Below are 72,089 nucleotides of genomic sequence, written 5' to 3'. Positions count from 1 at the left end.
GTGGCTATTTTCTTAAGAAAATGAAATGTAAAATAATATTCAACTTTTATGATGCATGTGACTATATTTAGATTATTCAAACTGAAATGTGAGTTGGGTTATAAGGAAATCATCAAGATAAATAGTTGTTATTCTATTTCAGGGTTTTTCAACCTTTTTCAGTTAAGGCATCCTTTAGAATTGCACACAATCTCAGGGCATACCAGCACGAGGGCTCCTTTCCACCAGGATGTGCCCAAGCGTTAGCCCTTTTTGTACATTCTCGCACATTGCATTTTTTAATAGGCTACTTTATGCTTGTGAAACAAAAAAAAGGGAAAGGTGCTGACATTATTTTTAAATGACGCCCCACCAAGATGCACAATACTGCTCTACCATGCATTGCATTTTTTGCAGAGTGGGAAGCCGTGCAACTTCACACTCGTTGCCGCACTGCACCTAGTGTAAACAAGCCCTGAAATGTGGTTTGTAAGGCAGAGTTAAGTGATCTGTAGGAGGTAACCCCCCCCAGAAGTAGTGAGAGGAGGAGAGAGCTGAGAAGAGGTGCAGGCTGTGCTTTCTCTCTCCTCTCAGTACACAGATGTTCACTGAGGAACTCTTTCAGATTGGACTGTACACGGTTATATGTAATTTTGCCGCAGCACCCCTGGGGACTCTTTGAGACACTCTAGTTGAAAAACACTGTTCTATTGTACCTGTACAGTAAGAAATTATATAATTTTTCTTTATTTTTATCACTGGTTGTCTTTAACTGTGTTTACTCATCATCTGCACTTGGCAACACTTTAATATTTCCTAGACAGAACAACTAATACTTTAAAAGAGCTTGTAATCCCAGCTGGGGTGCCCGGGTGGGGGGCATCTCTCTGGGTCCTTGACCAGCCACGTTATCAGTAGTTTATTGACCAACTGCAATTACAACATAAACCAACTGTGTTCTTAAGGGCCTCCTGCAGTGGTACTATATGGGCATTGGGTGTGTAACACACATTATGATGAGGGCTGTGGGGGTGGACCATTTCAGCAAGGTCCTCTGACCCCTTTATGTTGCTTTTTATTGCTTGCTACAGTATCTCACAAAATTGAGTACACCCCTCACATTTATGTAAATATTTTATTATATCTTTTCATGTGACAGCACTGAAGAAATTACACTTTGCTACAATGCAAAGTAGTGAGTGTACAGCTTGTATAACTGTGTAAATTTGCTGTCCCCTCAAAATAACTCCACACACAGCCATTAATGTCTAAATCGCTGGCAACAAAAGTGAGCACACCCCTAAGGGAAAATGTCCACATTGGGCCCAATTATCTATTCCCCCCCAGGGTAAACTGACTCCTTAGTGTTGGAAGGTGAATGGGGAGCAGGTGTGTCAAATATGGTGTTATCGCTCTCATTCTATCATACTGGTCACTGGAAGCTCAACATGGCACCTCATGGCAAAGAACTCTCTGATGACCTGAAAAAAAAAGAATTTTTGCTCTACATAAAGATGGCCTAGGCTATAATAGGATTTCCAAGACCCTGAAACTGAGCTGCAGCATGGTGGCCAAGACCATACAGCAGTTTAACCGGACAGGTTCCACTCAGAACAGGCCTGGTCGTGGTCGACTAAAGAAGTTGAGTGCACATGCTCAGCATCATATTCATAGGTTGTCTTTGGGAAATAGACGTATGAGTGCTGCCAGCATTGCTGCAGAGATTGAAGGGGTGTTGAGTCAGCCTGTCAGTGCTCAGACCATATAATGCACACTGCATAAAATTGGTCTGCATGGCTGTCATCCCAGAAGAAAACTTCTAAAGATGATGCACAAGAATTCCTGCAAACAGTTTGACAAGCAGACTAAGGACATGGATTACTGGAACCATGTCCTGTGGTCTGATGAGACCAAGATAAACTTATTAGGTTCAGATGGAGTCAAGCGTGTGTGGTGGCAACCAGGTGAGGAGTACAAAGTCAAGTGTGGCTTGTCTACAGTCAAGCATTGTGGTTGGAGTGTCATAGTCTGGGGCTGCATGAGTGCTGCCGGCACTGAGGAGTTACAGTTCATTGAGGGAACCATGAATGCCAAAATGTACTGTGACATTGAAGCAGAGCATGATCCCTCCCTTCAGAGAATGAAGGGATAACGACCCCAAACACACCTCCAAGATGACCACTGCCTTGTTAAAGAGGCTGAGGTTAAAGGTGATGGACTGGCCAAGCATGTCTCCAGACCTAAACCCTATTGAGCATCTGTGGGGCATCCTCAAACAGAAGGTGGAGGAGCGCAAGGTCTCTGAATCCACCAGCTCCGAGATGTCATCATGGAGGTGTGGAAGAGGAATCCAGTGGTAACCTGTGAAGCTCTGGTGAACTCCATTCCCAAGAGGGTTAAGGTAGTGCTGGAAAATATTGGTGGCCACACAAAATATTGACCCTTTGGGCTCAATTTGGACATTTTAATTTAGAGGTGTACTCACTTTTGTTGCCAGTGGTTTAGACATTAATGGCTGTGTGTTGAGTTATTTTGAGGGGACAGCAAATTTACACTGTTATACAAGCTGTACACTCACTACTTTACATTGTAGCAAAATGTCATTCCTTTAGTGTTGTCACATGAAAAGATATAATAAAATACTTAAAACAAATGTGAGAGGTGTACTCACTTATGTGAGGTACTGTATTTGTACTCCCACTGTATGCTTTTTGATATTTGTATGTTCTATTTTTTCTAAAAATTTCTAATAAAAATGTATTGAATCATAAAATAGCTTGTAGAAATATAATAGATTAGGGATGAGCATATGGTTTGGTCTGAGCAATAAGTTCATGCCAAACATTGGCTGTTCGCCAGTTCGATGAACACACTAATTATCGGGGCGCTCCACCATTTGTTTGGCCCGCATTGGAAGCCCTGATTGGCATAAGCAATGAAAGCTTTGCCCAATCAGGGCACAGAGCACTGTCAGAGCCCTGATTGGAGAAAGTAATGACGACTCTATCCAATCATGGCTCATTAGACCCACCCCACACTATAAAAGTATTCTTTCAATAGTGGCCATTTGTAGTGTGATATCAGCATGGAGAGAGAGAGAGAACTAGAGAGTTAGTGTGCTATAGTGTGCTATCATGATTCTATTGTCAGTGTAGAATATCAGTTTAGTGTAAATCTAGTGATAGTTCAGTCAGTGTGATTGTAGTGACCTGACCATTAATTTTTCCTTTGGTGTCAGTTTGTTTTGTCAGGGCAGGTTTACTGCATTATAGTTCAGTGTGTTAGTGCACGTTTAACGCAGTATATTTCTGTGCGTTAGTGTATGTTTAACGCAGTATATTTCTGTGCATTAGTTCGTGTTTATCACAGTATATTTTAGTACATTACTGCATGTTTAACGCAGTATATTTCAGTGCATTACCTCCCATTTAGCACAGTATATTTCTGTGTGTTAGTGCACGTTTAATGCAGTATATTTCAGTGCATTACGTGCTGTTTAATACAGTATATTTCTGTGCGTTACTGCACGTTTAATACAGTATATTTCTGTACCTTGGTGCACATATAACGCAGTATATTTCTGTGCATTAGTGCATGTTTATTGCAGTATATTTCAGTGCGTTACTGCATGTTTAACACAGTATATATCTGTGTGTTACTGCTTGTTTACTGCAGTATATTTCAGTGCATTATGTGCTGTTTAGCTCAGTATATTTCTGTGCATTACTGCATGTTTAATGCAATACATTTCTTTGAGTTGGTGCACGTTTAATGCGGTACATTTCAGTGCGTTACTGCACGTTTAACGCAGTATATTTCCGTGCGTTAGTGCACGTTTAACACAGTATATTTCTGTGCATTAGTGCACATTTAACACAGTATATTTCTGTGCATTGGTGAAATTTTAATGCAGGATATTGTAGTGTGTCAGTGGAGTGTGTCTGTGTAGTGAGTATTCAGGTTAAAGTGCACCAAACACCACTTTGCCATTGTACACATTTCTACATCTTTATTACATTTTGTTAATAAGTACCTTCCCATCATGTCTGGAAGGCCAACAGGGAGAGGCAGATGTTCCCATGGTACTGTAAGGGGGCCAGCAGTGTATGTGTCCACATGCAAAGGTAGATGTGGTCAGTCCTCAGGCAGGGCACCATTTCCTCTTTTTAGTGATGTTGCCCGTGCTATCCAACCACAGCATGCAGAGGAGGTGGTGGACTGGCTTACTAAACTATCCTCATCCTGCGTCACCCAAGCAGAGACTAGCTACACTGCAGCTGTCAGAGTGGCTTATTCTGCCTCCTTGTCCACAGCTATTCCTGCCATAGCCCCAGAATCAGGCATGTTGGAGTCAGCTAAGTTTTTTGAACACAGCATCAGCCACTTGCTCCTTGATGATACGCAGCCATTACTTGATTCAGATGTTGGTTCTTTTCAGGAAATCCCAGCCACTCTTACCTGTGATGTATCATTTGGCCACTTGTTTTTCATTTGTTGTAAATTTGTGTACATTGACTTATATATGTCTATATCAAATGTAACTATACTCTATGTACTAATATAATAAAATTTGACTAATCTACTCAAGCTCTGGTCTTTGCCACTTAAAGTCCCACCCCTAGGGGATCCTTTCTGCTTTAACTCGTACACAGGGATGTTGGCAAATTCCAGGGTAACCACCCTATCCGAATTCTGATTCTCAAATTACTTGCATGTAAGCATTCAAAATCGGCACTTTTGATTTTACCGGTTCGGGTCCTATAGACTTCAATGGGGTTCGTTATTCAGTTCCGAACTTTCACAATGTTCGAAAGTTCTGGCGCGCACCAAACAGGTGGTCGTTCAGCCTATCCCAATAATTGATTACGATACATTGTGCAATTTATAAGGTTGTTTCCCATTTTTACTTTAAATGGCGAATCCTAAAATATTATAGAAACCTCTGATTTATAAGACTGGAGAAAAGCAGATTAGAATAAAAGTGGAACAGTCACCCATGGGGGCCAATCAGAATTCTTGCTTAGTTTTACATAGGTTGATATTGATTGTTATTCACAAAAGCTCCACTTGTGTTCTTATTATATTTTCTGCAGTATTTACAAATCTGTCCTACAATCCATTTGTTTTCTATATGCCCCGGATTTAATTTTTGGTTTCTTACAAGGATCCATAAAAGCCTGCAGGAGCACGTTTTCCTGGGTGATATACAACACTCAGCAATAATGTAACATGATGTTTCATTATTTAATCGCCTCCCACGCTATTGGCTCTGAACCACTCTGGCAGAGGGACTGCGGGTCCCTGATTGGCTCGATTATTATAAACACAAGACTCAGCAGTAAATGAAAACTCATTTCTTTGTGTTTCAAATGAAAATAAAGCAAGAAAGGGCAAAACCACAATTTGGCAGCAGAAACTGTATGTCCTCTATTTAGCCATTTTATATAGTAACACGGTATATCTCAGTGTGCAGATTAAACAAACACAGTATGTGACAACCGCAGACTAGCAAGATTAGCTGGGGAATGTGTAACACATTTATTTTTGTTTCTCTAGAATTAGTTTGTGACTCATGCCGCCTGGAATCTGGCCATTTTCAGGTCTGTCAATGATTTCTGTGCTCTGACTTCTGTGCTGCTTTGTGTGTCTGTCAGCAAAGATGATTTTCCAACTTTTCCTAAAATCTAAAATGCTGAATATTAAGTATTACAAGATTTTCCTATTGGCATGCGTCCAGCAGGACTAGCAAGCGCTATTAGCACCTTCTGTGTCACAATCAATATCGATGTCAGAGGGCTTCCTGTCCTGGCTTCAGGGGTTGTTAACAGAGATGCGAGAGGGGAGGAGGGCAGGCTGGGCAACGTCTTGATTTACTTTCAAGAAAGCACCATGTTAAGGCCTTAAAGCTTTGGCTTCACACATGTTTGTGATGGTTGGGAAAGCTTTATGACATGAGAATTTCAAACAGAGCAATTTTATTAAGCATTTACAGTATAGGCAGAGTCCTAGGTTAGCAAGATATAGGGAAATTTCAGTAATTAAATGCACTTCTCATTTATAAAATGATTCCTATCCTCCGTTTATCCTACCAGTTGGTTTATGTTTAATATTTTTTTTCAGCTAAAAGATCATTTTTAATTCATTGTTATGGTTTACTAATAAAAAACTCCAGACTTTTACACAATTCTGTGGTAACACAGCTATTTTAAGTTGGCACTCTAGGTCAACCTTTTTCAACCTTTTCAACATGGAGAAACCTTTGAAATAAATTTAAAATCTCAGGGAACCCCTGCTTAAAGTTACTATATCTTAAACTCATGATAGATTAAAAGAGAAGTATGGGAATTTTTTTTTGGGGGGGGAATCATACTTACCTAGGTGGATACAGCATTGGTCCAATACTGCATCTGTGCTCCACCCACTCTAAGACTGAGAACCGAGCGATCGAACACTGCTGATTGCTCAGTTCTCATAGCTCCCTGAGCAGAGAGCTGGTGACTGTCAGTCACTGCTGTCTGCTTCCCCCCCCAAAGCGCTATGCTGTGGATGGGGGGGGGGGAGAGGGAGCGGCCGGCTCAGGCTCTCAGCAGCGGTCCAAATGGTCTTTCCCTAGCCTGGAATGGGACTTTGACCTTTGACCTTTTACCTACAGCTTTGGCTGTATTCACCTTTAATGTAATGGTCAGTGGAAATAATACTCATTACACTTGTGGTCAATAGACAGAATTACCCCCTTTCAGATAACTATAAAGATCAATGTTGTCAGTGGGAACTTATCTGAGAGGAAGAAATTTCTCACTGCTCATTGAGCAACCTCTGGAGCAACCCTAGGGTTCCATGGGAGCTTGGCCGAGAAACCCAGCTCTAGGCACTGCACTCAATCCGGGATGCTTCTTCTAACATGGACAGGAACTCAGTTAAAAGCAGACTTACCACTCTTTCATATAGTGCCTCTTCAACTTGCATAGCCAGTACATTGAATTCCAGCATGCTAACTCTACACAGGGACAGGGCATCTTAAGGAGCCAGACCTTGCACTGCTCCAATACCACTCACCCCATGACAAGGCATTACTAAAAGACAGCTCTACCAGTGATCTAATACTGCTCACTATGGGCAAAGCAATACCAGGAGCCATTCTTACAACTGCTCCAACACCATTCACCTCATAACAGGGCCTTACAAGGAGACAGGCTTACCACTGCTGAAATACGGCTCGCCTTAGGACAGGGGATCACCAGAAGGTAGTCCTACCACTGCTCCATCATTATTTGCCCCAAGATATGACATTACCCAGAGACAGTACTACCAGTGATGCATCACTGCTCAACCCATAATAGGACATTGCCAAGAGACAGTCCCACCAGTGCTCCAATACTGTTTACTGTAGGACTGAGCAATACTAGGAGTCACTCCCACCACTGCTCCATAAAACTCACCACACGACAGATTTATACCAGGAGGCAGTCTTTCCACTACTCCAAGTTTATATATGTGCAGCATGCCAGCGGAACTTCTCATTCCATTCAGAGGGCCTCATTTGGGTGTACTATCAGTTCCCATGAAAGAAAATCACCTGATCTAGTTGATTCATTCCAAATTCCACTTAGCTTACAGCATTCTTCACAATACTTAACAGTCTCTGTATCCTTTATCTTTCTAATTTAAGTTTAGTGAAACAAATTCCTATATAAAAGCAAAACATAGCCTTGTGGTAAAACTGCAGGACAATGTTACAGCCAGTTACAATATCTTTGTTATTTAGACTCTTTGCACATGGTGGACACTTTCTCTCCCACCTTTCTCTATCAAGGGGTAATCTTTTACCCTGGGGAAGATATTGTGCTCTCCAGAATTGAGGGGACACTGATTAGTGGTTACATGGTGATTTCTCTCAGTCCTCTACTCAGAGCACAAGATGTTCACACTTCTTCCAGCTACCACACAGCTCCAATCAGCAGATCTCCCTCCCTCATGCACTCTGTTTCCTCATTGGAAAAGAGCATACCAACCCCCAGAGAGAGCATCCGGTTAATATACATTGCTCGAGAGAGACAAACTTAACCCCTTAAAGGAGCCCTAACATTTTCACTTTACTAATCATCTTTACATTATTTTGTTGAGGCTGGGTGTGAAGTTATGTTTAGCATAATTAAAGTTAAAGGATTGTTACTGGTAATAAGCAAATGCATTTGCCAAGGAGGGATTTGACCTGAATTGGGCCTGTCCACTGAAGAGGAACATTTTCAAATTTTGGGCACACATGCAGTAGTGGAAAATCAGGTAGGGATCATGCATTGAGGCATATCCTGCCTGAATAAATCTGGCATGGATGTCAGTAGTAAATATAGAGTTGAGAAATGCGATGGTATGTAAGGGGCCTCTGATGCCACAATGATTGAGTGACATGAAATAACAGACTCCTGGTCACGTTACAATGATGTAGTGGCAAACAAAACATGGGAAATCTTGAGACAAGGGTGCTGTTTAAGTCTCCAGCTTCCCAATTACATGCAAGGAAAAAAAAACCCCTGAGAACTTGAACTTGAAAACTGCGAGCTCATGATTGGATGATGAAAGTCAGCAAAGCTTCCCTTCATTTGCTAAGCTCTGGAGCAAATAACCTTGCAGGGTGCAACTGCAAGTGCACAGACTATCTTTAGCAAATCAACCTCGTTGAGTCTCAGATTGAAGGTGCAATTTGGGGAGATGAAGTCAGTAGTGTGAGCATCTCTAATTGGAACATTTTTCTTCAAGAATATTGAAAGACATAGCCATTTCTGTCATTATCTTCCTCCCTATTTTTTTTAGGAGTGATCTGTTATAGTGGTAATAAAGAGGGTGAAAAAAGGTGCTTAAAAATATAATGGTTTAGCCTCACACTACTATCTGCAAGGATGAGCTCCATCTTCTCTGCCTCTTTTATTCTAACAAACATGAGGTGGTTGGCACAAAAAAAAAAAACATGTTACACCCATCTTCCATCTTAACTCTATCCTGATCAAGATGCCTGCAATCTCTAACATATTTAGTGGATTTAACTTATTTTCACCAATTTATAGATAGTGATGACCCGCCAGAAAATATCATGCCAAATATACTTTGTAAACTAGACTGGCCGCCTATTGAGCACCCAGGGTATTGAAAATGTGTTGAACTTTCTGGAATTCCAATTAGGTAGCAACGGCCCTGTCAAGTAGCATCTATGGCCGATTTATATTGTTTATGGTCCATTGGGTCATTGAGTTAACCCCTTTTTTATCTTTCAAATGCAAAATAGTGTGACGCAAAAATTCCTGAAAAACTATACAGACTTGGAAGACACATAGGCATATCCTATATGCACACATTTCAGCCTATGTTATGTGGCTAAATATGGGTCTACACATTCACAGGCTACCTTGCAAACTTTCCACTAGGGGCAATTCTATGTAATCAAATATTTCTCAACATCCTTGCAAAGAAAAAAAAGTGCTGATTTACTACATTATGCACTACAACAGCAAGACAGGAATACCTTGCCAAATCCTGAGATTTCCTAACGAATACTGCAGGTTAAAATTGAACTAAAATCTCTCAGTCAACATTAACTATTTTTAATCCTTATGCTGCCAGCATTAGTAAATAGATAGGGATGTATATTATACTTAGTTGTGTAAACTTTTATTTTATTTTTTTACATTTCTCCATTGGCTTTTTGTTTTCTGGCCTATGCCAAAATGATGCATGCATCCCATGAGTCTTCATGGGCATTTTTTATATGATCTGGTGGAAGGGAGGAGGGGCTTTCTCAGCTACACAGACCCTCCTGCCAGTATGCCTAAGCTAAGGGCAGATGTGCTAAACAAATTATCTGCCCTTACTCAAGATGGCCATGGCTAGAAATGCTAGGTGGGGGGGTCAAGGTGATTTCTCAAGAAAATAATGCATGGAGACATGGATGAATGGGTTAGTTTACTTTGAATATTTTCATTTTGTGGTACTCAGATACAATTAGGTTCTGCTTTAAGTTGTCATTAGCTGTAATACAGTGACCAGAGGATCGTACCTTTGCATACATACATCAAGTGAAACATGAATTGAATGCTGGAATTCTAAGTGGTTATTGGTTTGACCATTTTACCATTTTGCAAGTGTTACCTGACAAAAGTTGTTGGTCCCACCCTTTGGGTTGTCACAAATATATATTCTCTGCTAGATGGCACAAAGATCAAACACTAAGGGGTTGATTTACTAAAAGCAAATCCATTGTGCACTTCCAAGTGCACTTGGAAGTGCACTTGGAAGCGAAGTCATGTATATCTGAAAGGAAGATGATGGGAAAATCTGCTGATTTCTATCATTCAATCATGTGCAATCAAAAATGCTGCTTTTAATTTTCCTTGCATGTCCCCCTCAGATCTGCAGCAACTGCACTCCCAAGTGAACTTGAGGTGCACTTGTAGTGCACAGTGGATTTGCCTTTAATAAATAAACCCCAATGGCTCACTTTGCAGAGATGGATCTGTTAGAGTCCCGCTCTCCTCTATGGGGTGATCAGATGAAAACAGACAGCATGTCTATTTTCATCTGATCCCATCTGACCTGACCCAGTGGCGAACGTACCGTGGATCTTGTCAGATCGATGCCAGGTGGGTGTCAGCAAACATAGAGGAGAATGGGTGGCCCGATCAGGTCCACCTGGAAAACAGACAGGCGGACCTGGTCGGTGTGATCGTGTGAAAGGGGCCTAATACTGTAATGAGTATTACCCCCTCAGGAAGAAAATTAACAGGGCATGGGATGAGATAAACTGTGTAATTTTTATACTTCATTTAACTGTGGAGTTTCACAATTCATAAGCTATAAAAGCAAAAATACCAATATCTTTATATAAGAAAAGAAAAATTTTGAAAATATATTTATTTAGTCATTTTTTTAAATATTTAAACAAGCTAAATAAAACATTAAAACTGATAAAGGTTTATATTTTCCTTGTAACGTGCATGGCAGACGTTTGTCTTCATACATTATACATCATAACAGTGTATACTACAGATCAAATTAGATGTGTAGCAAAAAGACAGCAGGGGAAGGAAAGTGTCTGCCACTTATCACTTCATATAGATGTGCCACAAGGGACAAATATGACCTCTGACTCTTACATCCACCATTTTGTATGCAGGGCAGAGGGATCACAAGTCATTTCGCAGAACACTAGTTACTATAGGCTCCAGTGCCAATAACAGTTTATTAGAACTGCATAAAAACAGCAATAAATGACAATTTAGCCAGGAAAGAATCCCCTTTCTCTCAATAAATAGACAATTTTGAGTCTGCTGCTAGCTATTTATATGACATACTGACTGTCATGTTTTGCGTATAATGTGAATGATTTAATAGTTTAACTTACCTAACAGTAACAGTTTTGTGCTTTGTATTAAACTATGAGAACCCAAACCGTGGACAGGATTTTTTGTATTATGAAAGACATGACCACTTAAGCATAGGTTGCCCATTCATGACCTCATAAGCGTCAGCAAAATTAATTTTAAAACATTGTTTGAAAAGATCATGTAGAGACATAGTAATTGGTTCTTTCAATTGTTATTGTGTAGAAATTTTAACAATGTTGGAAAACCTTTTCACGACCAGCAGCTGATCGTTCCCTTTCATGCAGAGAAAAGGGAACACAGTCAATAACACATGTCTACTTTCATCTATTAACTGAATCAGCAGTCAGACTGCAAAATATATCTGTGTGGGAACTGTTTGAAACAAGTGGGTACCTCACTGCCCATCATTCTCAGGCATCTGCCTATAGATGGCTTACCTTGCCAGCATAGAATAAAGAGTTTATATTACCAGTGACAGACTGCCCGACTCTTAGTTGGTGTATTTCTTTTTTTTTTTTTTTGGTGTATTTCTTTACACAGCTCCGGAATATGAAATTATTATTTCAAATTACATTTTTACACGTACTATAGTTTATCTTGCTTTTTACATTTTAATTTCCTTTCTTGCTTTTTAATTTTTTTTTTTATACATATTTAATTACGAAGACAGGCATTAAATAATATAGACATATACACTCACCAGCCACTTTATTATGTATACCTGTTTAATTGCTTTGTAACACAAATTGCTAATCAGCCAATCCCGTGGCAACAACGCAATGCATTTAGGCATCTAGACATGGTGAAGACCACTTGCTAAATTTCAAACCGAGCATCAAAATGGGGAATAAAGGGGATTTAGGTGACTTTGAACATGGCATAAAAAAACAACAACAATGTAGGAGCGCTAACAAAACCTCCAGCACATGAAGAGTAAATGGGTTAGAACGGGTAGGGGAGGGGAAGGGAAGAGAACATGAGGAATAGAAACTGCAAAAAAAAAAAAAAACGCAGATGAAAAAACGCAGATGAAAAAACGGAGATGAAAAAAATACTATAAATTGATGAATGACAGAGTCCTGATGGAAAATGTCCAAGGCACCGAGCTGCTCTCCGCAGACAAGAGGAGTTCTGAACTAAACAAAAGAAAAAGAGAGAGAGCGCTCTAAGTGCAGACAGTCTTTATTAATAACAAGGCATAGGTGATATAAACTCACTAGAAACCAAATTTATCGAGCTGTGTCAAGTCATGGACATCAGGAATTCCTCTGGGAGGTGCCATCCACTCGTGTGCAGCAATTCAGAAGCTCGATCGCTGATCAGAGGAGAAAAGGAAGCCGGCTACCTCCTCCAGCAGTCGGCGGTCAGCGTCTAAGGCAGCGGCTGCGATGTGCGGTGGAAGCTGGAACGCGGCCTCATCACCAGGGAATGTATGGTGTGTGGAATATGCACGGTATGCACGACGCGTTTCTGAGCATGCGCTGGGTCAGCACCTGAAGAAAGAGCGCGCAGGGCCGTACGTGACCCAGCGCATGCTCAGAAACGCGTCGTGCATACCGTGCATATTCCACACACCATACATTCCCTGGTGACGAGGCCGCGTTCCAGCTTCCACCGCACATCGCAGCCGCTGCCTTAGACGCTGACCGCCGACTGCTGGAGGAGGTAGCCGGCTTCCTTTTCTCCTCTGATCAGCGATCAAGCTTCTGAATTGCCGCACACGAGTGGATGGCACCTCCCAGAGGAATTCCTGATGTCCATGACTTGACACAGCTCGATGACTTTGGTTTCTAGTGAGTTTATATCACCTATGCCTTGTTTTTAATAAAGACTGTCTGCACTTAGAGCGCTCTCTCTCTTTTTCTTTTGAACATGGCATGGTTGGTGGTGCCAGACAGGCTGGTCTGAGTATTTCAAAAACTGCAGATCTACTGGGATTTTCATGCACAACCATCTCTAGGATTTACAGAGAATGGTCTTTAAAGAGAAAATATCCAGTGAGTGGTAGTTGTTTGGAGGAAAATGCCTTGATGACGTCAGAGGTCAGAGGAGAATGGGCAGACTGGGTCGAGATGATAGAAAGGCAACAGTAATTGTAATAATGACTTGTTATCATCAGGGTATGCAGAATACCATCTCTGAATGCACAACACATCAAACATTGAAGCAGATGGGCCACAGCAGCAGAAGACCACATCGGGTGCCACTCCTGTCAGATAAGAAAAGGAAACTGAAGCTACAATTCAAACAGGCTCACCAAAATTGGACAATAGAAGACTGGAAAAATTCTGCCTGGTCTGATGAGTCTCAATTTCAGTCCCGACATTCAGATGGTAGGGTCAGAATTTGGTATAAACAACATAAAAGCATGGATCTATCCTGCCTTGTATCAGGGGTTCAGGCTGGTGGTGGTGTAATGGTGTAGGGGATGTTTTCTTGCATCACTTCGGGTCCCTTAGGATCAAGTGAGTATCGTTTAAATGCCAGGGCCTACCTGTGTATTGTTGCTGACCATGTCCACCACTTTATGACTACAGAGTACCCATCTTCTGATGGCTCCTTCCAATAGGATAATGCACCATGTCACAAAGCTCAAATCATCTCGCCACTGGTTTCTTGAACATGACAATGAGCTCACTGCACTCCAATGGCCTCCACAGTCACCAGATCTTAATCCAGTAGAGCACCTTTGGAATGTGGTGGAATGGGGTATTCGCATCATGGATGTGCAGCCAACAAATCTGCAGCAACTGTGTGATGCTATCATGTCAATACGGACCAAAATGTCTGAGGAATGTTTCTAGCACCTATTGTATCTATGCCACAAAGAATTAAGGCAGTTCTGAAGGCAATAGGGGGTCCAACCGGGTACTAGCAAATTTTACCTAATAAAGTGACCAGTGAGTGTACATGTCTTAAATCCAAGCAATTATTACATTACAGATTTGAAGTCATCTACTGTATGTAAATCCAAATCTTAAAGGGGTATTAAACACAAAACCAAAAATATAATATACTGCAGCAGTGGCGGCTGGTGCTCTACAGGCCGGGGGGGGGGGGGGTGGCAGAAGGGCCACACCGTACCTCCTCCCCACAGACCTCACCAGCCCGCACACCCTACTCCTTGTGTCATGAAGAGCACTTTTGACTGCCTTAGGTTCTTGTTATCGCCCAATTTTAAAGAGACCTTTAACTCCAGATCTGCTGGAGATATGAGGTTGGATTTTACTGGAAAATTTTGAAAATGTGAGAAGATACCGCACAATGAAATGGACAGATATGTGAGAAGCAAGGAGATATTTGCCCTCTGTTGGGCAAGTCATCAGAGTGTTTGGGTACCCACCACCATTCCCAGCAAGATTAGGTCTCCTTGTGCCATGAGGTGCATATTTGACTGCCTTAGGTCCTTGTTATCGCCCAATTTCAAGAAAAGTCCCAATAACCCCCCCCCCCAGTGGCTGGCTCATTCACCGTGAAGGGCAGGCAGGGGCAGCAGCGGCGGCGTTGGCTTCTCTTCAGTCCTCTGCGTCTCCTCGAGTCCTCCCTCCTCCTCCTTGGCCAATGGCATGGCTTCGCCTTTCAGCCAATCGGGAAACGGGTCTCAGGACCCGCTTCCTGATTGGCCAGGAGGAGCATCCGTTTGACAATAGTGAATACTCATTCGCTATTGTCACACAACTGGGTGGGCTCGGGGCGCAGTGCTCTGCGCCCTGAGCCCACCCTTTTCTAAAGCCTATTAGAGCCTCTGGCTCTAATCACGTGCTTCAGAAAAAAAAAAACCCTATTGGAATCCATGTGTCCGCCGTCCCTGCATGTAGATTAGGGGGCCGGATGCATGGATAGGGGGGGGGGTGCACCAGCCGCCAATGTATTGCAGCTTACCAATTATTATATGTGGTGACTGCATTTGTTTTCTTTTTTTTTTTTTTTTTTTTAGGCTTTTTTCCTTCTTTTTTCACCTGGTGATTTGACCAGTAAAACACTTCATGTATTAGAGTGCCTCCACTCTGGATGAAGGAGAACAGGAGGCATCTTTGAACAGCAGTATTGTCATTCTGGGGGAGGGGAGTGTTAGATGTGCTTGCAGCTTTAAATACACTGACAAATTGAAGCTAAACTCCAGCTAATTCTTTATAGGCTGTTACAGCAAATTGTTTTTTTTTCCTTTTGGGATAAAGATTTTATATAAATAAATAAAAGCTGATCATTGTAAGAACCCTTGCCATTGGCCAGTGTTAAATGGTTTGTCTCATCCCTGTAACTGATACATCTCCAAGAGAGCTTAGTATTTTGAAACACAACAAACTTACTGGCTGGATCACCAAATTAAAATAAAGCCTAAAAAAAGATAACTAATGCCGCCATCACATGTAAGAATTGGTAAGCTGCAATATACTGTAATAAATGTTTGTTTTGGGTTTAATACTGCTTTAACATTGCAGTCTATCCAATTGCGGAAGGCCTGCCCACAATGCACTGGGGACAGGGAAAGCAATGTACTGGTATGTCACTGCCTGTTTGGGGGTTTAGAGCATGTGCATGAGCGCCCCCGCCAACTGATTGTACACAGTAGGAGTTTGTCAACAGGTCTCGGCCAATGATTCATAACCATAACCTGCAGCCCAGAGCCCTATGTTGACAAACGATACAGGGCTCTATACAGAGGGAACGATCTGCAAAGCAGGGAAAATAATCAAAGAGATCTTTAGTAAAATCAGCACACATTACACATTGTTAGGCACACAATCACTGAGTTCACACTACTGGGTTTCCCTGCATCCAATTTGCATGTCAGAAGATTGTGACCTACTCTCTATGGATCCTTTGCATCTTTTGGTCCATTTCAGGTCAGAATTCAGCCAAAAATTTGGACCTGAAACGGTATACAGGGGCCCCTGCTGTAAGCCGCTCCATGCGGCAGTTTGAACCCAGCCTTACTCCTTGATTACCCAGGAAGTTAACCCCTTCCCAGTCAGTGTCATTACTACAGTGATAGTGTATAGTATTATCACTGACCACTGTATTAGTCGGTGATCATTGTCACTGACCATTATAAGTCACTGATCATTGTCATTGGTAGTATAAAAAAAATTTCAGGAAATATACCATCGTTTTTAGGTGCTGTAACTTTCACGCAAACCAATCAATATACACTTGTTGGGATTTTTTCACCAAAGACATGTAGCAGAATACATTTTTCCCTAAATGTATAAAGAAATTAGATTTTTAAATTTTTTTTATTTAATATGTTTTATAACAAAAAGTAAAAAAATATAGTTTTTTCCCCAAATTTGAATTCTTTCTTTGTTCATATAATAGGAAATAAAAAAAAAAAAAACAGTAGTGAACAAATAAAACCAAAATAAAGCTCTATTTGTGTGAAAAAATTGATATAAGTTTGGGTACAGAGTTGCATGACCGCACAATTACAGTTAAAATAACGCAGTGCTAAATAGCATAAAATAGCCTGGTCATGAAGGGGGTAAAACCTCCTGGAGCCGTTATTGCTATGCAAGACTTTTACATCCGAATATAAAGGAAAAATAACTTTTACCACTAACCAGCAATTCTCCCAAGCAATCTGATGTCAGTGCAGGTGTCTACTCTAGTTTCTCTGCATCATCTCAAGGATTTTATATTTAAGCCAAAACAGCAAACAATAAATCAAACAAAACAAATTATAGTAAACATCCCCTAACGCCTGCCAAAGAACCAAGCCTCTACATTAGGGGATGTTTGCCATAAATTGTAGCGGAAAGATCTTCCATCAATTTAATTTCATTTACCCAAGCAAACCATTGTGACAGAGTTGGGTGCTCTTGCCTGCGCCAATGTGCTGGGATGCAGGGTTTGGTTGTGTTTACTACAGTATTTATTAGTTAGCGGTTGTACATTAACCTTGGGATGGAGTTGTGTTGGAGTAGAAAGAACACAGACTTCCAGGGGACATTGAAGATGATACCAAGGGCTATTTTTCTTGGAGAATAGGTGCAGGAACTCCCCCCTTTTGAGTCACCCCTTGTCTCCACCCACTACCCACCTCTGAGCACTGTTCCTTGGTTCCACCCCCTACCCACCTCCCACGCACAACAAAATACCTCACCCAGCAACAAAAGATCCACCCCAGCAACATTCGACCTCCTCCAGTAGCAACTATGGCTCTCCCAGCAACCAGTATCATTAGATAAGCCAACAATAGACCTCTACCTCAACAACATAAGACCCCCAGCAACAATAGATACACCAGCAGCAACAATAGACCCTCGCACATTAACAGATCCTTACCAGTGACAATAGATCCCCAAGCAGCCAGCATCAAGAGACCCTCCAACAAACCCCACACCCCTTGCTATTACATACATTCAGTGCTGGAGGTGCCGGAACTGCGTTCCCCCACGTTCCTGCTGAAAAAAAGCCCTGATGATACCCCTTTCCAGAACTCTAAGAGTTGCAGGCAAGACCAGAAAATATGAAAAAACAGCCCCTCTCTTTCTTGAAAATGACAGCATACTGAGTAGGAATGGAGAGATACTCTGTAGTGTTTTGGGGACTCTGTACCACCTTGGCAATAGTTGCCAATAGCTCATAGTTGGTTTTTTGCCAGGTATTACTAAGAGAAGTTTTGTGTGAAAAGGACAGTAGATGGTTTTCCTGTACTTGTTTGAATGCAGTCTGTAGATCCTTTGCCATTTTTTTATATATATATGGTAATTGCTGCAAGGCTAAGGGGTGCCTGACAAGACCTTACCTAGAGTAGACATTTTCAAAAGGTTTCAGCTGGTGTAAACAGTTCCCTAGTGAGGGAAGTAAAGACAGACACAATTTTGAATGTGGAATCTTAGAGCAGAACACGCGTTTTTTTTTTTTTTTTTTAAAGAACTGAAGTGCTATTTTGGTCTATTTTGGTCCACTGTTTCCTGTCATCCTAATGGCACCAGTCCACCATTCTCCCTATATGAGTAACTGAGTAAGAGATCAACATTTAGAAACGAGACTCTAAGCAGTTTTGGATTGCCTGAGAATGGTGTACCCCACTCTTGCTGGTGTACCCATCTAGATAAATTTGAAGAAGAGGATATACATTTGGAGTAAGAATGTCCTCGATATAATGTACACAGTTTATGGGAAGTGCTTGCAATTAATATAATATCTTAGAGAGAATATTCATTTAGATTAAATTGCACATGCCAAACAAGAAAATGCACCAGTTACCCACTGTTCAACGTTAGTGAGAATGCATTGCATTAACGGTAGAAAATTCAGGGCATAGATTTTGGATAGGTCATTCTAAATGTATGTGCCTATGAATTTAATCAAGGTGGAAGACCATCAGAATGGAAAACTGGTTTTGACTGCTGTTAGCTCACAATTCAGGATACTGAGATTAAGGGCTTAAGATTTTTGAAAGGTATATTATGTTTAATTTCCGGTTCAAAGGGGACAGTGGGTGGCACTGCTTTTTGTATAAAATATTTTTCTTATAAAATAGATACCTGGCTCAGACCTAAATTTTGAAACTATGATAAACTGTTTGCTTTTTTTTTTTTTAAACAAGTTGTTTAATTGATTTATATATAATTTAAGTGATTGCTAAAAATACAATAAAAGGAGGTTTGCTAGATATAAAAAAAACTATTTTCAGATTATTAAAGGCAAAGGGATTTTCAAAAGTGCCTGTAGTTTTCAAAATGTTTGCTTTTGGGTTTAATACTACTTTAACAATGCTGTATATCCACACATTTCATGGTGTCTACCCGACACTGGTACAGACAGCCAATCATATAGCCCTATCGCCTCCGGCTGGAGCCCTAGGCCACAAGTACCTTCTGTTCCTTATAGATGTTGCATGCTGAAACAGGTAGGGCAGGACCAGGGTGCAGACATCACCATGCACGCCAGCATCGCACTCATGGCCCAGGGTTCCAGCCGGAGGTGATAGGACTGTACAATTGATCTGTCTGTACTAGTGTTGAGTAGACGCCTTGAAATGGGAGTGAATTACATGTGTTTTAAATAAAAGCAAAGATCTAAATGATTTTACACTATGGAAGCTTTCCTTTTCCATCCTCCTCCTGCATTTGATAGTGGAGTATATGAGAGTGACTAATGTTAAGAGCCTTTTTGGAGTGGAATCAGCAGCCGCAGAGTTGACCTTTTGGTGGAATATGCAGTTCTGGTGAGTTGAACCAGTGATAACGGTGGAGAATTGCACTGGATGTTTGATGCACACCGGAAAAGATTTTCTTTTGAAGAACTTAATTACGTCTCCACTATTAATAGTCTTTTGGGACTTTTTTTCTTGCATTAAATATATGGACATTTCTTGCTTTTGCACGTGTATTTTTGTACATTTACTGTATGTGAACATATTTGATTGCATAGGTTTATTGCACTAGCACTTTATTGTATATGAATTTCTCAGCATAATCAGCATTATTTTATTGCATATTTATTGCACTTATTTTTGCACATAATATTCAGTTAGACATTTGTATATTTGGGTAAGGTGTTAGCACATCATAAGAGGAGTATAAGGATTAGCGCTGCTCATTTTCTAACAATATTGGGATTTGATGATTTATCAAAATTAGGGCAGCAGCTTTATTTTCTCAGAGTTTATTTATTTTTGGTGTACAGGTTCAGCTTGATTGAAGTCTGTGGTGCAGAAAATTCACCTGAGTCTTCTCAAAATACAGCTCTACCAGTTCCTTAAGCCCCCGTTCACACCAGTGCAATTCATCATGTAACTTGACAGTTGAAAAATCACATGACAAGTCTCAGCCCATTATCAGCATTGCAATAGTTTAAATTGCAGCGACTCTTGTCGCAGCAACTTTGAAAACATTTCCTGCGCTACTTTTTGCAGATTTCATTGAGACTTGCATGAAGTTCTGTAGTATGAAGTCACATGCAGCAATGAAATTGGCAGGTCAAATTGCACTGATGTGCAGTTTTGAAATTGCAATCTCAAAGCCACAATGATGTGAATAGGGCAGGGCCATATTTAGCATGTCCGATGTTGTATTGCAGTAAAAATATCAGGGGGACAGAGGATGGGAGGTCAGCAGGGCAATCTACAGGGGGTCAGCAGGGCAGAGGATAGGGTCAACAATTTATAGGGTAGTGAAGAGAGGTTTTTCGTTTGTAGGGCAGTGTACAGGGGTCATCAGAGTTGAGGACAGGGGTCAGCACAGTGGAGGACAGTAGAGCTCCTTCTCCCCCACACAGAGCATAGCTGAGATCAGTATAGTGTCAGACAAGGACAGTATAGTGTCATACTAGGACAGTAAAGTAATATATTAGGGCAGTATAGGGTCAAATTATGGCAGTATAGTGTCAGATTAGGGTAGTATAGTGTCAGATTACAGAGGTATAGTGCCATATTAGGATGGTATAGTGTCAGATTAGGATAGTGTAGTGGCAGGTTAGGGTAGGATAGTGTCAGAATAGGTTGGTATAGTGTCAGATAATGGCAGTATTGTGTCAGATTAGGGTGGTATACTATCAGATTAGGGTAGTATAGTAGCAGGTTAGTAACGTGGCAGGCTAGGGAAGTGTTGGGGCAGATTAGGGTAGTATAGTGTTAGATTAAGGTAGTATAGTGTCAGATTAGCGTGATATAGTGGAACGTTAAAGAAGTCTAGTGTCATAGTAGGGTAGTACAGTATCATATTATGGTAGTATAGTGGCAGATTAGGGTAGTATAGTGGAAGAATAGTGGCAGGTTAGGACAGTATAGTGGCAGGTTAGGGCAGTATAGTGGTAGGTTAGGGTAGTATAGTGGCAGATTGGAGCTGACAGTGACAGTGTGATAGTGATAGTGACAGTGTCCTCAGTCACTTACCCCATGGCTGCAGCTGAAGACTCCCCCTGCTACTGTGTCCACTCCTCCCCTTTCCCCTTCTTCAACTTTGGGATCAGTCAAAATGAAGGAATTTGTGGGAGAAGAGATATTTAAAAACCCTAGGGACAATTAAAGATAATTAGACAACAGGGGCGAGGTACAGGCAGCTTTCCCTGCCCCGCTGGGACCTCTGCTGATCCGTTCATTGATGCAGACAGGCAGTGCATTTATTAGTACATTTACAAAGCTGCAAGGAGAGGGAAAGTGCAACTGTATGTAGAGCGTTCACAATGGAGGGGGGGGGGGTTGGCTTTGGGGGATTTAGCCCACCCCAGCACCCCCCTAGATCCGGCCATAGAACGGGGGCTTAAAGACCTTTTAAGCATTATTTTTAAATGTTGGCAATTCTGATAAGCACATAGACAAAGTATAACTTTTTTTTCTAGTTAATCTCATAGTTTTATGAATGACAGTTACAAGGATTCCTGTATGATCCTCCACATATCAGGCAGATCTGTGTGTAGATATTCAGATGATTATAAAGAGCTGAGTTGGCAATTCCGCTTAACTGATTTTGCCTAATTGGTTATTAGTTATTAAGCATCTGATTCTGAATATACATAGCAAAATGGTTAATAAGGGTGAAAAGGACTTCCTAAAATCTTGAACTTGAGATGGACAATTCATTATCTAGTGTGTCTAAATCAAGGAAAATATGTAATATATTTCAGTTGATCATTCCTTGGAATGAAAAGAAAATGCTGCATTCATTTTCTTGATTCTTTTTTTTTCCCTCCATTTTTACCTGATGATCCTGCTCATAACACAAATACTGTCCCAGTGTGATAATGCTCCTTTTTCCACTGCATGGAGGAGCAGTATTGTGAACCTAGAACAGGAGTTTTTTTCTACCATTACTATTAATGACAGCTTCTTCTTCCTGCTAATACTCTTTAAAGAAGCATCCCTAAGAAACAGTGAAATCAACTGGCGCCATTTAATTACTGCCCATGTGCAGCACCCTCTACCACTGAAGTTGTATGAGAGACCCCCAGTGGCAGGGTGTGCTAGCATGTGCCCCAGGGCTGAATCCATAAAAATGAGGTAGTGGGAAACATTGGGCATCTGTCAGTTTGAAGGATAAGTCCAGTCAAAACCGAACTAATGCTAATCCTGCTCTTTGCCACATTCTAAGACTATTCTACCTTTTCTGCACCCAATCCGGTCCAGTCCTACACTGAGCTGTTAGTGGCAGCTTCAACATGGTGGTGGGTGCAGGAGAGAGAAACTCGGCAACGGAAGCCCCATAGTAAGTCTATGGGTGACGTCACTTCCCATTCATTTCACAGCCATTGTCGGTCCTCTCCTGCACACAGCTTCCGTCGCTGGAGAATGGACCAGATCGGGTGTAGAAATGGTAAGTACAGTGATTTTTGCTTTACAGGGTTAGATAGAATAGTCTTAGAATGTCGCAAAGAGCAGGTTTAACGCTAGTTAGGTTTTGACTGGACTTATCCTTTAAGTAAGTGTATTTTAAGAGATTTTATTGCTCAGCACACAAGGGGAAAGGAATAAGGGCTGCAGATACCTTGAGCTATACTTACAGACTCCAGATTCCCATCCAGCTTATGCAGTGTAAAAACCTTGAAGTCAACACCAGCAACACTGTAGATAGCACCTCCAGTGGGTTAGCAGACAAATCCTTGGTCCATACTTTCTCCATACCTTTGTGCATCCTTCTAGACCTCCATGCATCCTCCCAAGAGAGTCACCAGCTTCCGAGGACCACTTCTTGACTCCATCAACCAATGCACAGCACATGCTGGCCCCACACAGACTATAGGCCTAACAGATTAGACAATTCAGTAGCACCTCCCAAATCACAGCCTGGGAGGAGAGAGCTCACTAGACCACTCCCAAAATATTGATATCCTCCCCCAGGATGCACCACTGGCATCAAAGCTCCTAGTGTTTGGTCATTAGGACATACATATTCATAACTAAGCATTACTACAGCTTCTCTGCAGTGACACCTACTTGCAGCAGCCAGGATCAGCAGCAACACTGAACTTGATGGAAAGCTCAGTGAGATACTACAAATTATCCAAGGCAGATTACCTTCCAACATAACTAAATTTAACTAGTCACCTGCTTAGGGCAGGATGGCTTCATGGAAAAAAATGTAAAAAAAGTTGTAGGATCTCCCAGGTGACATCTTTGACCATAGAGAGACATGATCATTTTTGAAGTCAATCAGGAGACGCTGTCTTCATTTACATCATCTGTCATCTACCAGAGCTGTCATTTGGTTGAGTGAAGCAACAGAAGCAGACATGTTAGCAACTTATCAAAAAAATTGTGCCTTTATTTACATTTTACATTTCACATTTTTTTTACATTCACATGGTGGGTGGTATCTGGTGGCTCAATTAATAATAAAGCAGGTTTCCAGATCTTGATAAGCCCCTTTCCCGCAGACTCCCAAGACCATCTTGGCCAGGGTTTTGAGGAAGAGGCACTTGACCTCGTCAACATAGGGACAAACTGCTTTGCCAAAACCCCCCAGCAAGGTTATTACCCACCTCAAGGCCTTGTCCTCATATTAAGGATTGGGTGCATTTTTTTTGGGGGGGGGGGGGGGCTTTTGCTCATGAATTGCATTCGTAATAGCTGTGATTCCAGCAGAATGACGCTGTGTTTGACCCACAGCTATCATATGATATCAATTGCAGCACCCTGTACTATGTGATTAGCTGTAGCCAGTCACAGATCACTAGAAATCACATCTGTCATAAATGTAACCCATTCATACCAGTTGAAAACATTGCTGGTACAATGATCATCATTGTACTGGTACAATAATCATTCTTGTAACAAAAATCAAAGTGTGTAAAAAAAAAAAAAAAAAAATCACTCCTCACCCTCCCCATAGTAGTACAGTGTTAATATGGTGACACCAAACTACTCAGTAAACAATAAAAGTAAAAAAATAGAAATAATAAAAAAAAATAGTAAAAAACGTTTAAAAAATTAAATAAAAATGTATTTATTTTATTTATGTTAACATCCTGGGGGGAGATTTACTAAAACTGCTGCACACAGAACCTGGTACAACTCTGCATAGTAACCAATCAGCTTCCAGGTTGTATTGTCAAAGCTTATCTTAACAAGTTGACGTTAGAAGCTGATTGATTACTATGCACAGCAGCTCCTGATTCTGTGTGAGTCAGTTTTTGTAAATCTCCCCCACTGTCACCAGTCAGTATCCTTAATCATCTATTGACACTGTACTGCACTGGTGACAGTATGTACTGTAAATATAAAAAAATGTGAAAAATTATTATTTATTTTTCTTTATTTTCCAAAAAAATTGCAACTTCAAAAAACTCACTGTGCCTCTTACTAAATGCCTCAGACTGTAAACTTTCCAAAAGGGGTATTTTTGAGGGAATTTGTACTGTCCTGGCATTTTAGTGGCCTCAAGAAATGAGGTATATGTATGTATATACCATAGTTTGTAGATGCTATAACTTTATTGCAAACCAATTAATATTCACTTTTTGGGATTGGAATTTATGAAGAAATTTGATTTTATTGGATATGTTATATAACAGAAAGTAGGAAACATGTTTTGTTTTCAAAATGTCGAGTCTTTTTGTTCGAATACCACCAAAAAAAATTATATAAATTTCACTTGAGTACAGTGTTGTATGATAAAGCAACTGCCAGTCAGCGCAGTTGCGCTAGCAAAAAATGGCCTGGTCATGAAGGGGGTAAAACCCTCCGGAGCTGAGGTAGTTAAAATTCATACCAGACCTGAAGGGCCTGGTATGAATTATGAGGGAAACCCCCACAATTTTTTTTTTTGTAGTGGTCCCCCATTATAACATCTATATTAGACCCTTATCTAGAATAAGATTAATGGAATCCATGGCTGCTCTGTTACAAACAGAACAAAGCCACTGGGAACCATCATGTATTGGCAATTTAAACACACATTATTCTTGGTAAATGTTAGTTTTGCTGGAGCAGGTTGTATACAATGCATAGATCCACCACTTTACAGGCAGGGTCAGTGCATCCCCTGGCATGCTATTTATTGGAAATTAGCATTTTTAGTGTTTCACTTCAAGCATTATTAAATTTGCTGCTCCCTGCCAAACTAAATGTATTTATTTTTTTTCTGCTTTGGCACATGTCCCTCAGGGTAGTGCCCATCCCCACATGCCAATTTTTTGATAATCCCTATAAGGCTATTTTAGTCTAGAAAATGGCCATTATTGTTTTTTTTTAATTGGACTCCATTTGACTTCATTGGGGGGGTTCAGATTTGGCACCCGAATTTTAGTAATGTTCACTTAACCTGTCCCATACATAACCCTGGTATGTTTAACTCACCACTAAAGTGTAGTATAGGCAGAATTCACAGAACCTTATCAGCTCATAAGATTTCTGGTAAGATCAAAAGGATTTTTTTTGCACTGATCAAAAAGATAAAACCACTTTCAATTGTATATTTAACAGACCAAATAAGAGGGAAAAAATTTAAGTAAACAGTACTCAAGTATAGTGTGGCAAAACTGTATCTTAATATGTAAATAAGGTTAAACTATATATACTTCAGTCATCTAATTAGGTGGAAACAAAATACAGTTTTTTTATTTCTCTTGCACATGGTTATATTGGAAAACAGCTTTGTCGTTTCAGATCCTGGTCTTAGTACTGGGTGGTTCCAGCACCGCTACAGGGTAATGGTGATGGCAGCATTGTGTGCCAGCAGAAAAGCTGTCAAAAGCCACCCTTGTCTATGTAGTCAAATATTCATTAATATTTACATCAGTACTGAAAGAAACTAACTAGTATACCACTGTGCTGCTGACACATTGTTTAAAAACTGCTGGAAGAAGGGACCTTGTGGCTTGAAAACTTGCCATTCTCACTGTATTTAGACATTACCTGTATAAGTTTCATTTACTTTTTTTCCTGGCAATAACATAGTTAAATAGTGTCTGTAATAACTTTTTATTTGCACTAACAGTTACATTATCAGGACAAGGGGTCCATCCCCTTCTTCTAAGATCCAGGCAACTTTATTTGACAAAACGTACAAGTCTGGGTATAATAAAATGTGCAGTATTTGTTTAGTAGGCTTATGTTTGCTTTAACACAAACACACACATACAAACCTGATTCCAAAAAAGTTGGGACACTGTACAAATTGTGAATAAAAACAGAATGCAATGATGTGGAAGTTTCAAATTTCAATATTTCACTCAGAATACAACATAGATGACATATCAAATGTTTAAACTGAGAAAATGTATCCTTTTAAGGGAAAAATAAGTTGATTTTAAATTTCATGACATCAACACATCTCAAAAAAGTTGGGACAAGGCCATGTTTACCACTGTGTGGCATCCCCTCTTCTTTTCATAACAGTCTGCAAATGTCTGGGGACTGAGGAGACAAGTTGCTCAAGTTTAGGAATAGGAATGTTGTCCCATTCTTGTCTAATACAGGCTTCTAGTTGCTCAACTGTCTTAGGTCTTCTTTGTCGCATCTTCCTCTTTATGATGCGCCAAATGTTTTGTATGGGTGAAAGATCTGGACTGCAGGCTGGCCATTTAAGTACCCGGATCCTTCTTCTACGCAGCCATGATGTTGTAATTGATGCAGTATGTGTTCTGGCATTGTCATTTTGGAAAATGCAAGGTCTTCCCTGAAAGAGATGACGTCTCGATGGGAGCATATGCTGTTCTAGAACTTGGATATACCTTTCAGCATTGATGGTGCCTTTCCAGATGTGTAAGCTGCCCATGTCACACGCACTCATGCAACCCCATACCATCAGAGATGCAGGCTTCTCAACTAAGCGCTGATAACAACTTGGGTTGATCTTGTCCTCTTTAGTCCGGATGACATGGCATCCCAGTTTTCCTAAAAGGACTTCAAATTTTGATTCGTCTGACCACAGAACAGTTTTAGACTTTGCCACAGTCCATTTTAAATGAGCCTTGGCCCAGAGAAAACACCTGCGCTTCTGGATCCTGTTTAGCTATGGCTTATTTTTTGGCCTATAGAGTTTTAGCTGGCAACTGCGAATGGCACAGTGGATTGTGTTCACCGACAATGTTTTCTGGAAGTATTCCTGAGCCCATGTTGTGATTTCTGTTACAGTAGCATTCCTGTATGTGATGCAGTGCCGTCTAAGGGCCCGAAGATCACGAGCATCCAGTATGGTTTTCCGGCCTTGACCCTTACGCACAGAGATTGTTCCAGATTCTCTGAATCTTTGGATGATATTATGCACTGTAGATGATGATAACTCCAAACTCTTTGCAATTTTTCTCTGAGAAACCCCTTTCTGATATTTCTCCACTATTTTCCCAAAAGCATTGGGGGAATTGGTGATCCTCTGCCCATCTTGACTTCTGAGGGACACTGCCACTCTGAGAGGCTCTTTTTATACCAATGCCAATTGACCTAATAAGTTGCAAATTGGTCCTCCAACTGTTCCTTATATGTACATTTAACTTTTCCAGCCTCTTTTTGCTACCTGTCCCAACTTTTTTGGAATGTGTAGCTCTCATGAAATCCAAAATGAGCCAATATTTGGCATGACATTTCAAAATGTCTCACTTTCAACATTTGATATGTTATCTATATTATATTGTGAATAAAATATAAGTTGATGAGATTTTTAAATTAGTCCATTCCTTTTTTACCCACAATTTGTACAGTGTCCCAACTGTTTTGGAATCGGGTTTGTATTTATTGCAGGGTTGCACCAATACTGGTATCAGTATTAGTGGAAATACTAAGCATTTGCAAGAGTATCGGTGCTCCAATATCTGAAACCGATACCCTCAATGTTCAATGGGCCCAAATCACACTGCAAAGAATCGTATGTGATTTGAACAGGAATGCGGTGTGATTTCTGTCCGAATCCCATGTGGTTCCCCCACCACTCCTGTGTGAACCCAGGCTTGTTATAGTGACTCAATATTGCTGCGCCAAAGTGACTCAAATCATATATCAATCAACAGTGATAAATCAATAAAAATGATAATTATTAATGTGAATCATACAAATGTGTATTTTATATTGTGAATATTATTTCACAGTGCTATTCATCTACATCTTTTGAATTGTTTGTATGATTCACATTAATGAATATCACTTTTATTGATTTATCACTGTTGATTGATATATGATTTGAGTCACTTTGGCGCAGCAATATTGATTTATTTTATATCCACTGGTGTAATGTGTTAACACTGATTGCTTGCTGCCTTGAATATATATTTTGTTTTGATTATTGTGTTTTTTTTGCACTGATTACTACATGCTTTTTGGTTGTTATATGGACTTCAACCTTGGCTTACACAAGAGCGCTGTTCCTGTTTAAAACGCATGCGATTCTTCGCAGTGCAATTTGAAATCGCACCGCAAAGGTATTGGTACTCAGTATCGGTGAGTACTTGACTGACAAATATTGGAACTCATATTTGCCAAAAAAAAAAATGCTATCAGTGCAACCCTAAAATATTTTATTTGAATAGATGAGCCATGATATTGGCAGCGCTGCATGTACAATTTAATGTTAGAGGTCCTTACTAAAGTAAATAATGAATGTTAGAGGTACAGTTCTCTGTCTTCATAAAGAATGGCAGAGCCGCGAAAGAATAAAATAGAGAAGTGGCCCCATGGGATTGTCACCCCTAACAGCTCTTTATGGCTGCTTTGCTGGTTCTTTCTGTTTTGTGTTTCAGGTGACAAGCTGACTGCTGTTGCTAGCAAGATTTACTTCAGCTGCTGAGCACTGGATTGGTGACAAATCTTTTGGCAGGAAACATCTAGCCAATGAGTGTAACCTTTTACTTATATCCTCTCCTGTCATTGGGCAGAGTCAGCATTTACCTCAGGTCTGTCAGCTGGACTCACCGCTGGGATTCTCCTCAGCCTTCCTTCTGTATATTTTAACCTGCTCTCAGCCCAGAATGGATATTTTACTTCATGAACTACGTCAAATGACTAATTCCCCTGGAGGAAGACTTGCCTCTGTTTTTTTTTTTACTTTCTCCCCCTCCGTTTTTAGTGGTGACAGCTCTATCATCACTTACATCTGTGGGCTCTGGGCCAGTATTGTGCCTCTCATTCCTGAAGTACCAGGGCTGCCCTGTATACTGATGGTAATAGGTTACCTGAGGCCAGCCAGGGAACTTTTCATCTATCTGTAGGCAGACCAGGACCTGCGGCAAAACCATAGGAGCATCACATCACCACTGGGACCGGGTTGCCATTGGGACTTGGCGGGCACCAGAAGAGGAAGACCACTCACAGGAAGTGTCAGTGCACAGGCCAACAGGGCAGGAGCTACCATGAAAGAATACGCAGGACAAGGAGGCCCTAGTCTTCTTCAGACACCCACGGAGACACTGTTCTTTCCACCATGAGTCAGGTAGGCAGTGGGTCTGAAGCTGCTACCATGGCCTGACAGCGTGATCAACACCTCTCCAACAGGACCTTCATCATCATCATCACAGGCTAGGGGTGAGTGAAGGCTCTGAGGGCTGGGAATGTACACAGTCTTCACTCTATTCTGTCTGCTTCAGTCTCCTCTGTGTCAGTGTCTTCCCTGCTCAGTGTGCTCTTTAGCCACTTAAGCCCTGGAAGATTTTACCCCCTTCCTGACCAGGGCCTATTTTGCGATTCGGCACTGCGTGACTTTAACGGACAATTGCGCAGTCGTGCGACGCTGTACCTAAACAAATTTGACGTCTTTTTTTTCCCACAAACAGAGCTTTTTTTGGTGGTATTTGATCACCTGTGCGATTTTTTGATCATGCGCTATAAACAAAAAAAGAGCGTAAATTTTGCAAAAATAACAATATTTTTCACATTTTTTTATATGAAATTCCCCCCCAAAAAAAAGTAAAAATCAAAATTTTTTAACATTTTCGGCCAATTTGTTTTATGCTACGTATGTTTGGTAAAAAAAATTGCAAAAAGCGTATTTTGATTGGTTTGCGCAAAAGTTATCGCGTTTACTAACAAAGGGAAAGATTTTTGTCATTTTTGTTGTTTTTTTTAACTCATAATGGCAGCGATCTGCGATTTTTTTTGCGGTACTGCGACATTGCGGTGGACAGATCGGACCCTTGACTGACATTTTTGACACTTTTGGGGTTACCAGTGCTATAAATATGCACTGTTACTGTAAAATTACACTGGCAGTGAAGGGGTTAACTTTATTTGAGAGGGAGTGGCTGTGTGTGTCCCTAGGAGCGTGATTCTAACTGTGATTGGCTGTGGCTTGAGGTGTAGGAACAGTGATCAACGGTCCTACATAGTATAACTGTATGATCACTATTCCTAAACAGGGGAGAATGACAGGCGGCTTGTTTACACTAGCCGCCTGCCTTTCTTCCTCTCCACCGACGATCGCGAGTGACTGGTGGACGATCGGGTCCGCCGGTCACACGCGCGGGGGGGTCCGTGATCGCGTGGGAGCGTGCCTCCGGTGGCGCGCGCTCGCTCCCGAGACCCTCACAGGTTAGCGACGTAGTACTACGTCGCTTTGCCTGTGACGGGCTGACCGCCGCAGTAAATAGTCGTGCGGCGGTCGGCAAGCGGTTAGTCAGCCCTTTAGTTCACTCTCCTGTCTCTAGTGCTTTTAGTTACATTTCACTTATCACACTTCTGACCTGTGAAATGTTTTCGTTGTGTGTTCATCTGCAGCAAATATTGCAGGTACTGCACTAGAATGATAGTGCTCCTGTCCAGTATACAGCATGTCAGGGTTCAAGGCTGTCATTGTTATTATATCAGTGATTGCTAGGGGAGATTGTGTGGTTAAATATGTGCCTAGCAGGATGATCAGTCAGTTTATCATAATTTGCTTGTCTGAGGGTTGAATTTACTTCCTTTACAGAAATTAGGGTGTTTAAGGGTCGTCAGTTTTACATCTGTGAATGAATTGCATGATATTGTGTTTTATATAGCTATTGAGTTTTCCCACTTTGTTTTATTAGGAAAAGTAAAAGAGCAGTGCACATACAGTTCACAATGTGTCACAGAACATGACATGTAGGCATGATTGTGTTTTATAATTTTCAAAAGAAACTTGTGAAGAGAGGATCCTGTCTCATATAGTTCCTCCATTTGTTTATTTAGATTAGCACCTCTGGTCTGCGATTCCTGAAGAGTCCAATGAGTTGAATCATTTGTCAGTTCCTACGTGTTCTTAGATCGTCGCCATTACTAGTTTAAAAAAAAAACAATAAAAATTACATAAATCTTTCCCTTAGTTAGTAAACTTTTGCGCAAACCAATCAAAATACGCTTATTGTGATTTTTTTCATCAAAAATATGTAGCAGAAAACAAATTGGCCTAAAATGTTAAAAAATTTAGATTTTTACATTTTTTGGGGGGAATTTCATATAAAAAAATGTGAAAAATATTGTTATTTTTTCAAAATTGTCGCTCTTTTTTGTTTATAGCGCAAAAAGTACAAATAGCACAGGTGATCAAATACCACCAAAAGAAAGCTCTGTTTGTGAGAAAAAAAGGACGTCAATTTCATTTGGGTACAGCGTCGCACGACCGCGCAATTGTCCGTTAAAGTCACGCAGTGCCGAATCTCAAAATAGGCCCTGGTCTTTGAGCAGCCAAATCCTCCGGGGCTTAAGTGGTTAATGGTTAACAGCGGTTCTGTTTGGTATTAAAAGTTAAAGTTCATTTCATAATTAAAATTGTTTTAAACCCAATAAAGGTGCCGCTGCCTAAACCTTTCCACAATCCTTTTGTGTTTATTTTAAATTTTAGGTATGTTCTTATGGTATGATGGGTGTTAATGGGGTGTACAATCCCATGACATGTCTGTAATGATTTCAACATTTTAGGTTTGCTCAGTAAACCAATACATAAAGCAAAAAAATGGGTAGAAAGTGTTGAAACCCAAAGCAACCATTTTTTTTTTCACCAAAGACAGTTCAATAAAAAGGTGAAGTTGCAATGAGCTCATGCGCATTGTTTTTGTACATTTCTGTGTAAAACAAGGATGCTTATGGTCATTGAACCGAACCTACAGGCACTGTCTGTGCTGGTGGTTAACTTAGGCTCCATTGCTTTTAGTTCTAACGGTTTCCTGCCTTTGCATGTTGAAGGAGGAACAATATATTTTTATTTATATCACCATACAGGTTTATTGAATATAATGATATAAAATGCTATATCTCTGTATAAGGCACAGAGGTTCCCAGTAGCCAGTCAGAATTCAGATTTGCCCTCCTTTTAATAATGTAAACTGAAATGTTATGGCTTGTTGCCTATTAAATATGTCTGACATGCTTTAGATGCTTCTCATGCTGTGACTGATAGCCCAGCCAAACCTTTATAGAAGAAAGTTACTAATGTCCAAAGTATTTATGGCACTGAAAGAAAGACAGTTATAGGGTTATAGTGGTGCATTGCAGCTGGGATTGTATTCAGAATGTAACAGTTAGTCTTGTGCAGAATGTGATTAAGATCTGTATATGTTGCCCATCTTAACCAATCATCTTTTTATGCTGTCATATACTTCCTTCTACTTTTATCCATGGTGCCCATTGATAATACTATCATAATATATTTCTTATATAATATTATATAATAATTATATTATTATTATATTAAATTATATATAATTGTATTGCTGAAAGAGAATGTACTTTTTTTCAGTTCTAAGTGTGATTTTGCTAAATAAAAGTTCATTTAACAACAATGACGATAAAGGCTTATTTGCCAAGCTAGTGAAAGGAGTAAAGCTGTAGTAACTGATTACCAACAATTCTTTTTCAGTTTCATAAAATCAGATCAGTAAAATATTGTATTTGTAAAGTTGGTAATACCCTAGAAAGATTCATCTAGCCTAAATTTTAGTGAACATTGAGAAACTTTATCTGATTTTGGAAATGTCCCAATTTTGATTTTAAGCATTGTAATTTTCATTAATAACTCAAAGCGTAACTCATGAACATTTCTCCTAAATCTCTCTATTTATGTCTTAATTCTGGACCTGTGGTTATAGCTGTGCAAAGACGCCAGCTGCTGGCAAGGGACACACTGATAGTGCACAGCTGTTTTTTTATTATATGAATTTATTCGTATTTACTTGAGAAACACAGTGTATTGTTTAATGATTATATGAATTTTGTAGACCTTTTCAGGAGTATTGTATGAAATAGATGTTTTCTTGAAATCTTTGATGAACCCATATTCAAATTTCCAGGCACCATTTGATTTGGGATTTTTCTTCTTTAAATGTTTTTAGGGATTGCAGAATGAAAGAACAGTCTGTGTATGTCTATCTAAGATCATCATAAGATGCGTGCACAGTCATATAAATCAGCTCTGGCACTGTAAATTGGCACGCATAAGCCAACTTGGACAATGTCCAAACCCAGCAATTTACAGGGTCATAAAAACTGGTTTGAATCATGTTACTATATTGTTTTCAGTAAGGCTCTGTCACAAAATTCTGGTTTCTCTTACAGAGAGACCTTCCCAAGGACTCTCACTGTCTCTGCACCTCTTTTTTTCTCTCTCTCTCTCTTTATTTCTCTATCCTGTTTTCTTGCTCATTTGTATTCTTTCTTTGTCACCTTCCTAGTACCCCCCAAAAGCCTCTTTTATGCTCCTACCTTTGTGTATTTGCCTTTCCTTTCCCTTTTCCTTTCCCTTTTTCCTTTCCTTTCCTTTCCTTTTTCCTTTTCCTTTCCTTTCCTTTCCTTTCCTTTCCTTTCCTTTCCTTTCCTTTCCTTTCCTTTCCTTTCCTTTCCTTTCCTTTCCTTTCCTTTTTCCTTTTCCTTTCCTTTCCTTTCCTTTCCTTTTTCCTTTTCCTTTCCTTTCCTTTCCTTTCCTTTTTCCTTTCCTTTCATTTCCTTTCCATTTTCCTTTCCTTTCCTTTCCTTTCCTTTCCTTTTTCCTTTCCTTTCCTTTCCTTTTTCCTTTTCCTTTCCCTTTTTCCTTTTTTCTTTTTCCTTTCCTTTCATTTCCTTTCCTTTTTCCTTTCCTTTCCTTTCCTTTCCTTTCCTTTCCTTTCCTTTCCTTTCCTTTCCTTTCCTTTCCTTTCCTTTCCTTTCCTTTCCTTTCCTTTCCTTTCCTTTCCTTTCCTTTCCTTTCCTTTCCTTTCCTTTCCTTTCCTTTCCTTTTTCCTTTTTCCTTTTCCTTTCCTTCCTCTATTACCTAGATTCATCAATAGTTAGTTTAGCCACATACGGCTTTCATTTTACACAATTCCTGATGGATTGACCAAAATACAAGCCACAAAAAGCCATATGAGCACCACTCAGCCCACCAAGCTTTGAGTGAAATATATAAGTAAACAGGGAGAGAGGATGGCAGAGGTGGGGGTTGAGGATTTGGAAAATTCAGACGAACAGTAACTGTAGCCAAGCAGATGAAGTCACTGTTTGCATATACAACAGCAGGCAATGCAAATTTCCCCATCAATGCTGTTTAACATGGACAAGGGATTTAGGTGGTTTCTCTTGTTCGGCCTGCAGGAATAAACAAGAGAAATCTATTTATTGTATGGCAACATATTACTGTTGCTTTAGTTGTCTGTGAGCACTTTCTGAATGCTGTTAATAATTGTTTGTACGTTTTGCAAATCCCAAAACTCTATTTCTCTAATTTTAAAACATTTCTTTATGTATGTTTTGCTGATTAGTCATGGGTCATAGATTTTGGGTGATGGTTCATGTTAACTTACTCAGATTCTAAATTTGAATGTAATGTATGTATGTATGGGTTTATGAGTAGCTCATGAGTACTCCTGCTGGTGGGAAATGTGCTTACAAATGTAATGTAGTCACATATACTTTCTCATGACAGGAAACATTTTTTAATCTATATCTCAATCTGCAATGAAAATATGAGTTTTTTATTGAAATGATTTCCTCAATGTTTTATATAAAAGATTAAAAGTAATAAAAAAAAGATGTGTTAGTGTAAGTGTAATTATTTTTATTTAACCACTTTACCTCTGCTCACAGTAATATTACTGCGGCAGAGTGGCTCGTTATCGTCTGACGACGTAGTACTACGTCGTCAGACACTCCCCCTTCTGGGCGGCGCTTGCGCGCCGCCGGAGGCTCGCTCCCGCTGTTTTCATTCACAGCGGGAGTCGGGCCAGGGGAGGAGCAGCGGCGATCGCCGCTGCTCTTACCCGATCGTCGGGGATCGAATCTGGAGATCCGCCCGCTGTGTGTAAACACAGCGGGCGGATCTCCATAGTGACAGGGAGTGACAGATCGGACTGTTCAGCATAGCTGGACATCCGATCTGTCCATGACTCACTCAGTCACCTCCCCCCCCTACACGTCAGTAAGCACCAGGCATACATTAACCCCTCCCTCTCCAATAAAATTAACCCCTTCCCTGCCAGTGTCATTTTTACAGTAACAGTGCATATATATAGCACTGATTACTGCAGTAATGTCACTGGTACCCCCAAAAGTGTCAAAAATGTCAGTCAAGGGTCCGATCTGTCCGCCGCAATGTCGCAGTCCCGCAAAAAAAATCGCAGATCGCCGCCATTACGCGTTAAAAAAAAAACACCAAAAATGACAGAAATCTTTCCCTTTGTTAGTAAACGCAATAACTTTTGCGCAAACCAATCAAAATACGCTTATTGCGATTTTTTTTACCAAACATATGTAGCATAAAACAAATTGGCCAAAATTTTTTAAAAAAATTGGTTTTTACATCTTTTTTGGGGGGAATTTCATATAAAAAAATGTTAAAAATATTGTTATTTTTTCAAAATAAACGCTCTTTTTTTGTTTATAGCGCAAAAAGTAAAAATCGCACAGGTGATCAAATACCACCAAAAGAAAGCTCTGTTTGTGGGAAAAAAAGGACGTAAATTTCGTTTGGGTACGGCGTCGCACGACCGCGCAATTGTCAGTTGAATTCGCACAGCGCCGAATCGCAAAAAGTGGCCTGGACGGAAGACAGCAAAATCCTCCGGTGGTAAAGTGGTTAAATATAAATAATTAACAGTAGGAATACAGTTCAGGTTTGCAGCAGTAAATGTCTCAAGGTGAATCCTGTGGTCCACCCGGGCAAAATGTATGCAGAAATTTATCACGATAACTATAATGCAGTGCCTTGCCTTTTCACCTAGGTCAGATATATTAAAAAAGAATAGCGCGCAAATGCAAAAGAAATAACTACCAAATCTGAAGACAATCCATAAATAAAAATGGGGGTTTGGTCCCACCATATGGCCATATCGTGCTCAAGCCCACTACTGCGTAACCTAGGTCAGATAGCTTAGAAGGACCAATTAGGAGACTTTTGGATCAGTCAGACACCTCACCATAAAATTGTGGGTTTTTTGCAGCCAAATTGATTATGTGCTTTAACTGTGATAGGGAAAACATTGCAAGTGCTGCTGATAAAGTGCAAATTGGTAGATTATGTAGGGTTTTGTAGGCACTGTCAGGTCTCTTAATGTGGATGTAAACTCTTTCTAAATATCATGTAGGCAGAGTTGTATAAAGTACTCGAAACCCATACTTGAGTAAAAGTGCTCGATCAAAAAGTGACTTTAGTAGAAGTGGAAGCGCTCAATCAAAAAGTGACTTGATTAGAAGTGAAAGTGCTCGATCAAAAAGTGACTTGAGTAGAAGTACTTAAGTTTTCAACATTTTTTGTACTTAAGTAATGCAAGTAGTTTTTTTAAAAAAATTTTGCTACTCAAGTACTGAAAGTAAAAGTACCAGTAGTTTTGAAAAAAAATTGCTACTCAAGTACTGAAAGTAAAAGTACAAGTACTGTGTTATGTAGTTATTAAATAAAGAAGTCAAAAGTTTGAACATCATATTGTTTTTTATTATTTCAATTGCAGCTTTTATTTATACATACAAAAGCATTTATTTTCGTATGCGCTGATAATACACATGTTTCGAGCTTCACGAAACCTGCCATCTACTGTTCTGGCAGTGGTAATTTTTATAATTGTAACGAGTAACTATGCAGCCCAAAAAAAAAAATATCGGAGTAGAAGTATTGAAATCATCGAAAAAATGTAGTGAAGTAAAAGTGGAAGTAGGAGAAAAAAATTCTACTCTAGGAAAGTACAGATACCGCCTTTCGGTACTTAAGTACAGTAGTGAAGTAGTTCTACTTAGTTACTATACATCTCTGCATATAGGTAGCAATATGGGGGGTGAGGGGGGTGAAGGAAAAATGTTTTTACTTTTTTTTCTATCTATTGTTACATCCTAATGCTGCTGATGTCCTGCAGCCTTTTATATCCTGTCCCTGTCCACATGCACTACAGTGATAGCAGACTGCATGTGTTTTTTCATAGGGCATATTTCCTAATTTGTTTCTGAATGCAATCGTTTTTTTCATAGGCTTTTTTATTAAAGCAAACCCTGCATGAAAACGGGAGGTCCACTCTGTGGAAATTCTCCACCCCATAAAAACAAATCACCTGCAAAGACAATTTAAAAATAAAGGTTTGCTAAAAAAAAAGCAACAACCTTGGCCCCGGGTTTCTGCACTTAAGAGGTATGGGTGACATCACAGTGTGACAGTGTACTGTCATCCAAGCTTTCTAGAATAGTCAAAAGCTGGGGCTGATGTAAGTTTGTTTCTTTCTTTTTTCATGGTGACAATTTTATTTTTAAATCAGCTTTGCAAGTGATTTGACTTTGGGTTTTGGGCCATTGCTTTTAACAGAGTCGACTTTCCATTTTATAGATGGTGTAATTTAACTATTGACAACAGGGATGGGCACTGTGTTTGAGTGCAACATTAAGTTCGACTCGAACATCAGCTGTTCATGTGTTCGCTGAAAACACAAACAAATGGGGCACTCGGCGGGGAGTTTACCCGCCGATGAGTGACCCATAATGCACTGCACTTTTGCATTGCATTGGTTGCTGATGATTGGCCAAGCATTCACCTGACATGTATGCTTTGGCCAATCATAGCACAATGTCCTGTCAGAGCCATTATTGGCCAAAGGCAGGTTGCCTTTAGCCAATCATGGCTCAGGGGCTAAGTACACACACGCTCCATTCTATATAATGCTGCTACTTACACGGCAGCTGTGTATAGTGTGTGAGAATAGAGATTAGGCAGGTAGTTAGTGGATAACGAGTACAGCCAGTTTAGTGCAGTCAGTGTAGTGTACAGGCATACCCCACTTTTAAAATGTGTGGATAAATTGTAGTCCTGGGTCCCCTCTCCTAAACCATACCAGGCTGCTTTCCCTCAACATGGTGAGGGTGCTTTTGGGTGCCCCCCAAAGCACCTTGTCCCCATGTTTATAGGGACAAAGGCTTCTTCCCGACAACCCTGGGCTGTGGTTGTGGGGGGCTGTGGTTGTGGGGGGCTGTGGGTGGGGGACTTATCAGAGACAAAAACAGAAAGAATTCCCAGCTCAATTCACCAACCAGTTTGCTGACCAACTGAATTAACCTGTCTAACAGTATGCGGTAAAAACAGGGATTTAGTTAGCACACATTTGCAAACGCATGTGTAAGCTGCAGGGCCACTTCACAGCACCCTGTATTACCTGCAGTCCTAATTCCTGTAAATTTATCAGAGTCTCCACAGTGGAAGCACATGCACTCTAATGAATAGATAGGGGCAGATGAGCCTGGAGGTAGCCCAACCCTCCTTTAAGGCATTTGGGGGCACAGTGGATGCCCAGCTCATAGCACAATGGCAGCCAAGGCATCCAGTGTGTCCATTTGCCAGTATACATCAACAACAAATAAAATGGCCCCTGTCCCCACCTATAACTGGCCTTCATAACAAAGATCACATGGAAGGGCAAAGTATGTGAGACAAAAACAGAAAGAATTCCCAGCTCAATTTCCAACCAGTTTGCTGACCCACCAAATTAATCTGTCTTACAGTATGCGTTAAAAACAGGGGTTTAGCTAGCACACATTTGCAAACTCATGTGTGAGCTGCAGGGCCACTTCATGGCACTCTGTATTACCTGCAGTCCTAACTCCTGTAAATTTATAAGAGATAGATTGGGGGCAGGTGAGCCTGGAGGTAGTCCAAACCTCCTTAAAGGCACTTGGGGGCACAGCGGATGCCCAGCTCATAACACAATGGCAGCAAAGGCATCCAGTGTGTCCACTCACCTGTATACATCAACAACAAACAAAATGGCTCCTGCCCCCACCTATAACTAGCCTTCATAGCAAAGAGCACATGGAAGGACAATGCATGTGTTACAAGGGGGTCCTCAGATCCCAGCCCCCCCCCCCCCCCCAATGTGAATGGTATCAGGTACATGGTACCTGTACCCATTCACCAAAAAGTGTAAAAAAGTAAAAACCACAGAATAGAAAAATAGTGTCCCTCAATGTAAATCCATTGTCAATCACGGTGCCTGCTGGACCCGAAAAATAGAAAAAAAAAAAAAAAACGCTTCACCTCTTAAGAGTCTACCCGGTTTATGCCCGATCTTCAGCTGTGATAGCTCTTATATAGGCAAGGGGTGGGGCCGCCCAGCTACGTCACCCATTGGCACTGCCCACTTTTGACATCATGCAATGTCATGTGACATCAGAAAGGGGCAGTGCCACCGGGGGACATAGCCAGATGGCCCTGCCCATTGCCTATATAAGAGCTGTCAAAGCCAAAGATATTTTTTTCCAACAAGAACTCATCTATAGTATGCAGTCTTTTATTAAACTCTCCAGTACCTTCCCGACTATAGAAGGTAAACTAACATATAAAGACTTGGTAAAGACTTTGATCCCATTTTAAATATAAGAACCGCATTGGCTCCATGCCAATCCAGTGGTACTATTCCAGCCATTAAAGATTCCCTAAAAATTAAAAACAATGGCATTGAAATGAAAGAGCTCAACTCTTTTAGGATCCGTGGGTGGATGCCATCTGGTCCAGGTGCTTTATCCACCTTTATTCTGTCTAAATATTTCTGGACCATATCACCTTGGAGTCATTGTGGATAATTTGGGGCTGTGACATTTGCGCTACTTTAAAAAGTGACAGCGGGTGTAGGGAGAGGAACCCCTGCCCCCAGTCACGGAAAGGGGGAGGGGATCAAGGGGAGAAGGTGCATGAGCTAGAACATGTTACAAGGTCCATCCTAAAAACGGGATAACATGTAATATGTTCCAAAGGTGAGCTTTAAGGGCTTCCTGCCCAGGTTAATTCATCATTGTTGTAGAAAAGCATGAACAAAACAAGAGGTTCCTTCCTACTGGTAATAATTACAGTCCTAAATCTAAAAAATGTTATTCAGCCTCCTGGCTAGTAGTGGGACCACACTGGGTCTGCTCGGACCTTACAGACACGTTACATTAAAGCCCTCATGCATCCTTGCCCAACAACACTTATCATCAAAGATAGAACAAATTATACCCCAGGTGGGGAACAAGATTTGGCCAATGCTTAACCCCCTGTATACTGTTACAGACCTATGTATATATATATATTTAAAGAAAAACACTATGCATCCAAAACACCACAACCCTATATCCGCATACTCTTAAAAAGTGTTTGATTTATACTTAAACATATATAAAATTCATTCAATTTACAACAATTGCTGTGGTTGTTTAGTAGTCCTTATGATCTAAGGTTAATTTGTCCAGTTGGTAAATTCTTCATCACAAAGCTGAGCTGAAGAAATAGAGGGAGAGGGGGTGAAGGAAATGGATGAGCAAGAAGGAGTCATAATAACAAGGCTCACTATGTTCTCCATGTGGCAACACATCTACTTCCCATTTTAGGCTTTCCTGTCATTTTTTTTTTTAACCATCCTTATTTCCTTATTTGAGGAAGGGTGAGTATCTTGTGGCTGTATGATTCTAAATGTAATATTTGCTTCTGCCTGCACCTTCTCCTGGCCAAAATGTACAGAATTTGCAGATGGGAATCTGATGCTGTTGGCAAACAAGAGCCAGGATATTTTTATTACATTATATAGGGGAAAGGATTTGGACAAAGTACTCCTCTGGCTCTTGTCTAATTTATATATGTTATAGGGACCTAAGATTGTAAGCTCCTTGAGGGAAGATACTAATGGGCAAGTATGTAAAACATTGTGTAACATTTTTGGTGCTATATAAATACCTGTAATAAATAAGGCAATGTTTGATTAACACCAGCATAAAGCTCTAAATTCACAAAACTCACTTAATTTAAGTTATCTAATTAAGGAAAAAAAAAAGAGATAACTTTAATATGGAAAGCAAAGAATATGGTTGACTTGCCAGAATGAAACCTTTACTGCACCAATGCCACAAACAGCCTGGTTACAATATGCCCAACAACACCTTGACATGCCTCACAGCTTCTGGCATACTGTAATCTGAAGTGACGAGACCAAAAATGAGCTTTATGGTCACAACCATAAGTGCTATGTTTGGAGAGGGGCCAACAAGGCCTATAGCCACAAGAATACAATTCCCACTGTGAAGCATGGTGGTGGCTCAAGGATGTACAGTATTATGGTTGTATGAGCTCTAAAGGTGCAGAATGCAGAATGTTATAAAAAAAAATACTGGTAGAACTTTTGCATTCTTCTGCACAAAGGCTGCACATGGGCCACTCTTGGATTTTCCAGCACCACAATGACCCTAAGCACAAGGCCAAGTTGACCCTCCACTGGTTACAGCAGAAAAAGGTGAAGGTTCTGGAGTGGCCATCACAGTCTCCTAACCTTAATATCCAAATGTCACCCTGAGGAGTTCTCAAACGTACGGTTCAAGCAAGATAACCAAAGACTTTGCATAACCTGGGGGCATTTTGCCAAGACGAATGGGAAGCTATACCACCTGCAAGAATTTGGGGCCTCATAGACAACCATTACAAAAGTCTCCATGCTGTTATTAATGCCAAAGGGGACAATACACGATATAATAAACTAAGGGTATGCAGACCTTTAAACAGGGGTCATTTTATTTATTTACTTGTGTCCGTGTTTTGTTTAATGATTGTGTCATTCTGTTACGACCTATATTTGAATATGTATCCCATAAGAAAGAAATGTGTTTTTCCTGCTCACTATTCTCTTTAAAAATGGTACATACTGTATATTACCAATTCTGCAAGGGTATTTACAACTGTATCAAATCCCACTTGAGAATGGGGCCTTAAGCAAACATGTAAGTTTTATATACATTTTGTTACCTAAATATTGTCAGGTTTATGAAAAGTAGAATTGGACAAAACACCCAGTCCGGTTCGCATCAGAACTCCCGAACATGTAAAAAGTTTGAACCCGAGCCGTGAACTCTATTAAAGTCTCTGGAACCCGAACTTGAAAAAGTCCCATTTTGAAGGCTTATATGCAAAATATTGGCCATTATACGGGTATGGAGGTAATTTGTTTTTTGTTTCTTTTTACGTTTTTACAGTGATTTTAATGATGCTTAAAGTGAAACAATAAAAGTGAAAAATTCTTAAAATATAGTGCCTGGAGGGTCCTCTTAGTTTGCCTGTAAAGTCCCACATCTGTACCATATATAGAACCTGCTGCAGCAAAACTGAAATATAAAAAGGAAAAAAAAACTTACATTTTTTTGGCAATAAAAAAACATTGCCGGCAAAACAAAAAATTAAAAAAATAAATAAAACAATGTGGGGGCTCTCCCCCAATCTATACCAGGCACTTTGGTCCCTTTTGATGCTGGCAATGTCACCTGGTGGCATCCCCCCATGTGACATCCTGACCAAGCATGCACTAATCAGTGACATTACATGGGGGCGGTGTCAATAGGTGATGTCACCAGGTGCCCCCCCTTACCTATTTAAGAACTGTCAGATGGTGGAGCTGGCACACAGTGGTTAGCCTTAGTTGCGGGCAGAGAATTATTTTTTTCGGCTCTGGCGGTGGTGGCAGTTGTTGTGATTGATGATGGATCTACATGGGTGGACAGTGTTTTTTTTTTTTTTTAAATAAAGGAATTGTCAAAAACGATGTGTTTTTATTTCTTTTTGACACTTTTTTTGGTGAATGAGTAGGATTACAATGTACCCCATACTCATTCACATGGGGGAAGGGGGGGGGGTCAGGATATGGGGAGCCCCTTGTTAAAGGGGGCTTACAGATTTCAATAGGTCCCCTACCTTCAGACCCCCACAGCCACAGCCCAGGGCTGTCAGTAAGAGCCCCCCACCCCAAAGCACCCTCCCATGTTGAGGGCATGTGGCCTACTATGGTTCTAGAGGGGGAGACCACCCGATCATCTCCCCCTTCATGACCTGCTGGGCTGCATGCTCAAATAATGGTCTGGTATGGGTTTTGGGGGACTGTTATTTTTTTTACTTTGGCATGGGGTTTCCCTAAAACCCATACCAGACCAAAAGGGCCTGGTATGGATTGGACGGGACCCCCACACGATTTTTGTTTTTAACATTTATATATTGCCAACAATGGTAATGTATTGCCAGCAATTTAAATGTATTTTTTTTTCTTTATATATGTCAATTTTGCTGCAGCAGGTTCTATACATGGTACAGATGAGCCCCCAGGTACTATATTTAGAGGAATTTTTCATTTTTATTGTTTCACTTTACGCATCATTAAAACCACTGCTCATGTAAAAACATAAAACACTTCCGGTTCCGGCGCCATATGGAGTGAGTCACTCTCCTCTTCAGCTCCCGCACCCGGCCTGAAAATCAGCCCTTAGCCCGCATCCATACCGCTTGGGGATCTACGGACAGGACACTTACTCACCCGCCGTCACAATGGACTGATTCTTATGTCAGGTGCTGTCTGCGGCCATCACAGGAATCGCCCGCTACTCTGCAGGCAGCAGAGGCCTCGGAACCCGCTATGGAGGTAGGCGGCCCCTCCTCCTCCGCACTGCTGCATCTTGATCCTGGGATCACTGAGCAGATAGCTCAGGCTGTGGCCACCCTGCTCTCACCCACCATCCAAAGCACTGTGGAGAAAGCAGTGCAGGAGGCATGCTCCTAATCAAGATGGAGCTGGATGAACACGCCACCAGATTGGATGAGGCTGAAAACCACATATCTAGCCTGGAAGAGGAGATATACCACCTACAGGCTCAAAAACAGATGCATGCAGGAGAAGACAAACACCTTTCTGTCACAAAAATGTGAAGATATTGAAAACCGCGCTAGGCACAGTAATTTAAGATTTGTGGGGGTCTCTGAATCTTTACCCGCCATGGAGCTTGCTGACTTTTGTGCCCGCCGCGTCCCAGAGGCCCTTGAACTTACTGGCATCCACGTGGTTGAATGAGCACACCGCATAGGGGCTCATTCCAGTGAACGCAAGACCCCTAGGCCCATCATTGCTAAGTTCTTAAATCACACGGATAAAAATCTAATCCTGCAAAAATACAGACAGTCTAAGTCTCTTCTGATTGATGGGGTCAAAGTCTTGCTTTTTGCTGACTATTCTATTGAAGTATCAAAAAAGCGTTAAAGCCTTTCAACAGATCTGGTCACAGCTCTACCAGCAGCAAATCAAATTCACCTTAGCCTACCCCGCCATACTTTGCTTAAAATCCGCCGCTGGAGAACAACTCTCTTTTCAGGATCCCTCTGAGGCTGAAACATACTTGCGCTCCGTTCACCCAGACACCCAGCAATCTTCTTCCACCAGACCACCGTTCTTCTCAAGACCACTGGATCAACGAAGCCCCCGCAAGGAATCACCCAAACGCCTATGCTTTTCTGGACCGTCACATCCAAACCTCGTTGAACCTTCTCTCCTTCTCCAGTTACACAGTTTTGCGGTATGAGGCGCTTATAGCTTTTGTACTTTCCTTTGCTGTTCCCCGTTACCAGTGCAAATGACGGCTCTTCACCTGGCCTGTTATGCAGTCTGGTTCCCTGGGAACACCTGACCATCTGGTTTCTATCGGCCTCTTATTGTCCACGATTACACTGACTCTTTATATGATTGGGAATTTTGGTTTCAAGCAATCCTAAGGTGTCTCATTTACTCCAATCTTTTTCCCCGGGTTATGCGGCCCTGCTGCTCGCTGCCTCCCTCCCAGGGTGCATGATCTCTCCCCTAGTTCATGCCTACGTCGCTTTATTGGCTTTCATGGGGCAACTTTATGCACTACTGCGTGGGCCACTGCGAGCGGGAGGCCTTTTGATTGTGACCCTCATGCGGAAAAAAGAGAAGTTGTTTAGGTTTATATTGTGTTGTTGTTTTCCACATCCCTACTCCTTATCCTTCACCACCCATTTATACCTATCTACCTCAGGTATCTTCACCGGTAGCCTCATGACAAGATATCCTTCCATCCTTACTCCCACCACATCTAGAGCTGTACGCCCATCCTCCATATCCAGACACTTACTGCTTCTACACCTGTCACTGCAAAACTTCCCATACATACACGTCAACATATGAAATTAGTATCCTGGAATGTTAAGGGACTTAGGTCCCCTCTTAAGCGCATGAAAGTTCTTTGCCACCTCCACAGATTAGGCACTGACATCGCTTTGCTGCAAGAGACGCACCTCGCCCCCTCAGACTTCCACTGTCTTCGGAAGCTCTGGGTGGGTGAAGTCCTGGGTTCAGCTGCATCAGGTCTGAGTTGTAATACTCATCCACAAGAGACTGTCTTCTGAAACTCTGTCCATTACCTCAGATGCCCATGGCCGCTTTTGCATGGCACACTTGCGTGTCAGTGCAAAAGAAATTCTGGTCTCCGGTATCTATGCCCCCAACGCTCCCAGTAAACCATTTTTGACACGCTTACATCGCATCTCCAGACATTCCCCCAATTACCCCACCTAATAGGCGGTGATTTTAATTATATTATGCATTGTGTGGACGATCTCTCTACTCAACGCCCTTCCTCCTCTAAACCCATGGACCCAGCTCAAACCCCCCTTGCCTCTGCCATGGACCCACTCCACCTTACAGACATTTGGCGGCTTCACCACCCGGCGGATAGGGAATTCACCTTATTCTCTCCCCCCCCCCCCCACAACATTTTCACGAGAATCGATTACCTTTTCTGCACAGATGACATGCTACCGTATATCACACACTCCATTATACACGATATTGCAGTATCCAATCATCCATCGATCTCTGTTACTCTAGAATTTCCTGATACCCCTCCCATTCCAAACATTTGGAGATTACCCTCTTACTTATCTAGTAACAAAAACGTTCACTTTTATTTAGCTACGGCTTGGCAGGAATACACTGAGGCTAACTTCTCCTCCTCTGACAATCCTTATTTGTTTTGGGAAGCAGGAAAGGCCTTCCTCAGGGAGAAGATTATATCCTATGCCTGCACGTTTAAAAAACAATCCATGCACCGCTATAAAATGGCCAGCATGCGCCTGAAACTGTCTCAGAGAGCCCTCCTTGCCCATGCCTCTCCCGCTGCCAGAGCAGAATGACAGGAAGCTAAATGTGCTTTTGACTCCTGGACCACCACAAAAGAACTAATTAAACATAATCACTTGGCGGCCACTTTGCACAAATTCAGCAACAAGGCCGGTAAGCTTTTGTCTCGACTGTTCAAACCCCCTTACCACCCCACACACATAACTGCCCTCAGTAGCTCTTGTGGCACGGTAGAAAGTACTCCCCAGCGGACAAGTGAGGCCATGTTGGAATACTGATGCAAAAAGGTCTCACCGCCTCCATCTATAACTGGTCTTAGTGGTAAGGACTGCACTGGAAGGGCGGACGCAGATCAAAAAAACAAAGAGATTTCCAGTCACAACTTACCAACCAGCCAGCGACCAACCGAATTGACCTGTCTAACAGTATGCGTTAAAAACAGGGGTTTGGTTGCACACATTTGCAAATACATGCGTAAGCTGCAGGCCCCGAAAAGGCACCCTGTGATCTGCAGTCGCTAACTCTACAATTTAAAGAGTCTCTACAATGAGAGCACATGCATTTAATGGGATAGATGGAGGACAGTTGACTAGAGGGAGCCCACCCCTCCTTAAAGGCACAGGGTCACACTGAACACCCAGCACATCGCACAATGGCGGCAAAGGTGTCAGTGCGTTGCCTGGCTCAATATGGATATCAATGATGCAAAAAGTGGTCCACCTATAACTGGTCTTAGTGGTAAGGAGCACTGGAAGGGCGGACGCAGATCAAAAAAACGAAGAGATTTCCAGTCACAACTTACCAACCAGCCAGCGAACCAACCAAATTGACCTGTCTAACAGTATGCGTTAAAAACAGGGGACAAAGCTTTGCCCAATCAGGGCTTAGAATGCACTGTGCAGCACACAGTGCATTGTGGGGCACTCAGCAGGCATACATCCAAAAATGGGTGTTCACTGAGCGGGGCGAAGGGGCCACATTCGAACCAAACATATGCTCGGTCCAAACCATTTGTCCAACACTAATGCATAGTTTAAAAAACAAAAATGGAAACTAGGATATGATTGGATTCTATGGACCACACCTCTTTTTGCCCTTCATCTTTATAAATAAGGCTTATATTGGAAATAATAGAAGCAAGACTCCTCATTAAAGATTTCAAAGATTACTTAAGCTATATGTATGTATTTTCAATCCATATCTGCACTCACCACCTTAGGCAATTGCATTGGTATGCCTAATGGTTGTTTAGACTCTGTGTACCTCTCAGGATGTTTGATTTTGCAAAGATGACTCATATGGCGGTAAGCTCTAGTGACCAAAAAGACCTGCAAATTGCTGTTTTCCATGTTAATAACATCCCTTGGCTATTACTAAATGTTTCCTTTATTTTCTTCAAGATAAACTGTATACCTATTTGTTTCGTTTGACCAAAGCTGGATTTATTTCAGCCTTCAACCTGCTTCTAAGCATTAATAATGATCCACTTGGGAGAAAAAGCAGCTAAATGAATACAGGGGGAGACTTAGAATATAATTAACCTGTGTAGTAGCAGGCCCTGTGACATTTTGGGAGTTAATTTGTTATTTTATGCACTGCCAACTGCAAAGCAACCAAAAGCGTCAAAACAGAATTAGCTTATATTAGTGGTTCAGTGGAAATATATTCAACAAGGCTACTTTTAGTTACAGTGATAGTAACAGAGCTGAGCCTTGCTGAAAAGAAAAAAAGGGACATTTTACAAATAGAAAATGCCAGTATTGAAATTTTTGGTCTTGCTCTGAAATATGTCTGCAGTGGAAGTATGGAATGTTCATAGAGTATTTAATGCTGAAATATCTTTATCATAAAAGTAGTATTTCTGGATATGTCTAACTAATCCTAAAACCGCTTCCTTCTAACTCCTAACATCTATACCAACTAGAAATATCTTAGTATACTTAGCTATTTTCAGGCCACTCTGATCTGGTCGCATGATCTGGCTCCCTTTTATCAGCTAGCCGCAGCTCAGGGGAGGGCAGAGAGTGCTGACAATGGATGGGACATAGTAAGCCTATGGGTTACATCACTGCTCAGTTATTGTTGAGTACTTTCTACTTTCCCCTGCAGCCAACACTGACTAACACAGGGGAAATCATGTAACCAGAGTGGAGCATCCTGAAAATAGGGAAGCGTATAAACCTTTCATCCACAGGTTAGTTAGTATAGATGTTTGTATTAAAAATCGATTTGTGCTATGGATGTGTTACAAACAAATAAATAATGCTATGTTGTGCTATTTCTTTTTTTCCATACACATAAAAATAAATTATACAAAAACACAATGGTGAACTCTTCACTGTGCACGTGCTTGCTTGAGCAAACAATGTGCTCCAAACGTGTGATGTGCCACACCACCCCCTTAAAGGTAACGACTCATTGGAGATATTGTGACCTTCTAACTAATTTGGGTCAAATTGAGCTCAATTACATGGACCAGAGGCTGTATGTCATATTCCATCACTCTGCCAACCCAGCACTCCAGTCCAGGTGCCTCCTCACCACACCTCGGTACAGCAACAAACAAAAGATCATTGTGTACCACACCTATTTATTAGTAAAAAGCAAATGTAAACTCACTTGCAATAGTGTCTAAAAACTGTCACCCAGTGTTTCCAGTAACTAATAGACAGTAATTGCTTATTCTGCCCCACCGCTGCCCATGCAAACATGCACTCCAAACACAGGAAATGACCTCACAGGATGTGATGTCAGCCTCTGATCCTGCCTCAGTGCATTTCACCCTATAATGGCATCCTCAGGGATTTCTTTTCTCAATGCTGCCTCAGAAAATTAGCCACTGTAAACAATTTGCTTGAATGTTCACCATTCATTCATAGTTCTTTACAAAACCCAATCAGTGCAATGCTATTAGTGTATAAAATACTACTAAACTGACACTTTGATGGAAAAAAAATGCCCAGTTTTAATTTTTTGTATCATTTTCTAATAATGCACAGGGAAAACATAAAAGTGCACCTTTTACATGAACACCTCATTTGATGAACACCCCATTGTGTGTGTGTGTGTTTTTTTTTTTTAAGTGATTAGGGTGTAAACATAACATATCAAAAAATACAAGCATACAGAGGTACTAATAATCACGAGAAAAAGCTCTATGAGCATTAGAGTGCTTTTCTTTGTAAAATTACTTAACTGGCATCTTTTAGAAAAAATATAACTTTGATTGTTAATTTATTGCTTTTTCTATCTTAATTAAATTGAAAAAAAGTGTTAGTTTACAATATACCATGCATATACTATAGGCTGTTTTCTTCATGGTCTCTTTTTGGGGATGAGATTAATGACTTAGCATTGTGTTAACTTCAGTCATTTAACAAAAAAATCTCCTTTTTTTAAATCCCTTTCTTGAGTGGACATTTAAAATAAACACAGCGTTACCATATTTACTAAAGTAAATGAGCATGCACTTTGAAAAGTTAGCATTTACCTTGCTGAATGGCCTATATTATATATATTGTTATATAAGTTAAATCAAGTAAAGATAAAATACTCTCTGCCATCTAAAATGTCTTTAACTGGACCAGATTGGACTTCAAAAGACTGTTGTGAAGAGCAGGTAATCATAATTGGAATATCCAACTCAATATTATGTGAATCCAGGTATCCAATTTTCAAGGTGTCATTGACCTAGAAGACAGACTTGGAAGGAATGACTGTTCACTTAGCAAACTGAATGTCCACTTTTAAAGTGAATAGTCACTGAGCTTAGTAAAAATTGTGAAGCTGTGTTTTTTTTAATCATTAAATTATGTACAAAAAGTCTTTAACAAGAGAGTAGGCTTTATTCCTTTAGTAAATTAACCTCAGTAATTTGGCATTCAGTAATTCTCCATCACACTACTAGGATTGTTATTTTGAAGGGTGACCAATACCATCTGTGCATATTGCAGCTAATTTAAATTTTTCCCTGCTAAAACACAGGGAACCCCAGGGAATCATGCCCCACAACACAACACAAAATTACAAAAAAAAAAAAAACACTTTAGAAGGAAAAGTAAACCTCTTTGGATTTGCTGCACCCTGTAGTTCCTCCCTCATGCCCCTTTATCACTGATATGTCCTGTAAGGACGCAAGGGCCAGTGAGAGGAATCATGGACTATGGTGTAGCATGCAGGCATCTAACACACTCAAGTTTTTACCTCCCCAGATCCAATATAAACCAATCCCAGATGACTCAAAGCTGTCATTTGAGTGCCACTTTATAATCTTATTATTAAATGGGAGACAGTACAGTCAAAATATAAGAGGAATCGTATGACCCTGCTCGGTAGAGCTTACAATCTACAGTAAAAGGAAAAGTCAAGTGATATAAAAGGTAATAACTGCGGGGGATGAGTTGATGAAGAAGGTAAAATTACAATTTATTAGTTAGAAGCAGGATAGGCCTTTCTGAAGAGATGGGTTTTATGGGATCATCTAAAGGTGGCTAGAGTAGGAGATAGTCAGACCGAATGGGGTAAGAACTTCCAGAGAATGAGGGAGGCTCTGTTGAGTTCCTGGAGGTGAGAGTGGGGGGAGATGATAAGGGAGCTAGAGAGCAGGAAGTGTTGGTTGGAGGAAAGGGAGAGGTTTGGTTGATATTTTGAGATAAGGTTGGTGATGTGGCTTGGGGGCAGAGTGTGGATGGCTTTGCAGGTTGATGTTAATTATATAATTTTTAAATTATATTCATTGGGTAAGTGGGAGCCTTTACATACTTGCATCACGATACACAGCATGTGACCTGGGTGCTGACTAGGGTGTGTGGGAATTAACTGGAGACTCACTCACCTGGAGCAGCCTCCTTCCAGGAGGAGGAAATAATATGAGCTCAGTTTTGTATAGTTTCAGTTTGAGGAAGTGTTGTGACATCCATACAGATATGTCCATTAGTAAATAAGTGACACACAAGGAGACTGATAGGGTGAACTGAGGGTGGAAATATTTAGGTGTTGTCAGCATAGAAATAGTAATGAAGCCAGGGGAGGCTATCAGCTGACCTAAAGAAGAGGTGTAGATAGAGGTCTAAAGACAGAACCTTGGAGGACCCTGACGGAAAGAGGAAGAGAAGGTAGAGTTGCGCCGTGAGATAGGTAGGATGAGAACCAACAGAGTCACTGAGGCATATGGAATAGAGCTTTCTGAGGAGAAGGAGTGGTCAACTGTATCATAATTAACAGAAAGGTCCAAGAGTAAGAGTACAGAACAGTGACCATTGGTTTAAGCAGTTAGTAAGTTGTTTTAAGAGTTTTAGGAGAATGGTTTCTGTGAAGTGTTGTGGGCCAAATCCCGACTAAAAGGGGTCAAGAAGATTATTATCTTCTAGGAGTTTGGAGGTAAACAAGAACAAGCAGATGTGTCTTAGGTTGTTAAGATTGGTGGGGTTTGAAGAGGGATTTTTAAGTATGAGGTTGACCAGTGCATGTTTTAGATGGTTGAGGAAGATGCCAGAAAGAGAGAGATTGATGAATTGAGTTAGAAACCGTAGGATAGAGCAATAGGGAGATCGTTGTAGTTGTGAGGGAGCAGGGTCCAAGCGGCAGTTGGTTAGGTGGGTATTAGGAAAAAGTTTAGCAACCTCAATTATGGTAGTAGGGTTAAAAGAGGGACGTATTGAGTGTGCAGGTGGGCAGGAAATGCTAAGTGGGGGAGATATCTGTACAGTGGTAATCACATTAAAAATTATGTCAATCTTATTTTTTAAGTGATTGGCAATCTAAGGGCAGTGAGTGAGTTAGTGGGTAAAGAAAAGATAAAGAAGAAGTAGAGACTTCAAGGTAGAAAGGAGTTGATAGGGACTGCATAAAAGGGTGTTAGGGATACAGTAGTGATAAAAAGAGTCTGTTTGGCAGTACAGAGGCAGGCATTGTATTTTTTGGGCTGATTTTTACTGGGAGAAGTCTTGCTGAAACTTAGTTTTGTGCCTTTCACTCCCCCCCAGCCAGCAGCAGGGAGGCAATGATAGGGAGGTGGAGCTGGGCCAGAACTGACATAATTAGATACTCCCAGAAGAGAGGAGGGCAGTGATGTGGAAGACAGAGGAGACTGTGCTAGGGAATTTACTTTAAATAGTTTATGCAAAGGTAAACACTGCAAGCAAGCATTCAAAATGCTCCATTTTTAAGCTGCAGCACATATTATAGAGCAGTGGATTATCCATTAAGAAGGTAAGGTCCATTACTAGCGCTACAGCAAGAGGGTATATATATATATATATATATATATATATATATATATATATATATATAGTGTAGACCAGTGTTTCTCAACCTTTTTTCAGTCAAGGCACCCTTTAAAATAATACACAGTCTCAGGGCACCCATTAAAATTATGGGCAGTCTTGAGGCACCCCATTCAAAAATGTAAAAAACGATTTTAATAGTTTTACATAATCCAGCAACATCCACACGTAGGACGCCCAATGTTAGTGGTGATTTATTCTTTCAAAGAAAATGCACTTTTGCACATTGGTACTGACTTGTATTCCTATGTTTCTCTTCTCCTTTAATTCTCTCAGCTAATGTGACCCCAGTGCTGAGGGAGAGGGGCACAGGAGGGTCAAACAAGGATGCCGTGGAGGCAACAGGCATCATCCTTATCAACTGATGACATCATTGGTTGTTAGGATGCCAGTGTCTAGAAAGTCCTAATGGAAGGCAGGCTTGATCCACCTGCTGGTTTGTATACAATTTTTGATCACATTTTAGGCATTTTGCCAAGGCACCCCTGAAGAAACCTCAAGGCACCCGCATGATAGAAAATTGAAAAGGTTTGAAAAATAGAGTAAAACATTCAAAATAATAAGAAAAACATTATATGTACAATGTAATGTGTAGCACTACTCCCATGGAAGCTGCTGAAAGCGGGTTCCCCTGGGTTACCCATAGCAACGACTTGTAAATCCTTATTAATTTAAGTCCTTGGCTCAGTCAGTAAACAGTGCAAGGGATTTGGTTTTTGTTCTTTTTATTGTAAAACTTAGGATGGGAGAGGGGATGAGTGGGATACTCCAACTGAATGAACTATGCACAACTTGAGGACTTCTAGCTATATTGAGTACGGCAAGGCCGCTGCTTCACCTTGCCACTGTAGTGACGTACTGGATAAATGAACTGTTTAGTGAATTACTCTTCAGGGCCGTGCTTGGTATCCCCTTTTTTCCTTACTCTTCAGGGTTCTACTCGGTACCCCCTTTACTCTTACTTACTGTGTGAGCTGACCTTCTGTCCTCTGACCTACTGGAGTGGTCCCCCTTTCTGGGCAGACCCCTTGGCAAGCCCCCTGGTACTCAAGGATACTGTTTTTTCCAGTTGACTTCTGCCAGCAGCTCCACCATCAGCTTTCCAGGACTCTCAAGGTTCAGCTCCACACTTGGCTCACCAGGTCGACTGCCCGTGACCACTTTCCTCAGGCTGCAGGAGAAGAGACAGCCGTCACCCTCCTCCTGGTACTCTGCTTCCAGCCAAAGACCTCCTGTCACATCTGCCCTTGGCTTTTATGGTCAATCCCAGGATGCACTGTAGTGATGCACTCCCACTGGGACTGCCACAAAAGCCCATTTGCCACTGGCCAGGTTTCCTCCACTGTCCAATAGGCTCCCCTATTGGATACAGTGGGGACACTCCCTCAGACCAAGTGACTCACACCTGGACACATGTAACATGCATAAATAACAGATCAGGCTCCCCTGATAAGCAGATGGAGCATAACGATGCTTTGAACCTAGGCACCTATCTAGGAGGGTGCTACATAATGTACAAAAAAATAAGCAATCTTTGGTATGGTCATACTCGTTATATCATTAGGTCATAACAAACGTATCAATTTGTTTTAGATATGCATATCAATTGTACAATATAAAACATCAATAAAAAAAAAGGAGGAAGTAATGGTTAAGAATGCTTCATTAGACAAAGAGAACACAACTAGGGTGTAATATAGCAATGTATTGGCATGCAGTCTATGCATTTGATGAATTTTTGTAAATAAACCATGGATTCCATTTAAGATCAAAATGTTTTTTTAGTATTATTCATTGTGTGAAAGATATTTTTCTTGAGTCTAATTTGTTCAATTTTTGATATAATCTGTGAAAATAGCACAGAATTATTCTTCCAATGGAAAGCAACAGTCCAAAGTGTAGCAACACATATAGTCTTGATCAATTGCATAAGGGGAGATTGTATTTCTGATTTATTATAAAATAAAAGGCAATTGGGATGAGAAAGTGTAATTTCTTTCAGTGGCGTAGCGTGGGGGGGGCAGGGGGGGCCGGCCGCACCGGGCGCAACATCTGGGGGGGCGCATCCGCAGTGTCACTCTGTCTGTCTGACTCTGACATTCACAGTTCACACACTGTCTGCGGCTGCCTCCATCTTTAGGCTTGGAGATGAAAAGCGCAGCCGCCCTATGGCTGAAAATGGCGGGTCGGGGCAGGGCTGGACTGTGCCTCACCTGTCCATTGTAGCAGGGTGGCGTTGCAAGCCAAGCCTCGCCTATGCCGCCTCTCTTCACTGCTCAGTCAGTTTAGCAGCGAGTGAGTCAGCAGCCTGGCACTGTCACAGAGTGTTTTTTTTTAATCACCTGATTAGAGCCAGAGGCTCGAATAGGCTTCAAAAAAGGGTGGACCCGGGGCGCAGAGCCCACCCATTGTCTGACAATAACGAATGAGAATTTGCTATTGTCACACGGATCCTCCTCCTGGCCAATCAGGAAGCGGGTCCGAGACCTGCTTCCTGATTGGCCGAAAGGCGAACGCATGCCATTGGCCGAGGAGGAGGCGGGAGGACTCGAGGAGATGCGGGGAACTGAGGAGAAGCCACCGCTGCAGGTAAGTCTCTCTGCATTGAAGGGGGCACGTTGGTCTGTCTGCATTGAAAGGGGGCACGATGATCTCTCTGCATTGAAGGGGGGCACGCTGGTCATTCTGCATTGAAAGGGGGCATGCTGGTCTCTCTGCATTGAACGGGGGCATGCTGGTCATTCTGCATTGAAAGGGGGCACGCTGGTCATTCTGCATTGAAAGGGGGCACACTGGTCATTCTGCATTGAAAGGGGGCACGCTGATCATTCTGCATTGAAAGGGGGCACGCTGGTCCTTCTGCATTGAAAGGGGGCACGCTGGTCTTTCTGCATTGAAAGGGGGCACGCTGGTCATTCTGCATTGAAAGGGGGCACGCTGGTCTCTCTGCATTGAAAGGGGGCACGCTGGTCATTCAAACTTGTATTTAGATGCATTTTACTTTAATTACATCAGTATTTTCATAACAAACAATACATGTGCTTAGGGGGTAAGGGTTTCTTTAACTAATCTAATGGAAGAGACTAGAGTGCTAAAATCCTGCGGGTTAGGGGCGCAAATTACTTGCCTTGCCCCGGGTGCTGACAACCCATGCTACGCCACTGATTTCTTTACAAGCTAATTTATTAGAGTGAATACCTCCTAACATGTAGGAGAAAGCTTGTCGCAGCTCCAAAATATATGTAAGAGAGTACCTGGGGATGCTCAACCTCTAAAGCAGTTTGTAGAGGCATGTGTTTATTTGGGCTGGTGTATAATACCACCTAGTGAATAGTTTCACAGCTGATGTTCAGAGACTTAGTTCACCTTCTCAGGTTGGTCCAAATTGTAGACCATTCAGAAGTGGATAATTGGGTATTTAATTCTGTTTCCTATTTTTGCTTATAGGAAAGTTTATCAACATGAAGAGAGGTATTCAAGTCAACATATACAAGTGAGATAAGACCTCTTCCTCTGGTATTTTTAAAGCAAATGTGATCAAATGTGGACATCTTAGAACTAGAGGGTTTAGGATAATATTTCTCAAAGAATGTTTTTATATGCCATTTATTTTTTAATGCCTCCCTGACTGTTTTTAAAAAAGGTACTATCATTTTTTATATACATGTAAATCGTATTAATGCTTATTATTCTTAGAAATTACTCTATTTAGCTTATGAAGATATTTGTACATAAGAGTAACCGTAAACATTATCAGTGATTGTGCCTTGCTAATCCTATTATCTCAACACAAATGATCAGACTGAGTAGGTTTGATTTTTTGATTGAACCCAGGCTCTTTGTAACTACTAATAATGTAAAACCACCACAAGGCTCCTGGTGGAGACCATGTGTTCTTTGCATGGACCTTAGGTCACATGAGGATGCAATTTTTTTATTAATGCCATGAAATAATTATTATTTTAAATTCAGTATAATAATGCAATTTGTAAATGCTGACATGTGTCCTACTGATTTGTGGAAAGTGTGACTTATACTGATAGATCTAGTTGTCATATTTGACTGTTCAATATGGATCTTACTAAGATTTGCAATAAATCTAAGGCGCTTCACATAAATTCTTGCATGTAAAAAAGAGAAACTTATATACATTCAATTTCATAAATATATATCCAAAGCCGCTGTTCATATAAAGTCCAACTTTATTTGCTATGAAAGGTGTTTATTTTAAATTTTTCAACATGACATGTGAAATTACAGATGTCAATAAGAGAGCATGGTATGTAGTATTCAGAGTACAAATGTATGAATAATCAAATAGGGTAAACAATTGTAAAGAACGAGGCTACACAGAGCCCAGATAAGGTCATCATGGTATACAAAAAAATGTTGCATAGAGATGAAAAGAACTAAAAGATAAAAACACCAAAAAGCATTGCTAACACACCGACCTTCACACAACACCCAACATTACAACCAGCGCCACACTCTCCTTCCCTTGCTTTGATAAGGAGACTGGTGCCCATTATGAATTATTGGCAATAAAAGTTACACAATAGCGGAAGACATTGGTGGTGCAGTAACATCCCCAGAAGAAAACCAAGATATCAAGCCATGGCAGACAGATTTCAAAGAACTTCTTAGGACAGGCCCATCCTTGATAAATCAACTGAACTTTAGGTATTTAATTGACGGCAGCGGCACTCTTCCAATTTAACAATATAACCTTATGGGTATAAAGTCTAAATTTATAATACTGTGTCTCAACACCATACAAAGGTATACAAAGGTATTCATACTCTTACAATTTTTTCCTCCTCCTTTCTAAACCACTATACAAGTGCTCCACCACATGCTCCAAAAATGCACACTGCAAATCTTAGAATAAGAAGATTATTCGGTGCTTTTCCAGTCTCAGATGTAATCTTTAGTGTCCCCCAGTGCTGCTGGTCCTTCACATGTGTCCCATAGACTCCTCTCTCACAGGTAGCATTAAGTAAACATACAAAAAAATATATATTCTCATAGTTCAGTATTTATTATTAAATTAAATACATGCAACCATGCCACTCCCATTTTAGGTTTCAGTTTTTTGTTCTATTAAAATAATAAACATGTTAACTTACCACCTCTGTGCAGTGGTTTTGCACAGGGCAGCCCAGATCGGCCTCTTTTCGGGTCCCCGGCTAGATAAAAAAATCCTTCTGACTTTACAACCCCTTTAAAAGTGCCCAAAATTCCAAACCAATATATACAGCCTTATGAAAAAATAAGCTATGTCATCTCGATCCATGGAGTCAGTGTGTGTTTCAAAATCCAGATGTTGGCTCTGAAAGTGACATCACCATGTAACCAGAAATGACGGATGTAATCCCGCCTCAACACGTTTCGCCGTAGCAGTGTCTTCAGGAAGCTTTTAAATGTGAGCATTTTTAAATGTGAGTGCCATGAATACTTGCATTTACTTATGCATTTTTTAATAATAAATAATGCACTATGAAGATATATAATTTTGTTGGAGATCACTTATTGCTACCTGTTAACAGTGGCTTTGGATGGATTTTTATGAAATTGAATGTACCTGTAAATCATTTTCTCTTTTTTACCTAAATGAATTTATGTGAAGTGCCTTATTTTTATTATTGATTTATTTTGTGCACAAGTGTATATTAAGTGTATATTACACTTAAAGGGGAAGCTATACGGTATTTATTTAATATTTTATTGGATTGGTTTAAGTAAGAGCTTTACATACGGCGCCAACTATTACATTTTTCCATGACTAAGATTTGTGCCAACTAAAAAGTTACCGTACATGCTTCAAATGACACAAGCATCTTTTATGGGAGTTATTCAGTACAACTGGTTCCTGGTACCAGCCAGCCTCAGAAAAAAAAAAAAAAAAAAAAAAAAATAATGATAGCGGTGATGATAATAATACTAATACTACTAATAATAATACTATAATGTTAAAAAAGAGAAGAAATCCACATTTAAAATACCATCTTCAAAGTTTTACAATTTCGTTCCACAACTTCATAAATCTGTTCCTAAAGAAAGAGTATTCACAAAGGGATACTAACTTTGTGGATAAAATAATGTCTTTTTTACTCTAAAAAATTTAAGAATACATACATTGAAGTGAAAAAATTTTCCTAAGAGCACTGCATGTTTCTTTAGTCCATACCTATTGGGAAAAGAATAGTGAGGTCAGTTTTAGGTCATGTAGCAATAGGGGTTCCAACAGTATCCATGTTTGTCTCACTGCTGTTCACCTCACAGAATAAAACTAATCTGCATGTGAAAAAAACATAGCTTTGCAAACAGATGTGAGAATACTGTACTATGCTTTCAGCATATTTACTTGCAAACTCTGATGCTGCAAAAGATGTGAAGAGAACGCCAAATAGTATCCTTTGGTAATACAAAGAATATTTAAATGTGCTTCCAAAGTAAAATCATGGCACATGGAATATGGCATATTTAGTAAAAGGGTTTCTTCATGCTTTCTTATTGACTTAACCATAAACTTTGATTACCATATTTCTAAATTAATTAAACATTAAAGGCAAAGCAAAATAGAGATCAAGAGCATTTGTAAATGCTACTGCAGAGCTGCCCTTTACGTCTATTATGGCTGGCTCGTCTGTAAAATAGAATAATTTACATTTTCATGTATAGCGACAGGAAATGATCAACAGTTGTTCTAAAAAAATGTTCAGTAATTTAATTATATCTAAAGCTGATTTTTTTTTTTATTAGTTTTGAATTGAGTCAGGAATGGCCAAAATCCTGGAAAAGTTTCTGTATTTTTTTTTTTTTTTTTTTTTTTCAAAACAGTGAGGTTTATTGAAATTTTTGGTACAATACAAAAATAAACCGTGCATTGAAACTGCAATCATGTTCATAACACATTGGGGTACAAAAAGACAAATATACAAAATGATCAGCACCGAGAGACAGAACAGACATAGTAAAAAAACAAAACAGTAGTCAGTGGCTCTCCGTCGATCCAACCCTCGAACAGAAAATATTGATTTACCAGGGGCGGTCAGCAGAAAATAGTTACCCACTGCATTACCGAGCCGTATCAGGGCACTGCACCCACTTGTCCCAAATCTTGTTGAACTTCTGAGGGCACCCCCTATGTTTATATAAAAGTTTATGAAATGGGATGACACTATTAACCTCCTTAATCCACAAACCTAGAGTAGGAGGATTAGGTCTCATCCACCTCCTGGCTATCAGTTTACGTACTATAAACAAAGTTTCCTGAAGAAATATGACAGTGGATTTGGGCATCTCTCCATCTGGGTAAACCCCCAGGAGACACTCCTTAGGGGAGAGTTGCAGAGGAGACCCCATCTTGTCATGGAGGAATGTGACTACTTGTTGCCATAGAGTCTGTAATTGGGGACAGCTCCACAAGAGATGAAAGAAGGAGGCGTCAGGGTCTCCACACATAGGACAAGAAGGGGCCAAGTCAGGGTGATATTTGGACAGTCTAAGTGGGGTGAGATAAGCCTGGTGTATTATAAAGGTCTGAGTTAGGCGATCCGACAGTTTTGGCGACACTCTGCGGCACGTCTCCAGGGCATCCTCCCATTCCTCATCCTCCATGGCCCCCACACTGCGCTCCCAGCGGGTCTTAAGTGCAAAAGCCAAGGTGGTCGAGGAAGGTGTGTGAAGTTCAGAGTAGAACATGGAAATAAGGTGACTGGGTGCTGTACTTTTAACAATCTCAAGGGTGGTAACCGATTCTAGCTCAGGAGGGCCATCAGGGAATTGAGATCTATAGGCATGGGAGAGCTGTAAGTATCTGTAGTGCATGGGGCCCTGGATCGCAAACTGATCCTGCAAGGCCTCGTAAGACCGCAGACCAGTGGTCGTGGAGATATGGCTAAGGAGAAGAATACCCCTCCCGCTCCATATCGACAGGTCAGGGATGGAAAGGAACTCGCGTAATGCGCTGTTATGCCACAGAGGGGTGAATGTGTGAAATGGAGGGCACCGAAGCCTGGACGCTACCACCTCCCAGATCCGACAATAGTGGTATAGAAGAGATCTGGGGCACAAGGGCTCCGGCGAGCCCCTGACACCCCTAAGGATAACTAGGAGGGGGTCCCCGAGGGGATGAGCCCACCCAGGGCAGAGCAGGGTCAAAAAACGTTCTCTATCCGTTTTATCTATGTGAAAGAACTGGGACAACTGAGCTGCCAGATAGTACAGATTAAAATCCGGCAGGGCCAATCCCCCTAGGTTTGTAGGATTCTTGAGTTTGCGCCAGGAGATCTTGTGCCGGTCAGCACCCCAAACAAAGGTCTTGAGGAGTGATTCCATCTGCTTAAACAGCTTGAGTGGCAGGTAAATAGGAGAGTGCCATACAACATAAAGTATTTTGGGAAGGAGAATCATTTTAATTAAATTAACTCTACCCATCACTCTCAGAGGTAATTTGGACCATACTTGAATTTTAGCCTTAAGCAGAGGGAACAGGGGTTGAACGTTATCCGGGACATAATCTGCTGAGTTAGCTGTCACTTGAATCCCTAAGTATTTAATGCGGGATACACATTGTAGGGCCGGGCTTGCGGGGGTGATTGCCTGTGGGCTCTCGTCAAGCGGGAGAATTTGTGACTTATCCCAGTTTATCTGAAAACCGGAGAATCGTCCATACCGTTCAATTAAAGAAAGGGCCGTGAGTAGGGATTCCCGAGAGTCTTCCAAATATAACAAAGTGTCATCTGCATACATGCTGATCTTCTCCTCCAACGGTCCCTTACGTAGGCCTCGAATCCCGGGATGTGCTCTAATGGCCATCGCCAGAGGTTCCGCGGCCAGGGCATACAGCAGGGGGGAGAGGGGGCACCCCTGTCGAGTGCCACGGGATAAAGGGAAGGCGGTCGACTGCCAGCCATTTGCCAGGACCCTAGCTACCGGGGCGCTATATAGAAGTTTGACCCACTTAATAAAATTAGGTCCAAAGCCGTACCGGTCCAGACAGGTCCACAGAAACGGCCACTCTACCGAGTCAAATGCTTTAGCCGTGTCCAATGAGACCACCACCCTGCCACCCATTCCGTCGTGCCGTGCCTGGAGATTCATAAATAACCGGCGAAGGTTAAATGAGGTGTTCCTCCCAGGCATGAACCCGGCCTGGTCCGAGTGTATGAGTGAAAGGATCACCTTGTTAAGGCGGAGGGATAAAATTTTCGCAAGGATTTTAGTGTCTACTGGGAGCAAAGAGATGGGACGGTAAGACTCTGGGGCGTGTACATCCTTGCCCGGCTTGGGAATGAGCACTATTAGCGCCTCCCGCATAGAAGGGGGTAGGGTTGCATCTTCGAATAGAGATTGAAACAAAGCCAATAATTTAGGAGAAAGGAGTTCCGAATATTGGGAGAAAAATTCAATCGGGAGGCCGTCCAGGCCGGGGGCCTTAGACCTAGGGAACTTGGACACGGCTGCTGCAATCTCTTCCACAGAGATGGGTGCCTCGAGGGTCGCCAACTGGTCGGGTGTCAAAGTGGGAAAGGCAATAGAGTCCAAAAAGTCATGCATGTCAGTGCAGTCAGCGGGAGCCCTAGAGGTGTAAAGAGTACTAAAAAATGAGCGGAAGCACTGTGTCACCGCAGCAGGATCAGCAATCTCATTACCCAGGTCATCCTTCAAAGTAATAACTACCGGGGGCCTATCCTCACAATGAACTAAGTATGCGAGGAGTTTCCCCGCCCGCTCACCATGTGCAAACAGATTCTGCTTCTGAAAAAACATCTTAGATTTCGCCCTCTCGTAGTCAAGTTGGGAAAGGACTTTAGAGGTCAATTTATACTGAGATTCATGTGCCGGAGTCGGGTCCCCCATAAAGGCCTGTTCAGCTTCAATTAGATTTGTCGTTGCCCTGGAGATCTCCTCGGCAGCCCGCGCTCTAACAGCCTTGATTTTGGAAATCATAGTGGATCTGGCGAACAGTTTAAACGCCTCCCACACCGCGGCCGGGGAGGCAGTGCCCTCATTGTCAGAAAAGAATTGTGTCCAGGTCCCCTCAATGTCGTTCCCATCCGACACCAAGGGGAGCCAGGCGGGATTCAGGCGCCAGGCCGGGGGAGGTCTATTGCAGGGCAAGGACAACAGTATCCAATAAGGGCAGTGATCAGACAGAGTCCGTGGGGCGAAGCCTGCCGTCAGTAACCTGGGGAGCAGGGTTCGAGACAGCAATATCAGATCAATGCGTGACATAGAGTGGTGTGCAGCCGAAAAACAGGAGTACGCGCGCTGCGCGGGGTATTTGCTGCGCCAAGAGTCGGCCAAACCAAAGCTCTCCAACAATCGGGAGAACCTGGTCGGGGACGACCCCGGCGGCACCTGGGAGGCGCCACCGGACCTATCCAGACCCGAGTCCATCACATTGTTAAAGTCACCCAGCCAGATCACCGGGGCCCCTGGGCTCTGTGCCATAAACGCCAGTCCCTCCATAATAATCACAGCAGAGTAAGGGGGGGGCACATAGAAAGCCATCAGTAGCATCAATTCCCCATAGACTGACGTTTTGAGAAAAACATATCTACCCATTGGGTCAACCTGAGATCCTAGGAGCTGGAAATGTACCGATTTGGCCACCAGTAGCGCCACACCCCTGGAGTGTGAGCTATAAGCAGAGTGCTGCACCCAACCAACCCAGGGACGTTTGAGGGACTGTTGTACACGGCCCTCCAAATGTGTCTCCACCAGAACTATAATATCAGCCCGTACACGGCGTAGGACATTAAAGACAGCCGTTCGTTTAATCTTATCACGCATACCCCTGACATTCCACGTCAACAATTTCAATGCGGCCATGGCAGGGGTAGTACAGAGCGCGGAGCGGAGGCTCCCAGGATCTCAGGCAGTAAGGCCACGGAACCAACAAGTCCACGGTCACACACCAGCGGCGATAAACGGCAGCAAAAGAGCAAATAATTATTACTTGAGGTCAATGTGCATAAAACAGAAACAGTATAGAGATTGTACCAAATATAAACCATAAACAATGGTAACACCCCAATCCCCCCTCCCTGCCCTGCACCAACCCCAACTTGTGCGGGCATGTTCCCAAACAAGTGCCTCAACCAGAACAGGCCCACATGCGACTGGGAAAGAGCAAGATCAGGAGGCCAGGGACCCCCAAGGTATGCAGCAAAAATACAGCAAAATACAAATAGAATAAACAAGGGGGCCCGGGGGCCCAGGTCCAGCAGAAGTCGCAGGGGGCAACAGGGGAGTTGGGCACAAACACACGCCTTAGCGGGTGTAGGGGGCGAAAACCAACAGGTGTATCGCTGGGTAGCAAAGCCTATGGGCAGGTGGAAGTCCATAGGAAGAGAACAGAGAAATCAGTTCCATCTGTGGAGCTAGGGCGCTCCGCCGGTCAAACACAGGAGCAATAGTGCAGGAAAATGAGGGGGGAGGGGGGGGGGGGAAGGGGGATGCAAAGTCTTGAGTTCCACAGGATCTACAAAACCCCTCCTCCACCCTTGCAGCAGCTTAAGGTATAGGCCATCAGGGAGAAAGTATCATGAAGTCGCCAGAGCAAGGTGGTCAGGCTCTAGCTTCCAGTCCTTCTAGCCAGGAGATGGCGGCTTCCGGATCCTCAAAGAAGTGGGCTCGGTCCTCGCCCTCCACTCTAAGACGGGCCGGATACAACATGGAGTATTTGATATTCTTGATACGCAGTCTGCGTTTGACCTCCAAAAAGCTCTTGCGGCGCCTCTGGACCTCAGCAGAGAAGTCGGGGAAAATCGCTATTTTGTGATTTCCAAATGGAATGTTCCCCTTAACCCTGGCCAGGCGCAATATGGCATCTCGGTCCCGATAGTTCAGGAATTTAGCGATGAACGTGCGGGGGGGTGCACCCTGAGGGGGGGGGCGCCCTGAGAGGCGATGTGCACGTTCCACAACAAAAGTGGGTGAAAAGGATTCTCTGCCATAAGTCTGAGTGAGCAATTGTTCCAAATATGATGAGGGGTCAGCACCTTCAGAGCCCTCCGGGAGGCCAATGAACCGCAGGTTACAGCGGCGCAGCCTATTCTCCATGTCATCTTGTTTTTGGAGGATAAGGTGTACTTGTTGCTGCAGCCTGTCTGAGGAGCTTTGCAATGGGGGGAGGGAGTCTTCCACCTCACTAATTCTGTGTTCAGCCTCACCAACTCTGTCCCTCAGCTTCTGCATATCCTGACGCATCAAAGATATATCTACCTTCACCTCCTCGATTTTAGTTGTCAGCATGGTCTGGCAAGTAGCAATCGCTTCCAAAACCTTGGATGTAGCAGGGCTCTCAGGCTCCTCCACCACGAGCGACGGGCCGGCGCCATCTTGGATCGGGGCCTCCTTCTCCAGCCTCCGGAATGCAGCCAGTTTTGCCGCAGCTTCAGAGCCTTTCTTCGGCGGAGACATGCGGAGGTCGGTGCCGCGGGTGTGCGGGAGGTGAAGGAAGGATTATCGTGCCCGAAGGGCTGCAGGATTAGCGGTGAAGGATATCGGTCCGGCGGAGCTCCTCTCACACACGTCCTCTCACATGCTGCGCCAGGCCACGCCCCGTATTTTTTTTTTTTTAATTTGCTGTCTGTGTCCACCTGGGGGAAATTTTCCTTCACTTATTGTCTCGAGACACTGCAGAAAGAGGAGCTCTCTCTTTGGTGGCCATACACTAAAAAACATGATTGATGACAATGGTTCTAACCCATCTCCAATATATACTAAACAAAAGAATACATAGTTACATAGTTAGTGAGGTCGAAAAAAGACATCAGTCCATCCAGTTCAACCTATGATGTGTGTGTGTGTGTGGGTGTTACTCATACATTGTATACCCCTGTATGTTGTGGTCTTTAAGGTGCCAGTCTAATAGTTTTTTGAAACTATCAATGCTCCCCACTGATACCACTGCTTGTGGAAGAGAATTCCACATCCCACTGCTCTGACAGTAAAGAACCCCCTACCTATTTTAAGGTTAAAACATTTTTCCTCTAGTTTTAGTGAGTGGCCACATGTCTTATTGCATTCCCTTTCTCTGAATAGTTTGTTCCCTGTGCTAGGGTCATCACCAGTACAGTATTTGTACATTGATATCATATCCCCTCTCAAACGTCTCTTCTCCAGAGAGAATAAGTTCAATGCTTGTAGTCTTTCCTCATAGCTGAGATCCTCCATTTCCCTAATTATTTGTGTTGCCCTTCTCTGGACTCTCTCCAGTTCCAGCAAATCCTTTCTGACTTTTTAACTATTTATTTGGAGCTAAAAATATGAGGTTTTATTTTTAATGCATATTATTTAAAAAATATTGTTATAAAAGAAACAAACAGCTATTCATTGCCATGCCTGTGAAGATGGGGACTGTCATTGCCCTGATTGTGGATTTCTTATACAATAAACATGGATGCCAATGATTTTTCTGGTGTACAGCAGCCCTTTCTTTCTACATTCAGTCTACGAGCGGGGACGGCTAGACTTGACCTTTGGCACCCAGGGTTTGAGTGATGGCGGGAAGCAACTGCTCAGAGCAGAGTGCTGCTTAGTCAGCAGCATCCAATCATGCCTGTGAAGGTTCTTATTTATCAGGGTCAGAGTAAAGCTAGTAGTAGCTAGTCACATTCAACTGGACATGTTCTGAAAAGCTTAAGATGTTTCAAATCTTATCCAAGCCACTTCTTCAGTTCTAATTATTAGTGTCATAATGGCAAAACAAAGGTGTAGAAAACATATAGATGGGATCACTTTAATGACTATTAGTTAAACACCATTCAAAATGCTTTTTTATGTGTAATTGAGCCCTGTCAGGTCTGTGGCTATGAATTATGAATACAGATCCCCCCCCCCCCCCCGAAATGATTAAAGACCAGTAGTAGTCAACCGACTTTGGAGGCTTAAAATCCAGTTCCTGACATCACCAAATATCTAACATAATGTTGTGTTTATAATACCACAGTAAATACTATAGTAGATGGTTTGAGACTGTGGGCATGCTGCAGGAGATGGTCAAAGACAAATAACAAGCACACTCAAAGGCTTATGACATGCTGCATGAGACTGTTAGAGATCATTAAGTCTCTTAACATTACTGGCACCACAACTGCTATTCATCTTAGCAAAAACCATGAATAAATGTTAGAGAAAAAAATGCACAAAAAAATACAGAACAGAAAAAAAGCACAGTGACTTAGTGATTAGCACTTCTGCCTTGAAGCACTGGGGTCTTCTGGGCGAATCCTGTCTAAGGCACTATGTGCATAGACTTTACTGTTCTCCCTATGCTTGCATGGGTTTACTCTAGGTACTCCAGTCTGTTCCCACATTCCAAGCACATGCTGGTAAGTCAGCTGGATTCAGTCTAAATTGGCCCTAGCGTGTGTGTGTGTGTGTGTGTGTGTGTGTGTGTGTGTGTGTTTATTGCATATGATATAGGGTCCATAGATTATAAATGACTTGAATGCAGTGATGACTGATGTGAATATACGGTATGCAAAGCTCTGGGTATATTGTCAGCACTTTATAAATGTCTGTAACAATAATATTATAGTAGAAGCCAGTTTAATGCTTAAAATCCCTCGCTGTTATTAAGCACCTGGGCAAGAAAAAAATGCCAGAAGAATAGGCAGAACTTACCGGTTACCCTCTGTGATGTGGATTTTCCATATATTCTTACTGAGAATTGAACATAAAGCCTGTGGCATGAAATCATGCAAATCGCACTTTGAGGAACAGCTCCGAGAACCAACAGACTTGCTAACATTATACATATGTACTTATAGGATAACCTCACCTTTTGTAACATCTTACATGTTGTTACACCCATATTCAGGGTGTAACATCTAATATATTACAAATGCACTGGCCCCCACCCCCCCTTGAGTCCCTGTTTTGACAGCAAGTGCGGTATCTTCTCTGAAATGTAAAACCAAAGTACCGGCAGCCCTTGCGGCGATTGATTACTCTTGGTAGTTCCTTGAGCTTCCTGCCAGAGTGTAACTGCCTGCCTGTATCAGAGGTACGGGCAGACAGCTACACAGACAGTCTGCAGGACCATGGTATTACACCCATGATCTGCTGAGAAAGGGTGCAATGCTTTACAGGTCCCTGTGTTTTTTAAAGATTTTCTTTTATATTGATGTATGTAATTCAGTGAAACTTTAAAATAATTTGTGTGGCAGTCCACGCTATAAAAATCCAAATGTATTATGCTTTAAAAATATAAAAATAAACAGCAAGCATTTTTTATAATGCTGCCTTTATCCACTGCTACTATGGTAGGGCTATATTGCTTGTGTCTAAAATAAATCTTTGTTCCACTAAGCATTTTTAGATAATAGCATTTCTTTTCACTCCAGATTTTTTCTGATGTAGAGTTTAGACTTTACATGTGTACCTTGTAATTAACAGTATTTTCTACTATAATTTTCTTTTCTTCAGAATGCTTACTCATGTGCATAGACAATGTGTTCCTTGCTTTAAGAATTATTTTTAATACAGCTCTGAGCTACATAATATTCTGAATGTCGGGATACAAATAACAATAGGAAATAGGTCTGTAAATGCACAATCATATAATATGTACTCTAAATAGCATGTCTTAAAAACACAGTATTTATAATGTAATACTCTATAATGAAAAATATAAAAGAAATGTGCAATGTAAAGGGACACTAAAGTGCATTTTCACACAGTGCATACACATTTTCAGCTATTATTGTAACATATACTTTACCTTAAAGTATTTATACCCACATGGAAGAAAAATATATTTAAAATATATTTAAAAAAAAAAACATTCTTAATTTATTTTTTCCCAAATATATTGGAAATATATTTGAAATGCTACAATTTTGGCCATATTCAATATATTTCTAAAAAATTTTCCCTAAATATATTGGAAATAAATTTTTCTTCCATATGGATATAACTGTAATATATTTGTAACTCAGATTTTAAACTTGAAAGGAAATACATTTGAACATATAGTAAATCTACATAAAATGTTGGTACATATATGTATGGTATATATACATGGGGGTTAGGGATGACATAGTGGTTAGGGATGAGCTTCGAGTTTGAGTCAAACGTAAGTTTGACTCGAACATTGGCTGTTCGCTCGTTCGTTGAATGATGAACAAATGTGCCTCTTGGCAGAAAACTAGAGTGCCCACATCCAAAATGCACTGCATGTGCGTGGCGCATGCAGTGCATTATGTGAATGGCTAAAGCATACACCCTGACCTCCATGCTTTGGCCAATCAAATCATCTCTGCCATGATTGGACTAAGGCAGGCTGCCTTTAGCCAATCATGGCTCAGGGGCTAAGTACATTGGCTGTTCGCCCGTTCATTGAATGATGAACAAATGTGCTTCTTCGCAGGAAATTATAGCGCCTGCATCTATAATGCACTACGCGCGAGCGGCGCGTGCAGTTCATTATGTCATTGGCCAAAGCATGCACGCTGACCTCCATGCTTTGGCCAATCAAATCATCTTTGCCATGATTGGACAAAGGGACAAAAAGTACATGCCCCACACTATTTAAAGGCTGCTCGCACAGCAGCCACATGTAGTGTGATTGTGCGGGCGAGATAGCAAGTAGTTGAGGTAAGGAGATAATCATGTTTGAGGCAGGGAGAGGACAGTCATTTGCAGTTTATCAGACAGTGCAGTGTAGTCTAATTGGAGAAATTGCTAGCAGTGAGTTAGGCAGGGAGAGGATTGTGTTTGAGGGAGGGAGAGTCATTTGCAGTTTATCAGACAGTGCAGTGTAGTCTAATTAGAGACATTGCTAGCAGTGAGTTGGCAGGGAGAGAGATTTGTTCTTTTTATAAGTTAAGAGATCAGATGCTGAAAAATATTCAGTAGTGCAGTACATACCATATATTGATTTCTATCTATATATAGGACAATTGATTGGATATCAGGCCATTCAGTATCTATCGGTCAGTTCAGTATATCCTATATTGATCTCTATCTAAATATAGGACAATTGATTAGATATCAGACCATTCATTATCTGTCGGTCAGTTCAGATACCCTATTTTGATCTTTATCTGTATATAGGACAATTGATTAGATATCAGGCCATTCATTATTTATTGGTCAGTTCAGTGTACCCTATATTGATCTCTATCTATATATAGGACAATTGACTAGATATCAGGCCATTCATTATCTGTCGGTCAGTTCAGTGTACCCTATGTTGATCTCTATCTACGTATAGGACAATTGATTAGATATCAGGCCATTCATTATCTATAGGTCAGTTCAGTGTACCCTGTATTGATCTCTATCTATATATAGGACAATTGATTCGATATCAGGCCATTCAGTATCTATCAATCAGTTCAGTGTACCCTGTGTTGATCTCTATCTATATATAGGACAATTGATTAGATATTGGGCCATTCAGTATCTATCAGTCAGTTCAGTGTACCCTTTATTGATCTCTAACTATATATAGGACAATTGATTAGATATCAGGCCATTCAGTATCTATCAGTCAGTTCAGTACATATCAGCAGTGCATTATATATATATATATTATAAATTGATCAACCAGTAATAAAACCCCCCCCAAAATCCACATCATGTCCAAAAGGCCGACAAGGAGAGGCAGACGCTCACAAACCACGAAAAAAGGGCAAGCAGCCTCTTTGTCCACGGTGAAAAGTTGTGGTCACAGTCGACATGGTGCATCCTCTGCAGCAGTCCTTTTTTCCGGTGCTGCCCATCTTATTCAGCCACAACATGTAGAAGAGTTGGTGGAGTGGATAAATAAGCCATGCTCATCCTCCTTGTCCTCTGACACCCATGCTCACACCAGTTTGCCTTCCACCGCAGCTGCCAAAACGGCTCATTCCACAGGCTCTTTCTCCACAGCTACTCCTTTTGTTGCCCCACCATCATGCACGGAGGAGTCACCTGAACTATTCGATCATAGTGTCAATAACATGCTGCTGGAGGATGTGCAGAAATTTGAATGCTGTGATGTTGGTTCCCAGGTTGATGAAGGGAATAACGTGAGCCTAGAGAGAGGGGGTGACAATTACAGACAAAAAACTAGCAGTCATGTTGCCATAGCTGCAGCATACTGCCAAGTTTGCTCCAGTGATGAGGAGGGAGGGGATGATGAGGTCACTGACTGTACTTGGGTGCCTGACAGGATAGAGGAGGAGGAGGCACAACTCCAAGAGGCAGGATGTGCTCCAGGAGCCGCCATAGGAGTAGCCAACCTATTGCATTACAGCACAGAGCTCCACAGGTGCAGGGTGCTGCAAACTCCCCACGGACTTCCAAAAGTTCATTAGTGTGGGCTTTTTTCAGCACATGTGCAGTAGACTGCAGCTTTGCTGTTTGCAACATCTGTCTGAAGCGGATCAAGCGTGGCCAGAACACCAGCCGCTTGGGCACCACATGCTTGACAAGGCATATAACGACCTGCCATAGAGTCCGTTGGCAACAGCACCTGAAAGAGTCACAAGATAAAAACAAGTATACTTGCTCCTTATCTGGGATTTCTAACTCTACTATACCTTGTGTCTTCTCAAATACCTGCATTGAGAGGGATGATGGTATAGCAATGAGTGCCACAGAGACTTGCACCCAATCTGCTAGCAATACACCACCGCTTGATTTGAGCAGCAGGTAAATTTCACTACCCCAGTTGCTGAACCGTAGAAAGAAATACTGTTTCCACCATCCGCATGCTCAGCTTCTTAATGCTAGCTTGGCCAAATTGCTAGCATTACAATTTATGCCTTTTCATCTGGAAAACTCCATTTCGCGAATTTGTGGAATGTGCTGTACCACAGTGGCAGGTACCAAAAAGGCATTTCTTTTCGCTTAAGGCCATTCTGGCTCTCTACCGTCATGTGGAAGGTACTGTTTTGACCTCCCTGGACCGAGCAGTCAGCAGGAAGGTGCACATTACTGCTGACTCTTGATCCAGCAGGCATGGACAGGGACATTACATTTCCTTCTCAGTGCACTGGGTAACTCTGCTGACAGCTGGGAAGGATGTAGGACAGGGTTCAGTGTTGAAGTTTGTTTTGCCACCACACCTCCAGAAAGCTGGTGCTGGTTCTGCCACATCTGGCTACTCCACCACCGCCTCCACTTCTTCTTCCTCCATGTCCTCTTCTGCTCAATTGTCCTCTGAAGCAGCAGTGCTACCTAAGCGTTCAAGGGGCTACGCAAGCAGTCAGGCTAAAAGATGCCATTGCATGCTTCAGTTGGTCTGTCT

Source organism: Pelophylax lessonae (assembly GCF_965119305.1).
Source record: "Pelophylax lessonae genome assembly, chromosome: 3".
NCBI lineage: Eukaryota > Metazoa > Chordata > Amphibia > Anura > Ranidae > Pelophylax > Pelophylax lessonae.
This window is presented reverse-complemented; position numbering follows the sequence as displayed.